We start from the raw sequence: 72089 nt of genomic DNA on the forward strand, positions 1-72089 counted from the left end.
AGATACTTTATATAGTTTATAGCTTTTCATTTTTTAGTTTTGGTGTTATTTTAAAATTATTGTCAAGGAGACATCATTGAAAAAAAGTAGAAAAAAATGAGATTGAACCTGGTAGGGTATAGCTTTCCAATGTGAGGAAATACTTCTTATCAAACATTTAAAAATATATACATCTTCAGTGAGAAAATTAAACTTAATAATAAAAAATAAAAGCAGTGAATGCAATGTTGTTAATCATCTTTTACAATTTTGAGAATTGTGTTGTTAATATCAGGATTACCTTCTCTTTCATGTGGTGATTCACTTCTCTGAAACTCTGCAGTTTTCAGGTGGGAGGGAAAATGAAATTTGAATTAACGTATATGGTCTTTGCTGTTAATAAATGGGATGAATACTGCGTTTTGTGACACAAACATCTTCAGCATTTTCTGTGAGTTATGCTCCATTTCCTGCTCAAAAACAATGCAACAATATACTTGTAGCACATATGTGCTGTAACTTAATAAAATTTCATGTAAAAATCAGAGCTAAGCAAAGCTGTAGAGGTGAATTTAAGCTGGCAACTGCCTCATCGCTCTTCCTAGGGAAAACATAAACAACACATATATGGCATTTAGAGACACTCTGAACACCCTGCTGCTGTAGTGTGTGTGCAAGGCAAATTTCCTTGCCACAGCAGCATCAAGAGATTTTCAGTGCAAATGAGTATCCACTTGAAAACCTTTCTCAGCTGGACAACCACACACCTGATTATCGGTCAACTGTATCAGTCATGAGCCAACCCGTGAGGGCCGATGGCCATGCACTAGAGTACAACTGATGACAATGGGTAAATCAATCCTAGATCACTTGTTTGGAGCTACATTTGGGTCTACTGCTATTCTGAAAAGGATAAGAAGTGGTATGGAAAGAGAAGAATGATGGCAGTAGCTTGGTTTTTAGAGAAAGAAGTACTGATCCAGTCTGATCTGAAATTAGTACAGAAAATGGATTTTTGGGTTTTGTCCTTTATTTAAAGTCTTTCAGAAAAAAGGTCATCTTGAAACTGGAAGTAAAGGGGAAATTGCTTCTACAGCTATGCTGCTTTTTGTGCCCAGGGGCAACATTTTCATATTTCTGTACCACCCATACATCATGGGAGAGATTCTTAACTGGTATAATTGGCATAAATCTGTAATGTTCCCCTGAGGATGAGTACAACAGCTCTTTCTCTGCATATTACTGCTTCCTGTGCTATGACAGATCACTGTACCTACCATTAATAGACTGACTTTAATTCAATCTGCACAGTACCAATATTAAGGACAATATATATTGAAATATTCTTGTAAACTCTTCCTAATGTTCATTTGTCTCCAGAAACAAAATGTTGATTAGTGTTTTATTAAGTGAGCATTATCTCTAAGAATGTTAGATGCATTAAAACAGCTTTCAACATTCTTAATACAGCCTATCAAATGCAAACACAAGTTTGCTTTTCTATAAACAAACTGCCATCCTGTTTTATGATGACACCTACATGTGCTGCCAGAACAAATGACAACAACATAAGTTCCATTGCTATCTGCTTGCAGCTGTCAGGAGCACATTTCTGAAGGGATCCAAATCTGTGAAGATTTGCTGGAAATAATAGAAAAACACAATGAAAAATAAAGGGATTCATTCAGAGTTTGGCTACTGGGAAGAAAAACCTACTTATCATTAATACTATTTTTCTCTCCATTTTTCTCCTTTCGAAGAATGTGTCAAATTCTGCCATAGGAAATTTGACTCCATTGTCCTTAAAAATGGCCTATTATCATTTACAAATTAATATAAACTACTGGCAATAGCGTCTACCTTATATAATACAAGTTATTAATATTATAGAAGATGTATTCCAGTGTAAAAAGAAAATGAGAATTTACATGAGATGTCAAAAGAATTTAGTTATATTCACAGATATTCAAGCCAAAATTTTTTTGTCATTATTTTCTTATCCTTTTTTTCTCTCGGCATTTAATGGTGGAAAGTTGTTCCAAAAAGCTTGGAGGGATGTCTTCTCTGTGCATGTCTGTGGACATTGCATGTATCCAATGGTGTTATGAGAGGTTTATTTGAGGTATTTATTTGTGGTTGTAGATTGGCATATTTGAACAGGAGTTAAAGTATCTGAAACAAATTGTGTGTTTGTAGTTTGCATCAGAAGCTCAAGAAGCTACAAAAACTGCCCACAGAAGTGAAAATAAGAGCAAAAGGAAAAGTATACATATAAAAAAATTAGTTATATTTTTATCTTTCAAATTTCTGGACCATATATATGTCACCTTCATTCTGCTATGAGTTTTGATATTATAAAAATCCTGCACTAAGCTGTAGCTCTGTAAGTTGTTATTTCATGATAGAATACTGAATAGTTCTGTGTTGTTCTAGCAGAAACTGACAAACTAAATGTAAGTGGATTTTTAAGCCTGAGTTCTGAAAATAAAGTCAAATCTCTATGACAGTCCTCTAGATGCCACTGTATTTTGTCAAAGTTATCAACCTAAATTCACCCTCAGAATAAATCAGCTGAAGTCATCAACACTGTAAGAGAATGAACTTGGCTTAATTGAATTGAGGTCAGGGTAATATTTAGTTCATGTTGGATGTGGCACAGTATAAAACTGCGGTTTTTAAAATGTGTTTCATTCCTACTTGGTAAACACCTTTGCTGTTTCAGAAGTGGGTCCTTGTCTGTCATAAACTTAGATTTTTTTGACCAATTAAACCAAATTCTGTTTATTACTTAAGTTACACATCTATAACTTGACTGATTAGAAACAGTTACATCCCAAGATGATTTTGACTTAGAAGTTTGTATATAGAAGAAATAATCCAAGAAAATGGTGATATAAGATAGAACACATTGATTTCTCCTGATTTAGTTGATTTCAAAATAAGCCCAGGACTTCCACTGAACAGTAAATCTGTAGGTTTCTTACTGGTGTATCTCCTTTAGTGTTTTAGTTAAAAAAAGGTCTCCCAAAGTTCTCTCATTTATCACATTTTCATTGTAATAATTTCAGAGAGCAGACCTGGAGTCCATTTGGATGAGCTAAGCTGGAAAACCTATTCTGGAAGTGCACCTCAGTAGCACCAACCAGGAATGAGCTTCAGTCTCGGAGCTCAGACTATGGTTAACACAATGTACAATTCCCCAAACCTCTGTAGTGTGGATATTGTGAGAACATAATATGCTATATGATTCATGCTATGAATCACCTCCTACTGGTCATCATCATTTACTAACAAAGGCATAGCCTCTGATCACATTAATAACGTGATAAAGTTGGGTACATAGGCAAGAAAATCACCATGACTAATTTTTGATGACCTTAAGTGTTTCTGTGTATAACATCACATTGAAGAATAGTTTGCTATGGTTCTTCATCCCTAGCAGTATGAGCAGAGGGAGTATGGAGAATGTTATTCGTGTATATCATCAAAGTAATGAAAAACTCCTCCTAGTGCAGTGCTGCTATGAGATATTGCCTGATTTCAGGGCTAGAAATTTCCACCTTCAGAAGATGAAAAAGGGTTTTTTTTGCTTTTGCCAGATCCCCCTAACACTAATGGGAAACACAGGTTCTGTCCCTCAAAGGAAGCATTGTGGTAACAGTATAACCTGCAGTGAGCTCTGCCAGTAGAAATTGTCCATTTCAGTAGAGTTAGGTCTAAGCCACATAGAGCAATGCTCCTGTGTTACTGCCCTTGACAACAACCTCAGCTCTTTTTTCAAGACTCCTGTGGGAAGGTGAATTGTCTCCCTGGAGTTTTCCATATGACCCCATGATCAACCTCATGTTCCTAGTAGTGGATGTTAGGTAGCATTCAGCGTTCCTAACCATTCTTAGCAGCATCTCATCCAGCCTCATTTAGCACCCTTTCACACAGCACGCTCACAAGCTGCCCACTCTCTAGTGAGAGTGAGGATGACAGAGGTCATATACAACCTTAAATCCTAGTGGATACTGCTGTAACAGAGAAATAACCTATTGTGCCAGATGTATGACAACAGGTATGTTTTTCTGAAATGCCTTTGTGACTAAAGTACCTCTGCTGCCAAATATTGCCAGAGCTCAGGCATCTAAGCAAAAACATTTTTGGAAAAGATCATTATGCAAAGTCAGTGCCTTGACGTGCTTATTGCAGAATAGGATGGACCCTAGCATCCAGAAGTATTTATACCTTGTTTTAATCTGCAAAGGAAGCCTGCTATAAAATTGTAATTCTGATTGAGTTTGCCCCTATCTCTCACTAAGGCTCAGCTAACACATGAAATTTAGGAAACCATTGTGGAATTTTGAATAAGAAATTCAACAAGAGTAAGAAGTTATTGCAAAATACATCTGCTGCCTTTGCTTTCCAGAGATAGAGTATGCTAATGTGTTTAATCTCAAAGTCTGACAAAGAAATGGGAAAGGAAGAGGATGTAGTAGCCTGTTGAAATGTAAATGTTAAAAATGCTCTGTAAGTGAAGCAAACCCAAAAAAATTTCCATTCGCTTTGTCAATTAATTTAAAATATTGCATTTCAACAACCTGATTGCTAACTTTTCTTAAATAGTTCTTAAACACTTCATTAACAGCATTCTCTTCTTAACACTTCATTGTATGTAATGGGATACAGCCATTACTCTGTATTTCTTTCCAAAACCCAGCTAAAGCACAGATTTTGGGAACTGATAAGAAGATATTATCTGATCCTAACCCGTTTTTAAAATGAGAACAAATAGTTTTTAAAAGCTCTACATCAGCTCTAAAAATAAAGTACATACCATATTCACAGAATACATCTGACACAAGGAGAAAATAGTAGATGTGATGTCTGCCATAATACAAATTAATTTTAAACAAAACCAGTTAGTAAATCATAGTCCTTATGTGCTAATCTTTTCTTAAATATGCTTAAACATGTGGCTCCAACTTAACACATTTCTCACTTTAATAATCATATAGAAAACTATTCTCTGAATTCTCTCTAAGAAATGGTTTATAGAACTTAATTATGTGAACTGTGTAGTGTATTTCGCCTGGTATTTGGGAACTTCCAGAGGAATGATGAAGAATGGCACAAACTAGGGGTTCATTATGGGATTCATATAATTTAACTTGAGCTATTTAAAATATAAAATTCTAGACTAAGTGAGTTGTCTGTGTGCTCTCTCTGACCAAGTTTTCACACCAGTAGGAGATCTGAGTAAGATCCTAAAGGTAGGTGAAATCAGTTATCATCTAGAAATGTCTTTCCTCTCTCCATTGACTATCCAGTGAGCCTAGATCACATTAGAAACCTGGAGATTTTAAATGGTGAGGCTGTATGAGATGTATCCTACATAGAGGAATGAAGCGGAAAAGTGAGATTCAATGATTCATTAAACCTGTAATGTAGTTATTCCAGTACTCTTGTACTCTGGTATTTCAGACTTAGAACTGTATTTTACTTTGTGTTATTTCAAAGTTACCATTTTATAATAAAATCAGACATTCTGTGACCAGAATTAAAAGTGAGATAAGTACAAACAAATAAACAAACAAAAACACACACACACAAAAAAAATCAAGAAATCCAGACCCAGTTCTTTTATCCATTCTAAATTCATTCTAAATTCAATGCCTTTCTTGAACTACTCTTTCATTGCGTGAATAAATCCACTGATTCTAGAATTTGCAGCAATATAACCAATCTCTCTTCATGAACATACTGTGGACTCCCTCAACTTCCCAAAACAATGCATTCAGTGAAAGAAAGGATCTCTGCCAGTGACTGACAGACCTTGATAAGTGAATACTCCTTCTAGTCCTCCAGGTGAGTTCACATTTTCTTCTGCCCTCAAACCACAAGAAAAATGCTCTTTAGATCATCTACCTTTACTTTACAAGACAACAGTCAAAATGTTACTGTATAGTTCTAACTCCAGAAGTTGATCAAGCTTTAGGTTCACATAGGGTTGTAAACCTATCATCTGGTGTACTATTACCTATCATCAATATAAGTTTCTGGTCTCCTGGTCAAGGAAATTATCACTGTTTTTGTGTTAGCTGAAGAATGATATAATTCCACAGGAAACTGTTATTTTCTGATTCCCACACATAAGTTGAGCCACCGATTATGTCTTGATTGCCATTATACTAACAAAAGCTGATGCAAACTCAAAATTACAAGGAGGTTGGAAATTTTTTGTGGTGAAGCTTAGAAGTAAAGTCACACTGTTTCAGGAGCTCTTAAGATTGTTTAGCTAACATAAAATATTAACTACCTTTTTGCAGCTCCTTGTCATATTCGAAGATATACTGGTTTAATACACATTTGTCAAATCAATTCTTTCTCTAGTAGGATGTAGCAAAGTATTCTTATTTAATTTGGATAGATTTTGAACCATAATGTCCAGTAATTATGGGACTTACATTTATTTGTTACATTACCCAAAATGTTTTGCTTAAGTGTGTCTTGGCAGAGTAACCTCAAGGAATTATAATCTCCATGGCAAAAAGTGACAGTTTTTTAGGTTTATCATTAATTGATTGTCAGAGAGTTCTAATTGTGCAAAACTTAAAATCATAAACCAGTTTAAAGCAAGTCTTAAAAACTTACTTTAGTGATCTTTAATGTAAACAAAAAAGTAATACCGTTACTAATAAAAGTTAACAATACTTACCTATCTAGAAATCTTACTTCTTCAGTATTTCTGAAGCAACATTAAAACACCTGAAGAAATAGAAATAAGAAACTTCACAGTGCAAACAATGTGTTTATAAACTAATAAAATCCTCCCTTTAAAGTTTTTCACCCTTTTCCACTGCCTGTTGATCTGTGGGAATTTCACAGAGCACCAAATGTTCCTTCTCAAAAACTTGGAAGAAGTCTCATAAGTTTTGGGAAACAATGAAGAAAAAAATCACATAATAAAACCAGAGGATAAATAGAGTCTTCCTGAATATAAGTAATCACTACTAACAAATGAGTCCTCCACATCCAGTTTTTTGCTCTGTCCACCTGATTTATACTGGACGTAGATTTTGGAGGCTTTGTCCCAGGTACAATGATACCACAAAGCAGCAACAAATCCCAAAGTTACTCAGCGCAGGGAGCATCAAGTATTTTAAATAATGCATGTGACATCATGTCAGGAAGAGAAAGTTAAGAGTTCAGATGGGTCTGTTTTATGGATGGGTGAGCCAAAGAAGATAACAGGAGCTGCTGAAGGGTCTGAGAGGGGTGCAGGATGGCAGTTGTTTTACAGTATAGAATGATTTCAGGCTGCCTAAATGACAAATGGCCATAGTCTTCTTTAATTCTGCCATGCTCCCAAGAGCAGAGGATGCTTTATTAAGCATTGATAACTATTCCAGGACAACTTCTTCAGCTGAAGTGACAATAGTTTTTGTTTTGGCAATGAGAGACATTTTGTCCCCGGGTCTCTGAGAATGACTGTTGCTGTTTACAACACAAACTCCTGACATCTACAGAAAATCTCATAACTTGATTTCCTGACATAATGGTCTTATTCTTCCAAGTGAGTCAAAAAAAGAAAACAAAGATAAAAACTGCTTTTACTTGAGGCATCTTGTCCCTTTTGTTGTCTGAAATAGAAAAATTAGGAAGTACCAGCATCTAAAAATGAATATTGGTTTAAGAAAATAAAGGGTGCTAAAATGAGAGGAATTAAGATGTATTTCCTTCAGTGCTCTCTGAGTAGCTGTATTCTGAAATTCTGCTAGTTTTTTGTCCTAACTGAACTTTGAGTGTTGCCTTTGTGGATAAGCATGTACCGTGCCTCATTTCACTTGAATTTCAGACTAGAAGCACAAAATAAAACAAATCAAAGTTTTTATCCCTGCAATGTTCCCTCACTTTATCAAAATGACACCATGTTTTCAATGAACCCCATTTTCACCCAGGTAAAACAGCCTTTGGTTTCTCTTATTCGTCTTCATATTCGCCGCTTTTATAAGTATTGGGTTTTGGAATCAAGGAAAATAAAACAGGAATTGACATTGTAGAGTAATCTCTGAACTAGCTACGTTCTACAGCAGCAGAACAATGTAACAGTGTGCCTCTTTTAAACTTTCTGAGAATCCCTTTTTGTAGATGATTTTGTCTGGTGCACTTCGCACTGTTTGATTTTTATATATATAGAAGATTCATTTGTTTGAGTTAGTTATTCCAGATGCCCCAGATTTTCGACTCAGTGTTTTCCAGATCACCTACTCTGTGACCATTTACGCATGTTCTCTGTGCAGACTTTGAAATTACTTCCGTTTCCATTAATTTCATCTAACATCCTTCTGCTGCAGTTCATGGTTTCTGCTAAACAATGTATTTCTAATATATTCCCCTTTAGCATTGCTGTAAGAGATCTCAGGGAAGTTCTTTGTTACATATGGCTCCTTGGCTCCTATTCCATTTTGTCTTTCAACAGTGCTTGTATCCTGAACAGAAAAGAAACCGTTTCTATTAGTACCACGTAAACATTTTTCCCATTGCCTCCAAAGCATGAAGCATGCCCTCTCATTCCATTTTCTCTTCTTTTGGTCTCTGCATATTCAAAGTCCTGCTCTCCCCATCACTATATCTGCATTACACAAGTTCTGGGGAAAAAAATCTTTAAAGCATATCCTTAACTTAATGTGTATGTGTAAACATTTGTATATGTCCTAACAAATAAAAAGCAGAATGCCTTATCATGAAATAGCTTTCAGAAAATTTTACCATGTAGAAGGCCTTGTTCCCATTTCTTTTATTTAGGACCTTCAAAATGGAGTGTGTTGACTGATATGGGAAAACACCCAAAGCCACCATCTAACAAAACCCATACGCTGTCCCCAAAGAGACTGTCTAGACTGCCATAGTCTATTCTGGAAACAGCAATACCCAGTGAAGCAGACAATGTGACAGATGTCTAAGGTTCAGAGGGGACATCTCTTTGTCCACACCATCATGCAATCTAAATGGCTCTAGGCAGCCCATTTACTTTCACAGTTTTCCAACTCACTTTCCAAAGTTTCCTCATAGCAATTAGAGTTCAGGATTCTTGAGACACAGTTTTTTTATGGTGTTTATCCTGGGTATCTAGCAATTTAACCCCTAATTTCACATACAGTGGCAGCCAGGGTAAGATCTCCAGCATTTTCCTCTGCCTGACCCTCGCAGTGGCTTTATTCTGCCAGTCTGTCAGCACAGTGAATGGTATTGCTGTCGACCACTGCCCCTGCCACAGACTGGCCAAATGTAAGGAAGGCACACAGCAGAATGGCATGCATTATATGCCCCAACCTCATTGAGATGTGTGGCTCCTGCTGTGTGTTAATAAAATCTGAGTTATAAAATTGCAGATCATTCTGCTCAGTGATGATCCAGTCAAATACAGAGGGAATGTGAGAAACTCAGTAAAAATAATTGAGTTTTCGCTCTTAAGCCTCTGACATCCATCTGAAAATCCTACCCTCTATTTTGCAGAGAAACTACACCTAAAGCCTACTAATGCTGTGTCAATATGGACATATTACTGGGGTCCTTCTGAAATGTGTCATAATGCTCAGAGTGTCTGAGGTGTACTAGCTCTCTAGTACTTAAACACTGAAATTTAAGAAACCAGGGAAGAAATGCAGCCTCTCATTATAAATATCCAACTCATTTTAACAGTAAAGGCTGATTTAATTTTTAAAAGAAATTATTAACTTTTAAAATCCTCTGCAGATTTGTGAGATTATCAGAAGAACAGGTTTTGGCTTACTTCTGCTTCCTTACACAGGAAAGTGTTAGCTGCCTGTTAAGCTTTTGCATTATCTGAAGAGGGAAATACATTGAGAGAACATTCCCTTCTGGCTCTGTCCCAGTTGTCTCTGGTTGGTTTTGACAGGTTAGACACTTGTCACAAGTGCAGTCTGGTTCCCACGAGAAAACAGGTCCCTGTTCCAGCGCTATTATGTTAAACTGTCAAAAAATTCATATTCAACTCAAAGATACTCTAGAATCTGGATTTAAAATATTTGCCATGGTCCTTTTATCATGCAGTTATCACTAAGGATGCAAGTGAAGTTTGTCATCTCTTGAACTGTGGATGGACATGTTAGATACAGAAGACATCTCACAGCCACAACACTGCAATTTCTACTCTCTCAGTTCTGGATTTAACAAAACACTAAGATGACTGTAACTCACAACAAAAACACAATGTGTCCATTCCCAGTTATTTGGGACATACCCATCTGTTTCTACTCCTTTCCATCCTTCTATCGTTGAAGTCTTTCCTAGCTCCCCTAACTCTATGAGCCCTACTTACATCATCTGCCTCCTCACTTTATAACTTTGGCTAACTTTCACGTTCCTGAGTCTCCCTTTGTTTTACCTCTAGCATCCTTGATTGTTTTTCCTCTAGTCTCACTGCTCCTTTCCCCAATACTATGTACTTTCCATGAGGATTGGTTTAAACTTCCTATTGGTGTTCCTGTTTGTCATGCTATTGGCACTGTTGAAGTACATTACCGAGGCATCAGAAACACCTATTGATCAGCTTTTAAGTCCCCATGTACATGTATTTCTGTGTAGTGTTTATCAAGTATTTAATTGACTGTAACCTGTTTTGTTGTTCACTGCACTTGGTTTTCCCTCGCATAAACTAAAATCAGCAAAACAAGACTGAAGAGAACTAAGCAAGGACATTTCTCATGCCAGTGGCTTTTGCTTCTCATGAGAACCCACACAACAACATCACTGGAGTCTGCAGCTGTGGGTGTATGAGACCAATGGCACCAGCATAAGAGCAAAGGAATGCAATGGAAAACTGCTGTCACGGCTTCAGGCTTGGGTGAAAGGTTGTAAGGCTGCAAATAGCTGACCTGTAACGTTACAGATCCTGAAGCACTAAGGCACCTCAGGCACTACACAGCTTCATCTTCTGTTTACCTTCTTCACCCCATGTGTGATTTCAGTCATCTACTACACCACCTCTCTTCATCTCTCTTCAGTCAGAGAAGTTGTTAGTCATTCTGCATGCTGAGTCTGTCCAGTATCTGTGATAATTCTTATCACCCTTCTCAACACTATTTTCAATTCTACTACAATCTTTTGAGAGCCCTGCACTAGAATTATAGACAATTTTCAAGACGTGGTGCATGAAAGTATTATAGAGTGGCCTGGTAATGTTTTCTGGTTTTTTTCCCTAACCTAGATAACTCCTAATGTTGTACTCGTTTTTTCACTGAAAAGAGTAATGCAAAAACCTTCTCATCTTTATAACCCCTGAAACTTGTTCACAGCGATTAGAATTGGCCAAATAGTTGTAATACACTTTTAATCCTTGTTTTCAAGCTTTTCTACATAAATTATGCCAATTGAAGCTGTATCACCATGTGAACACGGGCACTCTGAAGGTCAACAATTTTATGTAGGCAGACATGCAAAAAGTCAAAGAATGTTTATTTACATAATTTAGAAAAAGGATATTTTACATAGTTTGAGAGACATACACACAGTTTTGCAGTCATTTGATCTGTTAGTGAAGAGGACTTGTCAGGTTTTGGAACTCCTAGCACTCATTTTTCTTTCAATAAAATTCTTAAAACAGTCTTCCAAAATGCCCAGAAGTATTGTTGTCACATTTCAAACAAACAGCCTTATTTGCAATTGACTTAGAGTACATCAGGAAAACAACATTTTCAAGTGAATAATCATTTACTGAAGTTTTGGGGTTTTTTATCACTGAAGAACTAAACAGATACTGGAACAATGCTGCTATTTGTATATAAAGTTAAAAAACACATCTGAATGGTGTTGACTCTTCTTGGGCTGCCACTTCTGATGTGTATGCTAGAGAACTTTGGAAAAAAATAATCCATTCCTGCATGAGTGTGGAGAGTCAGAGCATTAGCAACATTAGCCCAGGGCTAAGGAATTTTACTTACTAAAAGTCACTAGAGACCTAATCCAAAGGTCTGGCTTCCAGGCACTTCAGGGCTTTGAATCTGCCTCTCAATGCAATGTGAAACTTATTTGCATACAAATTCTCAGTCTGGTAAAATGTTTTATGCTTCCCGTGCAGCTGAGATGGAGTAGGATGGGTCACTGAGAAGAAAGAAAAATATTTCAATATTTTTGAGACTTTGGGGTGACCCCCATCACCTCCTCCCCTGTTTCACTCACACCAGCATCTTGGAGGCCAAAGTGCCCCTTTGCCTGAGGGTCGGTTTCTCATGGCAGACTGTAGCACAGTGAGGGGCAATGGAGCACCCTCTGTCTAGCGCGCCAGCTGTTTACCTGCTTAAATATAATCTGCTTAAATAATAACTGGTTTTCTTAAAGTTGAGCTAAAATTTATTTTAAATTTCTTCCCAATGTAAAATCCAGACAGGTAATTCACTTCCTAAGAATTGTAAAACTCGTCTCTAATTATATAAAATTAATTTGGGCAGGGCAGAAACCTTAAACCTCTAATTTGGTGAAAATGCAGTTCACGGAATACGTGAATTCAGACAAATGTAACAAATGTTTTTTGTCAGTAGAAAAGCAGTTGCTCTTCCAGTTGGAACACTTTGTTTTAATTCTTTTTAATAACATATTTCATCTTTTTTATTTCTAGACAACTTTTTGTTTCAAACCTGTCAGAGCTTGGGTGGGCAAAGATACTTTCTACAGATGCTATTCTTTTCCATTAACTATGTGAGATGGTCTCACTGCAGCTCTCTGTTTAGATTCCCTCAGGTGACTTATACTAGTCAGCATTAACATGCTTTACCTGTTCTTCAGAGACAAAATTGAGGAAAATAACAGAGTCCTCTGAAAAAGAAAACAAGCAAAAATCAGTCTGGCTAATAGTGTAGCAAATGAGAATTATCCAGAGGATTCCATAGAATATTTGAGGTGGGACTTCAGGAGCACATAACATCTGTATTTGCACTGAAAAAAACAACCTAGTCTAGATCTTAGATGAGCTGATTGCTGAAAAAAACACAGGGAGGTTGTGGAATTTCCATCCTTGGAGATATTAAAATCTCAGATTAATTAATCCCCGATCAACGTGATTTGAGGCTGAAGATAGCTCTGTTGTGAGTCCAGTGTGGGATGAGACAACTGCCTGAGATCCCTACCAACCCAAGCTTTTCTATGAGTGTGCTTCTCAAAGAGTTCTACACTACTGTAGAAATGAGAAGAAAAAATTTGTACAGAAGAAAACTCCCTCTTCCTGTGGCTCGGCATGGGAATAACAGGATTGCACACTTCTGGGATCCAAGGAGAAATGGCCTCTTTATTAAAATGGCTCTCATCTTATATAGGGTAGGTCGAGAACTTACTGGAAAGTGGGTGTAACTTGGGAGGAGTAAAGGAGGAGCATGCAAAAAAAGAGGATAGCTCAACCATATATGGGAGGGTGCTGCAATGCAGCGAAAATCAACCAATGAGAGGGAAAGGTCCAAAGCCACGAGGGATAGGGGAATTTTCCAGAACTTACAGTATATAGGGAATTATACAATAACTGGGAAATACGACACAAAAACCTGAAACACATGTCTTCAAACAGTCCATATTCTCTCAACCAGTGGTCTCCTCTTCTCGAGGGATCTCAGGCTCAATAATTTCTTTCCACTCTTCATTTTTGTCCTCCAACATCTTCCCTTTCATACTCCATTCTGTTAAGATACTTTGGCAAAGCTACCTTTGTCAGTGGAATGATTAAAATGTGCTTGCTCCTTTAAATGCCGTACTAAGGGAGAATATCAGCTCTGAGACTGGCTGTGACTGGGAACCATCTTTCCTTTTCCTAAACAAAGTACTGTTCCTCTGCTTCCCTGTCACTGTCCCTCTCCTTCCCTATCAGAGAAACTTTCTCTTGAAGCAGAAGGGAAAAACCACAGAAAAAAGAGAGCATTCCAATTTGAAGTCACCTAGGAACCTTCAACAAACCTAGAACTGTCCTTGAAAACTAAACATTATGTCTATTTGTTTGTTTGCTTGTTCACTTTCACCATGTGATACAAAGTTGATGGAGATCTCAAGCCTGATTTTCATGAGGACAACCGAGTTTATATACAGAAACATTAGCAGGAGAAGAGAAATAAGGGATCAGCCCAACATCCAGGAAAGCGTTCTAGCTAACTGGATAGATTAGAAGTAATAAATCTGTACTTTCACATTTAAATTAAAGCAAGCATTAATACAAGAAATGTTCAGATATTTCTTTACACAACTGAAAATAACAGAGAAATGAAGCAAAGAAGTCTGTGAAAGAAGCTATTATTCAGTAGAAATAGCTGATGGTATAGTCCTACAAGGAACTATAGAATCATTGTAAACATCAGCCATCAGTGTGGCCAAGAAGGCCAATGATATCCTGGCTTGTATCAGAAATAATGAGGCCAGCAGAACCAGGGCAGTGATTGTCCCCCTATGTTGTATATTATATATAGAATATTGTTGTATTTGGCAGATACTATTTGAAATATTGATCTCCAATAATATCTTATACTGATTCTGATAATGACTCTGAAAGTAGTGAGGTGTTATATCACTTTTAGACTTTGCTGAATCGACAGTCACTGTTAATACCTAGCATAAGGACAATTTTATTAATAATCAGAGAAATTCATTTAATTCTGAGAAAACAGGGCATCATTGGATTTCTCTCACTAAATTTGTCAGAGCCACTCACTCGCTAATTTGTGAGTCACCCACAAAAATCACTTTATTTCTTATGATATACTCCAAAGTGATGTAACTGTGCATATTTTCCCACTTGTATGTCATCACTATACTACTACGCCGACACACAAAAAAACCAACCCAAGACCAAATTCAAAGACAATGACTATTATTCATTGTCATTAACCAATTCTTCATCTGGGCAGGCAGTCCCAAGATACCAACACAGTCTTATCTAGTACAGAAAAAGGTCCATGGCAGAAATGATCATCCTATGTCTACCCTGTAATCCCCTACCACATTCCTTATATATCTTCCAATTTCTGCAGAAAAATCCTCTTTTATCAGGTAAGTCTGGTTTTCCCAGCAGCAAATAGCATCCCATGTGTTGAATAAATGGGTCAAAAAATGCAAAATATAAAAATTTAAAAATATTAATAATATTTTTAAAAGTCTGAGGTGTGCACCTGAAGTTCATTTCTGGTTTGGGCACTTTTATCCATCTGAGTGTTTGCAGTGGTCATAACATGATTTGCATTGATTTGGGTTGTGGACATGTCCATGTGTGGATGTGTGTCAGGGCTGAAGGATGGGACTATGTGTGCATATGCATTTCCTTCAGCTTCTGTTATCTGACCCTGTTGTTCTCCACTAAGGTTGAAATCTTCATTCAGCCTCTTCTTAATATTTACACGTCATTCTTTCAACTCATTACAATATACTCTTTCCTGAAGAATCATTCCTAATTCGATGCAATGCATGCAGCCCTCTCCAGGGAAATGTCGTCTGCCTTTTACAAAGTACTGTAAAATGAGTGTATATAGTAAAAAATGTATAATATAAAAAATGTAAAGTCATGTAGGAAGAGATCACTGACCCAGCAATTTTGCAACCTGGCACTTAACATGGTCATAAACGAGCTATTAATTTGTAGATACTGTGACCATACACATGTGAAAAACTGTCACCAAGAGAAACTGTGAACAACCCACTGTAGGGTATATTCAAATCTAGACATTAAGACTAAATATCCATGAAGCAGCTTGAAATTTTCCCAACAGAGAAAAGAGTTACACCGGTGTTTTCGGTAGACTGAAGTACTAAGATATGTCATAAAAATAGAGCATAAATGTCTCTAAAACCTAGGCTTTTTGATCTTGAAAAGGCAGCATTACATTTTGAATTAAGCATGCTTGATTTGGCTCAAAATAAAATTGCTTCATTTCTCTCTACATCAAGATAGAAGTTAAACTTTTTGTCTTGTCTTTGTTTAATTGTAAATTGTGGATAAAATACTTGTCTTACACATGAAGGTAAAAATGCATACCCAAGGGCAGAATTTGTCCATGCAACATCAAAGTAATGTGCACTTCTGGTGGAGCACTTTTTGAGATTATGACATAGAAACATGCATTAACCTTTTGCAGCAAATTTTAAATGAAGCAAAATTAGCTCTTCTTCATTTTGTACAAATGAGACCTGACCACTGAATCCAATATGAATGTACAAGTTTAGAAGAACACTGACTTGTAAGAAAAATGTTTATTTTATGTCAGTCATTCCTGATTTGGATTCAGTATGTATTCTTGTTATGATATGAGAATAATTTTGTACCTTTTTTAATGCAATTCATGCTGCAAAGAAGCAATGTATCTGTACATAGACCAGGGATTCAGTGTTAATAAATATCAACATTTTATTTGGAATTTGTCTTTCCTATCATAGAAGCCCTGAAGAAAAGGGGCTCAATGTGTGCCTGAAACACTGATAGCCGGACAGCCACAGAGTCAATCAAGGATTGTTGGTGAAAACACACTGTGAGAAAAAGCAGGATGTGGCTGGAAAATGGGACCATACAGAGTTAGGGCAACACTTTTCTGGGGCAAATGTCCTTGTTCTGGCTCCTGGAGATAAATACCACACAGTACAGCATAGGTGCGTGAAGGAGGTTGAGAAGTGGGCGTGGACTGTTGACCTACTGAGTCAGTAGGGTGGGATCAAGATCACCAAAGCCCCCTGAAGCCCTCTGACCCGTTTCCAGAGAGCTCTAGAAGAATGAACTGTGTATGACAACTAATTTGCATAGAAAGTGAGAAACTTGGCTCCAGGGTGGGGAAATTTATTTATAAATATATTTATAAAAATATATTTATTTATAAAATTTATTTATAAAAGGCTTTATACCCCCATGAAGCCTGAGAGGTGCCACAATGACCCTGGAAGCCAACAGCTGGATCAAGGCTGTAGCTAGAATTGGTGATCTTTCATTCTCTCCTTCTCCCTTTCTTTCTCTTGCCTCTCTCTCTTCTCTTTCTCTCTACCCTTTATTCAAAATCCACTGCCATGTATTTATACTAGAAAATGAACTAACCTACAATTTTCCATGCCAAGTATGTAATTCACATATAAGACTTTGTAAGTTTGTGAGGACCCTCTGACTTTAGTCATTCCTATGAATCTTGAGTGGGACGCCACACCTATAAAACAATTTTTAATACAAAAAAACAAAAGTCTCATAAAATTTGTAAATAAATAAAACATAGTGCTTTTGAAGCATGTTAATTTTTTTCAGGTGACAAGAGTAGTTCACTCTGTGCTGTATCCGAATTCCTCTAACAGTTGAAGAAGGTTTTCATGCCCGAGCCACCAAATGAAATGTTGGTCATCACCCTGTAACACCAAAGTTAGGCAACGAAATTTCTAAATTTTTTGCACCTTCTGGCTTTCTAAAATCAAATGCCTGACTTGAAAATTAGTTAAATGTGCTTTCCCCCTCATCTAATCAACTGCACGTAAAAAATAGATATTTTAAAATAAAATTATTAAAGGCTGTAATAACACCTGCCAGTTAGGAAAGCTGTGCAACAGCTTTCATTTCTATATCACATCTTCCTTTGCTAAGGTTTTACTGTTTAGAAGCTCTTTCTGCTCTTTTTCCATTGTTATTTCATATTATTGAAGTATTCATGATCAAAATTGAAATTAGCTCATCAAATCAAAATCAATTTATCAATCTAAAATTACCAGGACTGATTATCCCTTTCTGACAGTATCTAACAAAGATATTTATACATACATCCAAGCAAAGAGACAGCATGTACATTTTAGATGTGGTAAGGACGTAGGATTAGTACTAACCCAGCTTTGCTCACAGGTGCGGTTGTAGCTCCAACAGCCTCCCTGGGGCTCTCAGACATCACTGCTCCCAGCCACAGGAATAACCACCCTGTGGAATGGTTATATGGAAGTGTCCCTGGGGGTGAATAACAGGGAGCAGACCTGCAGGTCACATTAATTTGGAGCTACTCAGCTTTATGGAAACCTGCTCCAGGAGCAGGTAGTAACAGCCAGATTATGTCTGAATGAGAGGATAGTCTAATTCAAACTACATACTCCACTAAGGCTACTCATTTCATGTTGTTATGCAAAATGTCACAGAAAGACAGGGCGTTTTGCATTTCAAAGGCTCAGAGGGAAAAAAAAAATCAGATGGATTTTTTAAAAGAGATGTAAAATGTTACTTTTATTAGCATACATTCTGACTGAGAATATAGTCATATCCAGGAGAGCACTGTCCTAGCCTAAATGTATCTTAAGCCCAGTGAGGCTGATGGGGCTTAGGCACTCAAAAGTAACCAACATTGCTTACAAATTTGCATCTAAAAAATCTGAGTGGTACAAATATGGTAGCACACCTGGACCAGATGGAACATCAAATAATCATTCAAAGGGTGCTGTGGACATCCGTTTTGGAACAAAAAAATTCAAAGTATCTGGGACGTTACTGGAGATGGCAGATGTTCAGTTGCCATAGAAAATCAAATCCTCTTTACTAAGGTGATTAAATATGTCTGTGGCTGGCTGGTTTTATTGAAAATGTCTGCCTTAAAATCAATCAAGTTTATTTTACGATATTCTGTGTTTGATGTAAACAGATTATTCATGTTTGTTTATGTAAAATAGTGTTATAGTTTTCCTGGCTCCCTGAAAATAACCTGTTCATTGAAATCCTATCAAAATATTGAGAAAAAAATTGTCAATATCGATCAGAGACCCAAGCTTAAAAACTGGTCATAAAGAGTCTGATAGCATCTCCATCTCCTTAAATATATTTTAATAAGATACTTTTTCATATCTTGATAGCAGCTAGATCAGGATCCTGATGATCACAGAAAGCATATAGGTGCTCAAAAAAATCTTGAAAAAACCCATCTGGAGTGTTGAATCACACATACAAGTTATAAGTTACTGGAATTGCCAACTTCATAATATTGGAAATGCGATTGCTCCCTGTGCAGTATTTTTCTAATCCTTACACAAATATTCTCAAATTAATTCCAAAGATTCATGTTTCAACAGAGATATTACCATAGTGTGTTGACTGTAAATACATGCAATGCAAAAGTTCTGCTGTATATAGAGAATATAAGTTCATAAAGAAAGGTTAATTTTATTTCGCTTTTGTGAAGGACATCAGTATTTGTATACTCCTGATAGATAATTCTAACACTGTTCAGACTGTGTGCCTGCAATGTTGGGATCAGAGCAATCCTTATCACAAATTTGTATCACAGGGTTGCCATAAAATCTATAGATTTGGGACACAAAGTATTGGCAAACTGAGGGGTAACAGTTTGCAATTTGTGAACAAATGTTCTTAAACTGTACAATGTGAAAATATATCAATATCTCTTGAACCTGGAGAATAACTCATTCTTTAGTAACTAAATTAAATAAATAAACTACAACCAGCTTGTTCTCCATGTCAGAGATAGAGCACATGGAGTACAAGGATGGATGAGAAACCAGAGTGCACACAGCACTTCCTACATGAAGAATCTGCCTGGAAATGTTCAATGATTGTTGCAAGATGCCCACACAGGTTTCAGCAACAGCGATACAAATTCTTTCTGTTAATATCCTTTTCTTTGAGAACATTATAGGATTGATTGCTATATATGTGTGCATGTTGCTTGAAATTCTGGGCAAAATTATTTCTTTCCTTATTGCTTACTTGTGCAACGTAAACATAATCTGCCTTTGTTAATGACCCTCATATTTTCATCTGCTCCTGTTGCCTCTACTGCTGCTCATTTGGGGAAATGAGCAACAGAAGTGTCAGTAAGCAGCCTGAGACCCTTTAGCCAAATCTTGAGGTGTCCAAGAACTCTATTTTCTTGAAGTCTCATCTCAGCAATACTCAGTAAATCTCCTTGCAAACCTTCCCATCTAAGCCTATCTAAAATTTCTCATATTTCCAGTTTGCAAAGGAAACTGTCTTATATCTAAACAGTTTTCAAAGGGAGTCTGTGACTCAAGAGCTCAAGTCATACTTTGATAAAAAACAGTCTCTCTAAGTGCCTTTAGTAATGACTGACAGGAAGATTTAGATTTCTAACTCACTTAAGATTTTTTTAAAAATATGTCTGTCATCCATCTGAAAATAATTTACCCTATGCTTTCTAACTCCTTAGGCATTCATTCCAAGATGTCATCACTCTGTTGTTAATTTTAAAATAGCCCTGTGTACAAATTTTCTGAGCACTCAAAAATTTTCTTTCCAGTTTTGAAATAAGTGATTTGTCAGTGCTCCTTTTCAGTCTTTCCCTTTCCATGGCTAAAATTTCAACAAGAAGAATAGAAAGGATTCAGCCTATTTGGTGGGGTTTTTAAGCAAATTTATTTACACTGTAAAAAATATTTTGCACTGTGTGGTTTAGATGTCTCTGTTTTCATGCCTAATAGTAACACAGAAGTTTCTGTAGTTCAAGAAGCACCCTACAATTTTTCTTCAGGATCACAGAGAAGGGTAAAACGCTGTAGGGTAACAACGGAAAAGAAAAACATGCTGCATTCCACTCATCACCAGTGGCATTGTTTTGAAACCTGTTGGCACTTTAGGGAGCAGGACATGCTGCTCAAGTGTGCATTCCTAGCAGAGGTTTGGCATGGTCCACTGACAGGCACTGGTGATGCTTTACACTCTGCTTTTCAACATCCATCAGTAGCAAATAGGCTGAATCCTGGATTCACCCAGGATCTTTTTCCTCTTTTACTGACAAAATGGGTCTCTGCCACATATTCACACTGATTTACCATTGCAAAACAATGATTCAAAGGGATCTCCCCATTTTAGAGTTTATGTGTAAACCTGAATAGCTTCAGGACCAGCTCTCTCTTTCCCAGTATGAAGTAAGCCCATTGGGAGCCAGGTCTTAGCCCTCACTCCAAAACAGGCTGAGCTGAAACAGTGTGAGATAGATACTAAAGATATAACAAGTGCAGAAATACAAAAGTTGCTATCTACATTTTGCCTGATATGTTTCTCCAGTTGATCACAGTTATCTCATGAATACCGTGACCATAAAGATCGCTGCTATTCAAAATGCTTGAAATCTAATGCAAAGCATAATAGCTAAATGGTATGGAGTTATTCATCTTTTTGAAGAGTTTTGTTTTGCTTCAGCTGTCTAATCTTATGGCAGTCTCACTGCACTTGCATCTCATTCTGACAATTCCAAATTAACAGTTTGAAGCTTAGCCTCAAGTGCAAAGCTCCATTTCTTTTAAAGAAACAAAGAAAAATTACTCCATGTATATCTTGGACATACTATTAATCACTGTGTCACTGTGTTTTATCACCATATCACCCTATATACAGGCGCTCTTCTACTTTCCATTTCCATCTTATCTCAAAAAGCACCTGAGGACATGATGAAGAGTTATCTGTCCACCAGAAGAATTTTCGTGGTTTGTAGACAGATGACTGAATGTAAAGGTTTGGGGATTAGAGAAAGAAAGGTCTCAAACATTCTTTCAAATCTGAAAAAATAACTCCTTTTAGCAGAATGTTTTTGAGGGTATCATACAAGCAATTCCATAATTGTATTTTTTAGACAAACGATGAATGACAAATTTTACGAAATAGTGATTTCCTATAATGTTTCACTCCATGATGCACTAATAACTTTTCAATTATCATTAAACTGCTCTGTAATTAGATTGCAAATATATAATAACTTTTACCATGAAAATGATGAGATAATTGTAATTTACTTAGGCTCCACACTCCACATTCCAGCATATACATAAACTGGTTTAGAAAATATTTCATAGTATTAAGAATACACCTTTTGCTTAGTAGATAGTTTAGAAACATATCTCATATAGAGATATGACAGACAGAGACAAGGACACAGAATGAGAATTTCTTCAACAAAAATGCCTTATCTGCTTCTGACAAGCCTTTTCTCATCAGTCAAAAATCTACATGCTACACAGATATTGCCACTGACAGAGTGACAATGTAATGGAAAATTGAGTAAGAAAGGCAAGTCATCTGAGGGCAGCACTAAGGGTAGTGGGTTGTCTCCTCAGACGTCAGTGGTGTCTCACCCCACTGGTGCCAGCTGGCCTTTCCCTGTGTGACAGATCACATTCACAAACAGGGAAGGAACTCAGCAGGGGCTGACTTGCTCATATACTTCAGGCAGTGTTTTTGCTTTTTATTATGTCAGCTTAGGGTGGAAGGATTAAGGTCCAAGGATGTGCCTGGAAGAACATAAGGATTCTGCTGTTGTGTCTGATCTATGGGATTGCTGGGTGCTGACCATGGCACATGTGCCAGCTTCCCTCATTGCCCACCCCAACAGGAGCACAGGTGGTTAGTTTCCTTATGTCTCTTTCCAGTGACTGCTCCAACTTGCTCTGACTTTTTCATATTTTCTTGTTCTCTGAATCACTTTGCTTATTTTCAATTTAGTTTCCTTCAGCATCTTGGTGAAGCTTTCTTCTCTTATTTCTTTCCATCCTTTCTTCCCCCCAGGCACTTCCATATTTGTCTTGCATTTCAGTGTTTCTTTTCTTGTCACCCACCAATCCCTCTTTGTTGTCCTTCCCATTTTCTGTTTTCTGTTCCCTTACCATTGAGTGCATGCCATCATATAATATATTATATAATGGATGGCTCTCCATGGAGAAGCTACTTTTCATCCCTAAAGTCATTCCTGCACCCACTGGCAACACAGTGACTATCCTTTCTTCATGCTCTCAGTCACATTTTACACCATGTAAGTTTTGTTCACAATCGACCAGGGATGTCCATGATCAAAGCCTCACACTGCAGACCTTAGGCATGAGTCCAATTCCTACATCGTTGGCTGGCGAGGTTAGCCCAAACAGTAGAGCTGGAGACCTGGTCTCCCAGGTGTTCCTGCTCAAGACTCGAAGATCTCCTTTGAAACATGGCCACTTCTGAGTACACATCTCGTAAATTCAGGAGCACTGAGTTAATTTTGCCCCCTGTTCTCAGCAGCAGAATGTGCTGAGGGTGACTACTTTCAAAAAGTAAGGTCATTAAAACACACAGTGTACATTTAAGCATCTTTCAACCCCTTTGGAAACAGAAATAATTGTCCTGGCTGAGGACAGGAACTAATCCCTGCTGGCCACAGCTGGAGGACTGCCAGGTTGCTGCACCAAGGAAAGAAGGACTGCAGAGATTGAAATAGCCTGAATAAGCCTGAAAAAAATATCAAGTGAACCTTTGTTGTTGCAGGGAAAGTACTTATTGTAATAATAATAGTTACAAATGGGAGCCTGAATGAATTCTGAGAATACCTTCATGATAACCTACAGGAAAAAAAAATTATTCTGTGAAAAACTGATGGAGATACCTTGGAATGAAAATGAATGAGCTAGGGATTTGTGCAAATACTCTGTTGTTTATTTTTTTTCTTTTTTTCTTATTCTTTTGACACTCTAGTTGTATGTTTTCTGAATTAACAACCATTTCTTAAGATCCTACAATGATAGTGTTCCCAAGTCACCATAGAAATTAGATAATAAGCAAGCTGCAGATTTCTCTAAATATGAATATTTTACTCTTCATATCAAAGCTAACATAATTCCTTTTATTCTGATAATAACCATTTTTTCTCTTACTATCTCAGATATCAAAAAATAAATTGTTGCTCATGTACTACAGTGACACTGAAGATCAGTTATTCAGTCCAGGGGTCATTGGTTTTATCTATACACTAGAAAATTAGGGACACTCTATAATTTATTTTAACATTTAAAAATGCAGTATTTTTCTGAACCTGCTGAAACTCTATATCAATCTTTGATATATCAATCTTTGATATATTCTTAAAAAAGTTAGAGGAGGATGTATAGAATGTTTCAGTACTGCAAAAGCAAATATGTTGGCTCAAATCATGAGATCCTTAAAACTCACTGCAAGATTAATATGGTATTTTAACATAAGTTAGCTCCAGAGGAAGTATTCCACCTCCATTATGTGCCAAGCTGGCAGTTGTGCATTTTAAACCCAGCTGTGTCTTTCCTGGACTGTCTTAATGTATGTTCTGTTCAGAGAGACATTAATCAAACTGGCTAGATTGTTGGGACTTAATGTTTCCAGTACCTACTTTTTTATCTAGCCTTATAAACTTTATATTGAGATATAAATTAAGATTTCAAGTGCTTCTATTTGCTTCTTCGACTCCTTGCCTGAGGGTTCCTTTAATTCTAGGCTGTCTGTTGAGCTATACAAATGATGCATGCGAGAATGCCATCAGCTTTGATATGATGTTTATTTCTTCCTGTTAATGAAAATATTTCCAATTTTTTATGCATATTTCTTGTGGTTTCAGAAAGTGCCACCTCTATATTGCTTTAAGGTTCACTGTGATGGAAAGGCTTTTTATTAAAACAATATTTTTCTTTAGTTTCAAGATTGGCACTTGCATCCTCTCACTCTGACAGTTTACATTATTTCTCTGCATAATGGGATTGAAGCAGTGGAAGATTAACAGGAGGCAATCTAATTTAATGGTTGCAATTATAGTTGATGAAAGAATGTGTTAATCAGGAAAAATATAACTCTGATGACTTCCTATGTGGAAAAAAATATAAAAGAAGAGAAGAAGTGAAGATGAGAAATCTATGTTGGGTGAGCTTGCTCATCTATATATCCACTTTTGTTCCAGAATCATATTTTAATATAGCTATTCTGGCATAAAATTGCATTCTATAGCACATAGACTGTGTCAGCCTGATGGCTCGCTCAGCCAATAGAAAATGTGGAGGAGTTACTCAAATGTCTTCACTAGCACCTGAATAGGTACAGTTAGAAAAAACTCAGACTTTACTTACTAAATCATCTGTTTAGGCAGGACTCATTCCTGCATAACAGAAATTATCTGTGGGACCGCTTCTCCATCTCAACTGCACTTTGATCCTACAAGTAAAAGTAGGAGTACAAGTACATACAACTGAAGAAAACTGTACCAGGATATCGTTGGCCATTATTTCCAAATAGATATAAACTCTAATCTGCCTGATGCTTTAAAACGTAACGTGGCATGCAGCAGGGTCTTGTGACCTCACAGGCCAGCCACTTAAAAACAGTTCAGGGAACTGCTGGAACTCTCCCTTCCTTGGAATTAGTTGATTCATTTTCATAAGACAGTGAGGCATTATTTTTTATTATCAATATGACATGGCAGAAAATTTACAGAAGTACAGCAATTTAATCAAATAAAATAGAGAATTTGGCAAACAGAGAACACACTTCCTTATTTTTGTCTTGTGTTTCAGTAAGAGAGAAGGGACTGCCTTGACCCAAAGGATGACCCTTCCCAAATGTCCTGAGTATCTCCAGCCATCTGTTCCATGCATTCAAACACACAACACAGTGGTATTCCTTCTGCATCCCCCACCCTGGGACACCAAAGGTCTCAGTTTCTGCAGAACTCCTGCTGGCACCTCAGTAAACCACTGCCTGGTAAATCAGCAGCTGCTGGCCCCACATGAGACAGCAACATTCTTCTCCCTAGGCTGTGAATATGAGGTGTTTCTCAGTTATAAAGCAAAACCCACTATTTTAGATCAGTCCCCCCCACCAAAAAAAAAAGGCCTACCCAAACCTTCATTCAGACATATTTCCACAAAGTCAATATGGCAGAAAATGCATTTGTATCTCAGGGAAAATTTCAATGACTGACATAAGAAAGAGAGGAACATAAGCAGTACACAAAATTAACACCTTACACAAATATTTTCTGCATATTTTTGATGATTGATTTTATGACTAAAAAGACCATATTCTGTATGTGTTATGGATAGTCAGCTGCACACATTCAGTGATGTACAATCCCACTGAGCTCCTTCACCAGCAGTTCTCAGCCTCTGCAAGTAGGAAGCACATCCCTTTCCAGCACCACTCCCGGTTTCAGGAGCAGTGTTGTGTAGACTATGGATCTCCCTCAAAGGACATCCTGTGGACTAAAGGGTTAAGCAGGGATATGCAGTAACCATGAAACGATTGCATGGTCTCTTCTCTGCCAGCGATGTGGAGTGGTGAACCCATAGGATTGTTAATGAGAAGAGTAACAGAAAAAGGATAAAATGGGCCCAAACAATTGTTCCTATAAAGAAATTTCCACCCTACCTTACTTTAGCACTTTAGCTGAGAAATAACACTGCCTCTCAGCAGCAGAGCCCTGAAGACCAGAATAAACTTTTATCACCCTTTTATGCTGGGACTATGTATATTTTTGGCAAAACTCAAGAATCATCTCGTTAGTAGTAGTAATAGTAGTAATTGTAATTATTATTATTATTATTATTATCATCATCATCAACAACATTATCATTATTATCATCATCTTTTGAAGGACATGGAATTGATGGGTTTAATGCTGTGAACACTAAATAACTACCAATTTTAAAAGTGCTGAGTGCCCTTTGAGGCAGAACTTCAGTTCTTTATTACTTACACTACCACAGAAATATTTATGTCAGCTGAAGAAGCTTAACAAGGACTTGTGTTGCAACTGACCAACCACATATTGCAAACAGAGAAGCTGCAGTGAAATCCGCACAGATAGATTTATAGTCAGTTATTCAGTCATTATTTTGTGAACAGTTCTGAATAGGAACTTTGTATGCTTCATGGTCCATTCACAAACAAACAAGTTAAATACAGTGGATAATATATTCATAGCAGGTAACTCCTGAAACTCCCATGCTACCTACTTTTAAACCTGATCATCCTACTGTTTCGTAGAAGGGAAAACCTTGTACATAAACAAGTAAAGAGTTCTGATCTTGCATTATCAACTCAATGCAGCATTTTTTTTCCAATTAACAGGACTTCAGTTCTTCTAGAATGCTTAATCTTTTGATCTCCAGCATTTCTGGAAGCAGTAAGTTATCTCATCTCATCACCTTTAGCACAGGGCTCTTTTCTGTACCAAGAACAAAAAAAATACTACTTTATTTCTAAACTTAAGCATAGAAATAAATTAGCGATAAAGTAGAGTCTGATGCAAGATTTCCTTTGGCCTTTGGGTTTTGAAACAAATATAATCATTAGCCTTTTCTCACAGATGTTACATGTACATATGAACTATTATTGCTGGTAGACAATCCATCATGCTCCTATCTGTCCTTCTCCCTTGAGGTTCTCTCATTTTGAAATGTTTTCCCAGCTTTCCCTCTTCTGCACTTGGCTCAGTCTTCTGCATTTGCTTAACATTTTTTTCGGAGCTGAGATCTTAATTGTTAAAATTAACTCTCAGAGCAGTTAATACCATGGCTCCTTAGTGTTTGAAATATTTCTTATGCCTTCAGGATATCTTATGAAAAAGCAGACTTTGCAAATCTACTGTAATATAGTAGCCATTTTCTCCTGTTCTCCTAGGAAAATGGTAATTGTCCTTTCCAGTTGGACTGGAAATGAAACCTGAATACTGATTTTTAGAGTAACTGATCCATATTCATTCAAGATGCAACATAAATAGAAAAAGAATTCATTCAAAAATGAATTTTGATTTCAAGCCCAGTTAGGAAACTGGCATTTAAGAAAAGACGGACTGTGCATACCCCATTTTTCATCCATGGAAAATATAGAGTACAGAAGATAGAAGAATAAGTTAACGTACTTGCTCTTCTGAGCAACTCTACATTTGATAATTATTGATTTTGTATAAAAAAAAAGGAGAAAAAATACACTCTTTTGAAAAAAAATAAAGGTAGCAAATTGGTTACAGAAATCTAAGTATACCTCTTACAGCTTTCAGATCCATAGAGTGAAAAAAACCAACTTGGATGTAACTTGCAAATTGAAAGATAGTGGCATATCTTAGTATGAATAATGGCATGAAAAAATAAAAGAAATGGAAAGAAAAGAAATTAATAGAGAATATAAATCTAAGGAGTGATTTGGAACTTTAAAATGAGCTCACTGGAAACAGAAATGGAAAAACCATTGGACTGGAAAAATGAATGACAGGGATGGAAGAGGAAAGCAGGGAGGAAATCTTAATATGCACACAACTGAAGTGCTTTTGGAAGCACTTAAACAGGAAGATATTAGCTGGCTCAACTAAGGATTTATTTTGGGTTACTAAGGAGAACAGAAGAAGCGATTATAAAAAGGGTCAGCTTTGTGGATAATGTTTAAATGTTTTCCAGTACTGTAGTACACAGCAGGAAAATCTATTGCTATTATGCTAAACACTGCATAATAAGAGAAAACTTTTCAACATGTAGATGGCAAGTAAGGGACTTAGGGCAGGGACAAAAACCTGTTCAAGAAGAGAAAGAACTCTAATTCCTGTTAAAAGGGTATTTTAACAAGATGTGAGTTGTGCAGTTAGAACTGTTCATAAATCAACACAGCTTTCCACAGTTGCAGTTGTCAGGGGTGGAGCACAGATGGGGAGGGAACAAAACCTAAAACAATTTTTTTTAAAAAAATAGGACCAAATCCAAACTAGCTCCTTACAGCTTGTTTGAGAAGTAGAACCAAAGCCATTTTTTCTACCTCAGAAGCTCCTGACAGAGCTCTTTCTGTTTTCTGGGTCATCCCCATTGGAGCATGGCTACAGACCCACCCCTGCAAAAGCAGCTACAGAGCTGGACATTTTCCCCATGGCCTTCTCTTCCTCTGATCCCACCTTCTCTCCTCAGCCTGGCTGACCACATCGATTTCCCTGATTCCCCTGAGACACCAGGCCTGATGGATGCAGCCCAGGGTCAGATAAGAGCCAGAAAATAAGCACAAGTAGCAAATAACACTGGTTGAACCTCATCCGGTTGCATTTCAAGACTTTTCTACATTTCTAAAGAGGAAGACATAGCAAAGAGCCAGAAACAGAAAGGAGTTTTTCTTTCTAGATAGTATTTCACTGTCAGAAGTTCATAGAGTGAGATTAACAAAGACATTAAAATAAAGATAATTTATGCCATGTTTACAGTTACAAATTTAGGTTATTTAATCTCTAATTTGTTTAAATTTCCTACTGTTGCATATTACAAAGTTTCTAGGCATTATGTAAAGCAATACTGTCATGTAAAGGAGTGAGCCAAGGAAGAGGAGTTGAAAGGTTTTTATCTGTCTATTTATTCTGACCAAAAGAATTGTGTTTTGAAAACCACATAAAGACACTGCAATTTTCCCTCATAGCTGTCTCAATTATCTTTGTACAGGATTCCATGATGTAATATGGATCTGTCCCATGCAACCTCCTCTTTGTGCCAAACCAGACAACTCATAGTTGTCACAATTTATATCCCTTGACATTGCTGACTTTTGGAAAAGCTATTGAAGGAATGGCCTGAGCGACACACTGCCTGGGTAAGGTAATCAAAGAAATGTGGGTTTGGCCTAGTATGGCAAAGAAAGAAGGAGCTATCTGGAAGAGTCATTCTGTCTAGGAAATGAGAATAAACATTTACTTTTAATTGACATCAAAAAGGTCCACATCCTGATTTTGAGTGATTGAAAAGATTTATTTTTTCCCACTCTAAAATCACAAAAAATAAAATAAATTTTTTTTTAAAAATCGTTCTCTTCCTGACAGATTTCCTAGGGGAATTTTTTTGATCTCTTTATGAAAAAATTTTGGAGCCCCTGTGGGAAGCACTGGGGAAGCGAGGCAAGATTAATGCTTCATTGCAATTCTGGGTATCTGCAGGAGACATCTCTAAAATTACCTTGCCTTATGAGTAGTGTCTTTAAATGCTGTGTTAGTAGAATTCACATCACCAGAGATCAGGAGTAATTTCACTCCTACACCTCATTACTGATGAGCAGCAGCAGCAGTCTGAATCCCAGAAATGAGAAAATCCACAGACAGCATCTAAGCATCAAGCAGCAATGTGCTGGCTCAGTTAGCAGCACTAGTCCTTGTACATTTCCCACAGCAGGTCAGCCCCACTTTGCTTCTTTACACCTTGTTTTTCACCTGCTGAGATCAGGGACATTGAGACCACAGGACTTGCACCACCTTTTCATAGCAGGAACAGTAAGTATTCCTCCCTCACAGGGACCTGTGGCGTCACAGCACCATGCTGGAGGCAGCATCCTGAAAGACCAGGTCTTGAGGCCAAATGAGGTCAGATCAACTCAGCAGTAGAACACAAAAATGTCATCCCATCCACACCACAAACAACAAAACTTGCTAGCCCTGGGATATTTTTCCTTTTTTTGCAAGCAGTGTTGTGAAAAATTGAAATTAAATTATTGACCACTTTTTTGTACTCAGTCTGTTTTCAGTTTTATGTTTGTTTGTTTTTTCATTCCTTTCTTCCTTAGCAAATTCCTTGCAACATGTTTCTTTGCCCTTAAAATTAAAATACAGGGAGCTATCCAGCTGAGTAAGTACAATAACCACTTTGGCGTGGACATTGTACGTGAATTAGCCATCCCATAAAGTTTTAGAAATTATTCATTTCCTGTTTGAATAACTTCCTGGCTAACTTTCTCCGTATGTTTCCTGGTTTACTTCATAGAGTTTAAGTATTATTTTCAGGGCTTGGCTGAAATTGTCATAATGGACATTTAAAAACATCAGGTACTAATTAACTTATTAGCAAAGTTAAAGTGCCAAAGCTCTTAGATAAGCTCTGATAAACAATTTTTAATATTAAAATAAAATTTTCCGTATGTTAATTGTAATACCTTCAACAAATAAACACCCAAACAGAGCAGTTGAGAAGTTTGATTAACACATCAGAAAAATTGAAACACCTCCTCTGGTAGAATAGACTAGACTAGACTAGACTAGACTAGATTATTTGAGTTGGAAGGGACCTTCAACAATCATCTAGTTGCCCTGCTTGACTAAGGACTCACCAAGTTAACCCATGTTTTTAATGTCCAGTCTAAATTTTCAGTTCTGGTACAAGGAAGGATCCAAGAAAAAGACATATAATTCTCATTACATCTTTTTTCCCCTTGTAACTTATGTTATATGGTCTACATGGCTCAGTCTACATGGCCTCTCACATTCACTTACAAAACTTCTAAAATCTGTGGTAATAGTAAAGAAATAGTAAAGAAATAGTAAAGAAAAAGCTATAAATGAGCAATCCAAATCTTGCAGGTATTTTTCACGACTCTTAGCTCTAATAAATTAAAAAAAATTACTTTTCTTGGGTTTGTTTTTGATTTTGATTTTGTTTTTAATCAAGGACACTGAAGCCAATTTAAAATTTTATTTGGTTTCACTCCGATCTTTGCTTTAATGATAATGTCCATTCTAAGAAAATTTTAATCAGGGACTATCTTTTTCATATGAAATACTAGAAATTTTATTACATGTATGAGCTATGGGATGCTATAACATTAAACTAATCAATGTATTTTGGTATTTCCGTTAAACATCTTAACTTGATAAGACTTGATAACATTGTGTGAAAAAAATGAAGAAATAAGCAGAAAAAACCTAAGGGAACATTTTCATAACTAAAAAAGGGTTTTGTTTTTATTCAATTTTGAACAAGCTCAGCTTGCTAATTGTTTAAATTATTGTAATTATCCAGCCTTTACCAAAAGATTGAAATGGGAAAATCTGAATTGCTCTTTCTTCAAATTAAGGTTTTCACTGAAAATGTATGTTTACACAGATGATTCATGAATGTTGCCACTAATAGATAAAACTAGAGTAGATATTTAAAAGCACTCTGTTGGCCTAATCAGTGAACACAGTGGAAGAATTTTCCAATAACTTCAGTGCCTGCTGACCTGGGTCAATGCCAAGTGCTTTAGAAATTCTTGCTTTCACACTTTTTCCGTCTAATAAATAATACTTATGACACCTGTTCTTATACCTCACTGTGAGAATCAGCACTTCTGCTGCCTATTCAACAAAATGGCTTATTCAAATACATTTAAATACATAATTTATTTGAATATATTTTCAAGTTGCTGCATCTCTGAAGCTTATTGGATTTATTTTCCACATAAGCCATTGAATACCATGACATCTCCAGACTTGAAAACGTGCTGCTGCCTCTTAAATCTGACTAAATGTTACCGCCACTAGGCCTGATTTCTGTCACATGCTATCTAGAGCAATGGAGTAATGGAAATCGGAGTCACAGAATATTCTGAGCTGGAAGGGACCCAGGAGGATTATCAAGTCCAACTTTTAAGTGAATGGCCCATACAGGGGATTGAACCCATGATCTTGGTGTTATCACCACTAAGTTTTAACCAGTGGAACTAAATATTTTACTTTGCCTTTAAAACTTGAAAACCAAAATCAAAATATCTCTATCTTGCCACTGCAAAAAAAATTGTGTTTTTCAATGAAAACATGCTTCCAAACTAGCAATTTTTTTCTTAATCTGTCATGGAAGCAAAGTTTATTCACTGACCAGCTTTCTGTTTAATTCCTTCCAGAGGTCAACATGTCACAATTTGAAACAACAGATGGGGTAGTGGACAGCCAGTGGGTCCAGAAAGAGGTAATCTCCTTCAATGAGAAGTATATCTGTACCCTCTCATGTCATATACAGCATTTATCTTGGTACCAGAGTCCTTACCACCCATGAGCTAATGTCTAAGAACAATATGAGACACCAAAATTTCCAAAAATTCAGGGCAAAATAAGCCTGGTTCTTCAAGACAAGTCATGGATTTTTTCAAACATTTTTAATGAACGCACCTGGTTTTCACATTCTTTGATTTGTTGTTTTTCCAGTATGAGATACAAGCATTTTCAGATCATGTTGAACAATAAAGAAAGCACTGGAATGTCTTTTCTTTACCAATTCCTACTCAGTAGGTGCTTAATGGAATTTTTTTTTTTATTTTTGCACAATTAGGCAGTAAAGAAAAAAAAACAACCTGAAGTTTTGTGAATGAGAATTAATACCATGTAATAGCTCTCTCAATAAAGCACTGCTTTATTACCAAAGCACTACCAGCTCCGCTCAACAACTTGATAAACATAATTATTATTTTCTCACAGACCAATCATTTGTTTTTCACATTAATATTCCTGAAATAAATATCTTTTTTCCTTTTTAATGATCATATAAATAATGGTATTTGAGAAATGAGAAAACTAGAAAGAATATTACACATACAAGAGGAAACATATATACAAATATAAGAAAAATGTGGGGGGGTTTTCCAGCCAGAGCCCAGATTTTTTAAAAAAGCCCGTGAGTTTAAAAAATGTGGTTGCTCTCTATTTCAAAGGAGCAGGACTGTTGCAGACCCCTGTGCCAATGCCCTGCATTACCTGTCAGAGGGAGCATAATCCACCATGCTGCAGTTAGTGTTGCTTTTAACAACCCTAGGTGGAGAGACCTCCTGCCTACCTGATAGTTTGAGGGGAAGCTATGATTTGAAACGTCAGTCTCCTCAGCAAGAAGCACCATTCACTAGAAGCGGCTTTTTGCCTGTCCTTCAGAAAAGGAGATGGAGGTGAAAGTGTCTGCATGTGCAAAGTTACAGAATGATATAGCCGACAGCATCTGCAAAGTAAATTTACACTGATTAAAACATACTGTCTGTCAATCTCTTCCAGCTCCTGGTCTTCCTTTTTACACTCTGGGAGCAGGTATAGGAAATGCTATACAAGATAAAAAGGATGGATGACAGTCCCTTGGCATCACTTTTTTATTCAGCTGGAGACACTGAAAGATTAGTGTTACAGTAAGGCATTGGAAAACACAATTTTGTGGCTGTGGTTTGTAAATATTGAAGAGGAGAATGGTAAATATGTTCTCTGCTTCTTAAGTCTAAACAGGCTCATTCCTTCTGATCTTTTTCTTCTTCTGTGCTTGTGAGGCAAATGAAGTCCGTGAAGGATCTGATCGCATTGGCCGTCTCAGATGCAATCTACCTAAGGCTGCTGACAGTAAGCAGTGTAGCAAAGAAAAAGACAAACTATTGTTACAGGGCACAGCAGACCCTCTTCCGCTAGAATCCAAAACCCAGTTGCCTGTTCTTGGAATCCTATTCTCCCTGTCATTGTGCCTTGTGGTTTATTACCTTAAGAGATAATTACTGAATGTGTCATTGATAGCTTAGAAAGTGGAAGGATTTAATGCAGCTTTAAGACAGAAAACTCACTCAAGGCGATACTCCTCTGCCTTTTTTTCCATGCTATGGAAGAACAACTTTCCAGCAGTTCCTGAAAGTTTCTCCCTCACTTCTGCCCAGTAAGTGACACCAGGATCTGTTCTTTTTACCTCATATATCTTATTCTCTTTCTGGTGATCTTCCATTCTTTTCTTTCTTTCATTCTTATAAAAGGTAGAAAAAATTCATAGGGGACAAATTTCACAAATGTTCAGAGTGCTATGCGTGTATGTGAATGCTAACCTTCATCCTATAAATCCTGAATCTTCTTGCAAATCTTTGTGGGACACCTCTCTTTCTTCTGCTTATTTTCTCAGTTATTAGCGGTAACCCTGGCCCCTTTTACCAGAGCAATTGAATAAATAAACCCTTCTTAGTGCAGCTACACACGGCACTTACGGTACAGCATATGCCTCCTGTTTAGTATACCTCTTCTGTGTTAATGACAAGGAAGAGAAATAATTGCCTGCAAAAAATCTCATGTAATCCTCAAGTGAGAACTACTATATTTAACATATTGCAATAATTGAAAATGTTAGGAAGAGATTTATGATCCAGGAAAAGGACTTTTAGAAGCCTTTAATCTGATACATCTATTTCCTTATCCCAGTTTGTGCTTGCCTCCTATTAAAGTTACATGCAAAATGAGAAAGGAGGTCATAACCCTAAAAGATTATTTTTTATTATATGTCCTCCAAAGTTTCATAAGCTTCATGACTTTTCTTATTAGAATTGTGAAAAAATGCTTAAATCCATTTCACGTTCTTCTTTAAAATTGTTCCTCAGCCTCGATTCCTCTTGTAAATTCCTCCCTCCCTCTTCTTTGGGACTGCAGGTCTTTCAGCAAAATATTGCTTTCACTGAAAGAGGAATTCTTCTTAGAATGAGCATTAGAAAGCATCTGTGGATTTGTGAAATGCCTTTTAAGTGGCAGAGAAGGATTTTAAATATCTTTCTGTACTGGAGGGGCTCAGAGGGTACAAAAATCAGCTATGGTTAGAAAAGGGGTGTGATTAGTTTTAAGTAAGGGAATAAAAAATGATAGGTATAGAAAGGTATATAGTATACTGAAAAGTTAAACTGGATAGGTGGAAAATCTTTCTAATAAGTGAAGAGCACTGAAATGACTATTCAAGGTCTTTAGGAAAGTTAGAAAATCACACAAAAGGAAAAATCAATCTGTCTCGGTGGAAAACTCTTAATGTCCCTTTCAACATTATGATTTATGGTGTTTATTTGACATAATTTAATGTATTTCACAAGCCCCATTATGTCCCTTTCATCCTATCTATAATATTGCAGTAAGCTGTTATCTCTTTAGAGGTTCATAATTTACAAAATCTCCTCCATCCCTTGTTCATCTGTGAAAACATATTTAAAGCTTCTTTTATGTGTTAACCAAGCCCATTTTCTATTAGGACTTGCCACATATATTTGTCTTGGTTGTGCCTGTATTCCAGGCAAGAAAGTCTTCCCTTCATCCATGCTGTTGAAAATTACTTTCATCAAAAACAAACTCCAGCATAACCATGAACTTGAGGTCAGAGAATTTGCCTTTTACTCTAGGGAGGTTTTTTTTAACCATTCATCTGTGGGTGCTTGGGCAAGTCTCTAGACTACTCCTAAGGGGTCTGTGAAAGATAACAAAAGCAAACAAACCTACCTATTGACAATAGGCTGAACCTCCACATATAGGGATGTATAAGGAATGTTTTAGGGGGCTTAAAAATTGAAAGTGTTTACTCTAAAGTAATACACCTGCAATCTTAGTTTTTTGTTTGTGAATATTTTGGTGCAAGTTCCATTAGATCTTCAACAATGACAGCACCTCATGATTTAGTAGGACAGGTAGTCATGAGACACCAATAGGTCAGGGAAATTGGACGAGATGAATCTGGGTCTGGCCAACTGCATCATAAACAGAAGAAAGCGTTATTTCACAAAAAAAAAAAAAGTCTGTCTTATGTCAGATGACAGCACAGAGAAATCCTTTTTCAACAATCTGAGTTATTAACTTTCAGCCTGAATCAAAAAATAAAGCTAGCACTTCAAAACAACATCTTTAAAACGAACAAAATTATAAAAAAAAAAAAGAGAAAACAATTGTGTTGATGTTTATAGCAGATTATGTTAAATCATAAAGCCAGATTCATGAGGTTGAGTGTCTGACATTTAACATTCAGTGTTGATAGCAAGTTTTCTCAGTTTCCTTTGGATCATGGAGAGACATGGCGGCAGGATTGCAAGGATGGCTTACCACTGGGAAGTCCTCTGACACCTACCCCCAGGTGAGACAGATGGCTGGTCTTGGCTCTCCTAGACTAGATGCCTGATCTTCATATAACTGAAGGTGTCTGAGATGGAGGCTTCCCGTGGCAATAAGAATATGTGACTTTACAGATAAAACAAATGCCTGAAATAGCACCATGAAACTCTGTGCATCACTACTCTCACAGCTATAATAGGGCAGTCAGAAGACTGAAGTTTTCAGTCCTATTCTCAAGGCTATTATTCATGGACAACAATTCTTTCCTGAAACCTGGCTATGAAACAATCAATAATACACAAAGAAGCAAGATTTTTACACCTGCTGAGTTAAACATTAGTAATTTATATCTTCTGGGGCAACAAAACAGTTTAATTTCCAAAAACCCAAGTTTGAAGTTGAACTGCTAAGGTTTTCATGGAATTTTCAAAGAGATAACTAACAATTGCAATGATTCTTGAAGAAGAAAAAAATATTTCTTTGAAATCATATTCTTAAAATAAGCTGCTGTACCCTAGACACAATTAAGAATTTTTAAGTATGCCAATTGGACTGTGTCTTGTCCTTAAGAGATTTTGAGTGCACTTCTGAGCAAAACGATGTGGGAATCAAGTCAATTCTCAAGAGGGGCTTAAGAAGCTTTTAAATTAATTTTTCTGATGCATGAAAGCATAATCTAAACGGAGCTATGTTTTCACATGAAGTCTTGTTCTTTAATGTATGATGTATTAAGCAATACTACTCATAGCAGTAGTTCAGGGAATTTTAAGAAGCACCAAGAAGTTTGTTTAAAAAGTAGAAGGAAAAAAAAGCCCACTTGAATTCTTTCTACAGAACAAACATTAATGAAAAACTTTTTACTTTCACCTTTCAGATAACAGCTTTCAACTGCTGGTATTTTTGTATTATATTGCATATAAGCTTAAGTGGATGTGAATGCATGGCCACTGTAAGGGTGAAGCTTTTGAAGGGCTATTACCATTTATACTTTTGCTTTAAGGAGGTAGAGAGGATCAAGAGGGAGAGAAGGATATCAGGATCTCAGCCTGTCCAGCTGTGAGAGAGCCTAGAGGTTCAGCAGGTGTGAAGACTTCACTCTCTCCAGACAGTGCTTCTCCAAAAGGTGGCTTGGGAGGCAGTGGGTCACAGAACTACCATTTCTTGGCTCTCAGGACTTCAGGGAACTCTCTGATTTTGTTTTCCACTCTGTCACATAAAAAGGGGCAGAAAAGACGAATTCTCTGTCCTGCCTGTAATAATTGGGGTTTTTTTTGGTGTCAGCATCCCCTAGAAGATTAAAGCCTTTTAATGTCCAACTCAATCTGTTAGCATCTCACTTAATGAGACCCTTTGCTTAACAGATTCACTGGGACAGACAGGACATCTGATACCTTTTTGTATAAGGACTACACTGAATAGCAGTAGAAAAACCTCTCAGCAGGTTTTTCCTAGGAGTTATTTGGCCATCAATGAAACCGTCAGCACCTAAAAATGGACTCACTCTAACTGTTCACGAAATAACACATTTATTAATAGGTATTTGTGACAATTTATGGGTTTCCCTGTGTCTAGAGTAGGGTCTAACTGCAAAAAAGCACACTTAAACTATGTAGCAAAAATAATAATAATAATACAAAACATAGGCACACCTGCTAAAGCAAAAGCAGCTTACAAAGAGTACTAATAGCACAAAACCTAAGCAAAAGCTCTAAAGCAAAAGAACTAACAAAGAATAAGTAAAAACTTGAGCACCCACCTTAAAGCAACTTACAGATAAGTAAGACAACTTACAACAAATAAGTAAAGCAAGAACTTGAGCACCTGCCCTAAAGCAAAAGAACTAACAAAGAAGAGTAAAGATTTTAAAGTACTAGCAAAAGTAAAATTAGTGTATGTATATAAAGCGATTGCTCACCTCAAGGCGTCCTGAGAAGGTGGAGGGAGAAAAGGTAGCCCATTGGTTACCTCCACAGTGTTGATGGAACTTCTCCCAAATTTTATCCATGGATCCACTTCCTCTCAGCAGCCAGGATGTTTACAAAAAAAAGGCCATGTTATCTCCATATCACTCCTTCCTTTGTTTTAATCCTTTTATCAGTTTCTGGGAATGTCTCCCCAGGGGCTGGATTTTTCCAGGAAACCATCAGGAGCCTTTTTTCTTCCTTTTGTATGGCCTTATTTTTCACTGTACATACTCAAAACAAAAACTGTTTTCTGTGTGCAGAAACTGGGTTTGCTGTGTTGCTACTGTGTGTAGCAACTGGTTTTTGGGTGCAGCTTACCTACAAGGTGTAAAGAACTTTTTAGTCTATCTACCTATGCTATATTTAAAATAGTGGGGAGCATGTGGCTTTTTCTCCCCAAGTTCTGTGAATAAAATTCACCAAAGAGAATGAAATATCTGAAAGTGAGTCCAGAATTATAGTGCTACACAAATTTCGTAAGTCCCAAAAAGATAGTAATAGGTGGAAGTCGTAAAGTCGTACACAGCTCTTTCATTGTCCTACATGTTTCCCTTTGAACTACAAAAGGTCTCAGAATAGTAAAACACACACAAACCTCCCCTTTCCAAATTTAGTCTAAAAAACTCCCTGGTTTTGATTAACTCTTACTAATAGTGAATAACATCCACTTGGCTTAGCAGTCTCACTGACACTGTGAGCTCACAGGACCCTCTGCTCTCACCATCTCCCATTTCACTGCCTTCTCACATCCCTGCATCTCTTCAGCCCTACAGCCCACACTGCTGCAGAGTGAGTGATGTGCCTGGACTTTGGCCTCCATCTCAATTTTCAGCAATTCTTAGCCCATCTCTCAGAAAGCTTTTATAATTAATATCAAAATTGATGCAAAAAGTAGAGTTTGCAAATGTTTTGCATGTCGTTTCTCCCAATGTCAAGATTTCAAATATAACAGAATAGCTCTGAAAATTTAACACCTTGTCCTTCCTAGGAGCATCAGAGGATTCCCCACAGTAGAAACCTAGCTGGCAAGTAGGCCATAATGGAGTCCTGAGGGATTATAGAAGTAGTTTTATTATCATGTGCAAATATTCAATTGCTACATGCATAAATTTTTAAATTAAACTGCCATTAAGGATTAGAAACAAATCTGAATGTATTACTGTGGTTCTAAATGGAAGAGACAGAGAAGATGGGAAATACAAGCTATCTTGTGATGAGGAGAAATTTCAGAAATAAAATATCCAGTGTCTGACCCCAAAGCAATAAAAAGGACAGCAAACAGGCAGAAGAAGGCTACAACCCAAACTTCTGGTCCTATTCAAATCTAGGTTGCGCTGGGTTCCAGTACAAAAATCTGTTCGTAAAAAAGGATATATGAGAAACTCAAGTGAAACTCAAAGTATGGGGAAATCAAGTCACAAACTGACTGAGGTATCTTAAAAAATTATCTGCATAGAAACTTCTCCTTCTTTTCTTATATTTCCTAGTATCCATTTTGCATAAATTGGCTAGTACATATAATTGGAAATAATTAAATAAATTTGAAATAAATATTAGAACTAAATGTAAGTATGGCTTTAAACCAATATTAATGATTAGTTGATATCATGGTAACATGCACACTACTAAGACTCTTAATACATATCTTCCCATCTGTGGCAAAAAAAAATCTGTGTTTTATTTAAGTTGTATATTTCTTTCCTTTTCCAGTAAATATCTACTCTGTCTCCACCCTGAATGTGATGTTCCAGTTAAAAATACACTATGTTTATATTTGCCTTTTTTACTGACCATGGGGTGATACTTCAGTTCTCTCGTCAAGTTTCAGATGATCTTTATAAGGAACAAAAATTTTTCAGTTTTCTCCTGAGACCAGATTGTCTACATTTAGTTATAGATGTAATTTTACCTCATTATTCTGGAACTTCAGTTTTTGGAAACAGCTTTACAGTTTTTCTCCTTTTTAAGGGTATTTTTATGTGGTTATAATTCATTTATTTTCCACAGCTCTGATCACCAACATTTTTCTGAGGTCAATAAAACCCCAATACCTGTACAAAGGAGGTAGCTATTTCCATGCAAACATGAGCAGCATCCCACCACTTCACAACAGAAATGACAAGATCAGTGCCTCTATTAACCTTCCTTCTCAGTTTTTTCAAGTAGCTTTTCAATTAATTTTGCTTTATTCAGTTAACCTTTGCTTGGAGTAACAGATTTGTCCCTATTAAGGTTCATGTGGGTGAGTGGCAATGTGGAGGGATGATGTGGTCCGTGCAGTATTTATTTTAGCATTGAAAGAAAATTCAGTTTAAAAGAATGTGACTTGTATTAAGTGCTGGTAATGGCAGAAGACAGGACTATTTTTTGACCTCCTGTGAGTTCCACTGTTGTGTGCCAGCTCCTGGGAATTTCATCTCCTTAGTCTTGATTTTCCTTCTAGTCACTTGATTTCAGTGTCCTAGTGGAACATAACAGTGCCAGAAGCACTCTACTAAGTAGGATGTGTCAGCCTTTGGGGCTGCTTGAAACATCAAGGTTAAGGCTGAAGCCCATATGGACAGACAGTCCTGGCTGTGGGGTTGGGCACCCTGGGCAGCTGCCCCGCCAGGCAAGATCTCCTCTGAACATGAGATTTAATCCTAACAAGTGAATGGTGGCAACTTAAATTATTCCAATGGCCTGTAGGAAATCACAAATAACAAAAGGAGGGCTGTATTTTCTGCATGAAGTCAGGACTATTTCAGAGCCGGTAGAAGTGAAACACCTGCCTGGTTCAGATATCCCTGATGTTATAATACCTTCTGTTTGGGCAAAAGAACACAGCACCGTATGCTACTGTCTTTAAAAGTTACAGCATCTGCTCTCCAGATGTGTTGCCAGTGCATCTGGCAGCGAGGTGGAGCCCACTTAGGCCCCTCAATCAGGAGCGAGTACCGCCACAACTGTAGCAGGATCTCAGAGACACGGTAGTGAAAGTAAATCACCAACACCTCCCTCCTATAAACACCTACAGCAACCTAAAGCTTTTCCTGATGTATTTTTTCTGATCCATGCTATATTAAAGAACATGGTGAGAAATTACAGAGTTGCTACAATGCCAACCCAATTAGAAGCTGTGAATATAATAATTTTCTTTTAAGAAAAGCAAAAGACCATTTGTAGCCTTTCATTTACAGCATTTCAAAAAAACCCTTAGCTTTACCTGCATGAGTAGTCACACTAAAATTCTACAGGCAGTTTGCAGCCATAAGGGACATGTACCTGAATAAAGGATTGGCCTCATACTCAGTGTTTGCAGAACCCCTTTAACAGCAAGGAGTGACATCATAGGGTTAGTAGGTGATTTTTGACATCACTTCAGGTAAGTGAGTCATGAAGTTCTGGTGGAGTTCACTGCATTTGGCAGCATTTCATAGAATCATAGAATCATTAAAGTTGGAAAAGAGCTTTAGGATCATGAAGTCCAACCATCAACCCAGCACCACCACCATGTTCAGCATTAAACTATGTCTCCAAGTGCCACATCCACTAGTTTTCTTGAACACTGCCGGGATGGTGACTCCGCCATTTCCCTAGGAAGTCTGTTCCAATGTTTTACAGCCTTTCCTGTGAAGAAATTTCTCCTAATATCTGATATAAACCTATCGTGGCACAACTTGAGGCCATCTCCTCTTGTCATCAAAATCCTGTTTCCATTTGAAAACAGAATAATTAAGATGCAGAAGTACCTGTATGTGAACAATTTTCATTATCAGCTTTCTTAATTGTTTTAGAGGAAAAAAATATTTTCACATTTTTTGTATTAGAAAAAATAGCTATGATATGAAGTGACCTTCAAGTACTGTATATCAATAATTATGAGGGCAAAAAACAACAATCATTTAATCAGTTGCAGTTTTCTATACTTTCTTGAGTCAGGTGTATGTTGTTACCCCAAATATGAATAAAGATTAGGTGAATGTTCACTTTCTGTGCATTGTTTCAGCTTTCTTAATGAGCAGACATGTTTTCCGTGCAAACAAATGATTTTTTTTTCTTTTGAAGGTTTTACAGTAGATAAGAAAATACAACAAAAAAGCACCACTGTAAGAATGCTGTGGCATGTTTTCATTCAACAGCTGTATAGTGAATGTGTTGCACATGTTCAGGCAACAGTAACATGTTAATAAATCCCACTAATTCCCTTCCTCCTAAGGTCTTTGCTGACTGTTTGGCTGACAAAGTTCTGCTGTTATTAGTTATGACAGATCAGGCTTTGGTTTTCATCTCTCTGGGGAAACGCCAAACTGTTATTTTAAGGAGAATTGTTCAGTTCAAGTGAAAAAAATTGCAGTGTAGCTTTTTTTGGTCAAAAAGTTTCACACTTTTCCTGATGGTAGGAATATATCGATTAGAAAGAAAGCAGAAGACAGTGGATGGGATGGACAAGGATCCTTCGGGGGTTTCAGTCCAAAATACTTGGAACACCCTGCTGTCCTGCAATTCAGAAACATGCACCTCAAGAAGATGAGTGAATTACTTTGCCTTTCCCCTTCTTTTCTAATTTGTTTGGGTTTTATTTTTTTCAATATTGTTACTCTGCAAATACTTAGACATCCAGCCACTACAGTCCAGACTGGCACAGCTGGGAAGTCCCAAAGCTTGTGATGGCTTGCTTCCCCCTCGTGCCATACATATGTACCTACAGGCTCACCCAAAGAGCTAAGCCAGAATATGCAGTAAGAGAATAAAAAAATCCAGCCTTATCTAATCATGGCTTTCTGAAAATCCATTTCTCCAAATAAAGGAGTATAGATTGAGCTTGAAATCCCCAAATCGAGGATTACTAAAAGCTGCACTGGGACAGGTAGGCAAAATGACATTGTCGTTGTACAGGACAATGGGCAGACATCAACAGTGAATCAAAGCTGGAAAATTCTGTTCTTTTCTTTTTTAAGACCTGATGGGTTTCAGTCCTCAGTTGAACTGATCAGTTTAAATAAAGTTGTGTCTCAGGAAACTTTCAGTATTTTGCTCTTCAGCCCCACTACTGCTTTACTTCCCACTCATAATACTTAATGTAATAGATTAATAATGTTTTCCTATTAGTACAACTGATAATTAAACAATCAATCCTGTAGAGCCCCTTGTTACACCTGATGTTGGCTTTCCACAGTTTAAAAAAATGGACTGTGCACACATACTTTCACAGCTGAGTGGTTTTCAAAGCATTGAGGATACATTTCTCACTCTGGAATCACTTCACAGAGTTTCTAAATGAACTTTATCATTTTCTTTTTTTAAATCTTTGCAATCTACATTGACCTTTTCCCCACTAACCTCCATTATTTTCATATGCTCAAAAAATTTTATTAGGTTAGAGGTGGATGGTTTTCCTTTAAAGAAAAAATTCCACTTTATATCTGAATTAACACAAAACTCTGAAAATTGAAAAAATTTTGTTTTAAAGATCAATTTTATTGCCAAGATAAGTCTTAATATTCTGCAGTTCTCTGAAGCATCAACTCTATTTTTTCAAAGCTTTCTAACTTCTTGATCTTCTGCAAGTGAAACCATTTCAGTATTTTATTCATCATGAAAAGTAGCATTATAGTTTATTTATGGGCCAACCAAAATAAGAATGACAGCCAGTCTAAGAACAACCATCTGAAATGCAGTATAGGAGCATAGCACTGTTCTGTTTCACTGGTGAGTGGTGAGAAATTCCCCACTGAGTCATTAATGGATCATACATGCCTGAATTATTTCAGAAGTTCACTAAAATGTTAATTATGTTTTAAAAAACTCTAGCTGCCTCCTGAATATAAAGGTCTTTCAAAGTGATGCATGTTCTTAGGGAAATACAATCAAAGACAGAAATAATAAAAATGCTGCCCAAGCCCCATGAATCCTCAAAATTACTCACTCAGATTCAAAAATACTTCTAAACATGAAAATCCACTATTAGGAAGCTCTTATCACAAAAAGATTTGTGCCAAAGTAAAACCAAACTGATGCCTGTCCTGTGCTGACGTGTTCCTGTCAGTTATTTTTGCCAGTTTTTCCTACTCTACGATGTTATCGGCAGTGTCACAAGGCTTACACAAAAGTGTTTGTATTTCTCTGTTCTGTGCAAGAAAAAGAATCATAGAAATATTAAGGTTTGAAAAGACCTCTAAAATCATCAATTCCAACCTAACACTGCCAGGTCCACCACTAAACTACTTCCAAGGTATAAATTAATCTTCAGCCAAGTGGGCCAGATGTAGATAGTCAGGTAAGTTTTACTCCTATAGCCTGTCCAGCTCAGCATTTGTGGCCAGTTTCCCTCACTAGTCATCAGGGCTGTTGGAGTTCAGGACAGATCTTTTACTCCATAAATAAGGGCTGTAAGAGGCGGTAGCTAACACATCTGGGTGCTTTCCACAGCATGTCACCTATTGTATCGTACATCGTCTCAGCAGAGGGAATATGCAAGTGGCATCATGTAGGTGTGTACCAGTGGCATGCTCAGAACCTGAGTCCTCTGGTCTTGTGACCTATTCCACTCTGACTAGCCACAAGTGATGGAAAAACATTAGCTGTCATCCCTATGTCCAGTACCATTACGAGTACCTAATAAATCTTTTCTTAGATTGATGTTTTGTATCAGATCATCTCACATAGGTTTTGCCCCATTTAAAAGAAGGAGACACATGAAGAAAGCAATAGTGGCCAAAGGATTGGTAATTGAATTGGGAGGGAAAAGATAGTATGCTGCATCAGGGTTTGTAAAGCTCAGATTGTAGTATGTCTAAGAGCAGAAAAATCCCATTCTTGCATGACTGAAGAAAATGTAATCAGCAGCAGTACTGGAAAAAATCTTGTATAATTACATATTTACACAATAGAGAGAAATGGCATTGGAGTTGTTCCAGGTTTTCGATTACAAATATATGTTTAACTAAACTATCTAATTATAACTGCACATATTTACTCGAGAGATAGAAAAGGCTTCAAAGGAGATTTTTCAACCTCCAGGAAAGCTATTAAAAAGAAAAAAAGAGTAATCATTTACTATTACCCAAAAATATACTGCCTTTCCGTTTATAAATACATGAACTGAATATTATTTAATATTTAATATTATATAATAATGCTTTTCAAGTCTCTTAATTAATGGTTTCAACAAAAAATATCTTGGAAATTAAGGCTGAGGCTGTCTGTCCTTCTCAAACAGAAAAATTGACCACAAAAACAAACACAAGTGTCTCAAAATTTTCCTTTCTCACAGGGTAACTACAGGATGCAGCCTTACCTTCTGAAGCATCAAAATACCTGCATGTGTTAACATACAAGAGATGTAATGGCTTCTTGGATAACAGAGGTTGTTGTAATGGGAAGTCTCCAAAATAAAAATAAAATCCGAACAGAAGCTGTTAACACTAGAGCAGAGGTAAATAGGAAAAATCTATCCTGATGAAAAATAAAATAACTTATGATTTTTAATCTTCCCTCCTGAGTGTGACAAAAAGGCAAAATCCTGAAATGTACTGAGTTCCAAACAAATATTGTTTTGGAAATATGGAAACAACCTTAGAGGACAGGTTGCAGGAATATTTTGGTTTTTTCTTGCAGCTAGATATAATCTTTCCCTCTTTCCATCCAATGGGCTTCCTGCTTCACCCTTCACTCTCTGGGCATTCCACTGCATGGCAGTATCTCACTCAAGTCCAGATTTCTGCTCTTTTACTGCCCCTTCTCCACCCCTGTCAGAGCACATGAGGAAGCCACTGACCTCCCACCCCATTCTCCTGGACAGGCGCAGTGCCTTGGGAACTCATACCCGCTGCCTCTTCACCTGTCCCTTCTCTTTGGTGACACCTCCTGGGCTCAGCCATCAGGACACAGAAGCCGGTGTGTTTTCCTTGATGCTAGTATGCTGGGAAAGCTGCACCCCAGCTTTGAGGTCAGAACACCTCCAGCCCAGGAGGAAAGCAGGGTGCCAATGTCAGATAAGACAGAAGTCACCTCACCACCTGGGAAGTCAGGAGGACCCAGGGAGAACCAGGCATTCTGCCCATTGGCCTGATTCTCATGAAGGCCAACAAATCTCTACAGAATATCTCATTTCCATGGAACCAGTATTTTCCAACATGAGACCTGCTCTATCATTCCTCTTTTTTTCAACCGTCTCTAACTCTGAGATAAATTTAATGAGGTTTTGTAGCAGCATCACATCCTCAGCACATCAAGCATGGAGAGAAAGCTGCACCACTGACTCATCTGATGCAGTGCAAAATATCTCAGCACAGCAGGGTTTTAGAGGAAGCTCAGGGAACAAGTGATTCTATCACTTGTACTTTCTGTCATGACAAACCCCAAGCTGAAAAGCAACTTCATTTTGTTAGTACAAAAACACTCTTTAGTCAACAGGACTTCCACACAAGTGACAGGGCTAGACATTAAATCAAAACTTTTCTTCTCCCTGAATGTGTACAATAAAGTAGTGTCTTCAAAGTCAGTAATGATGACAGTGGTACATAGGCTTGAGATGTCATGCCCTGCATGTTCTCACTAGAGACCAGAGATAAACTATACCCAAGACAGAAGATAACTCTCTTTTGCAGAAGTCATTAGCAAGTCCATTTCTTGTTTTAATAGATGCACATCCCTCCCACTTATCTTTACTTTTTGCACTCCTTTTAAACATGTTAAAGATCCAAATACATTATCAGGCATAGAAGGATATTACATGAATGCTGATTTTTAATCTGTGACAAATGCATTATGTATAATAGCTTCCTTTTAATATTTCATAATCAGCTTCATTTAATAATTGATCTGAGTCTAATTTGTAATGCTCATTACTCATATGAATTGAAAATGTTTTTCATCTCACACTATAAATCCAGCACAGGCAAAGACTGGCGCTGCAACTGCTGCTTACGTTGTGTTAATCAGGAGCTGGAGGCTGGAGAGCAGTGCAGGTGCAGGCGAGAATCACATCCCTTTCCTGGGAATGCTCAAGGACAGAAATTACTTCTACTGAGTGTGCTCTGACGTATGCTGAGTGCGTGTCAGCAAAGTGAAGGGCATGTCTCATGCTATCTGTTTAATTGCGCTGTCACTACCAACTCAAGCTTGTCTTTCCCTGTGCTGACATGCATGACAAACTGCAGAAAAAGCTCCGACTGCTAATACTTTCTTCCTACATCCCAGCTTTTGATGGTGGCAAAATGTAGTAAATTCTGATGAAAGTGTTGTACTCATGAATGTTTAGATATGTAATTTTTTGCCGCATGCACTCAGAGGACCTGTTGTGGAATAACCCTGCTCATATTTCAGAGTCCTGTAAGTGATACTTTTCATATTCAATCTATTTACTACTTAAGAAATCAAAGGATTTTTTTAATGTTGTAATATTATGACATGGTGTAGAGAGAGCAGGATTGTGTGAGCAATTTCTCCTGCATTTTTGTAGGCCTTGCCTTGACATGGCCGGGCACAGACAGTATAAAATGCACAGTCACCATGGCTTCAGGCTCTGAAGCTGAAACAAAGAAGGATCTGTGCCAAGATTAAGGAGGAGTCCCAAAAGGTAAACAAGTGTCCTCGCCTCGCGTGGACACCTGCAATAATCCAATTAGAAGTGGTCAATAGGGCATGTTTACACCGTGAACACTTTCATGTAACCAATAATGTAGAAGAGAGGTCATGCACCGGGGTGTAGGAAAGGTACATAAAGGGCATCTTTTTGTAAATAGAGTGGACATTTTACAGATCATATTGGTCGTGTGCAGTTTGTCCCGGAACCCCTCCTCTGACAATATGCCAACAAACTATTAGTACCTGTGAGGGTCTGTTGGCTGAACTGTAGTTGACTGTAGCCAATTTTTCTTACTGCAACATATTTCTATAGCATAAAATATGTTACAGAGTTTGGACCATCAGAGCAGTGTTCGGACACAGCAGGTTACTTATCCAGAGGTAACAGACTGGCAAGTCCAAGGAGAACAGCAATTAGTCATGTAACAAGCAAATATTAGTGGAGGTATTTTAATCTGTAGAAACTATGAAACAAAAAAATGTGGGAAACTTATTTTAACAGCTGTGAAGTCATGCTCTTACAAGAGAACTGTGAACCTTTTCAAGTCTCAGGGTGTTTCAACAGATGTCTTGTACTCTATACTACTCAAGCAGTAACAGGTCACAATAAGTATGAAAGAAAATCCTATATGAGGTGACACTGTAAGGCTAAGATTAAAGTTCCTCCTGTAGTAGGCAGGCAGACAGGGGCCACTAGACACAGTTTGCTGCACCTGTGTCAGGTGCTAGATGGGATTGCCGCCCTTTCTTACCTCTCTGAAATGCCTCAGACCTCACCTAGAGATAATTAAGGTTAAGCCTTCCCTGAAAATAAAGGGGTTTTCTTCAACAAATTATATGTGAAACTATTCAATTTTTTTTTTTTGAAATTACATTCTCTTTTAGTATATATCACAGGGAGTTTTTTTGGTCAAATTCAATATTTTAAATTTGATTCTTCTTCTACTATAAGTTCTTTGAAGCAGGAATTACTTCTTCACATGTGAAGGTAAAAAAACAGCAGGTATTGAGTTCCAGAATTTTGAGGGTGACATATTGTATTATCAATATAATAATTTTCAAGCATACAAACCCGTCTGTCCTATAATATATAAAACAAGGACTTTGATACTCTCTATTCTTCTTTCCGGGTAAAGACTATACTGGGAAATGAAGAGGAAAGAAAGGTTTGTTGAAGCAGCAAAACTCTGGTCTACCTTCCTCCTCCTCCTCTTCTGTGTCAGGACCAAAGTCCTTCTGAGTAAATTTGTAGTATTACCCACATGTCTGGTATGTGCATGATAATGTACTTGTTTTTTTCCAGCACCAAAAATTAGCAATAAGGACCAACAGTGCTTGACTCAAGCAGACTTGGGAGTACTTGCACCTTGTAAGAGCCTGAGCCATGTTCCTCTCACAGGGATTTCCTTTTTCTGTGCCAATCACCTGCCTGAATTTGATTATAGTAATTCTGTGTGGCAACTGTTTGTTGCATCTAAAAATAAAAAAAAAAAAATCTTGTTGTACTTTAGATTGTCTGACACTGTAATCAGCACTGGTCTGAGCTGGAAGTATGACCAGCTCATGACTCCTCTGTCATCAGCCCTGACCTGGGCACCTGCATTAGATCCTCTAAAACAGCTGAGATAGATCTGAAAGAGGGGTTAGGTGTTCACTGGAATTTAAATGCCAAAGAGTATAAGGATGTTTCATGAGATTTTTCAGAACGCCCTGGCTCTAAAACTCTTAAGCTGATTAGCTTCTTTTGTTTAAGCACATTCTCAGCCTGGGTTGTTTGGGTTGCTAATGTAAAACTTAGGGAGTGAACAACCTCCAATGCTTGATATGCATAGATGAATCCCACTGTTTCTGTGCACAGTGCATAGCACTGCCAGATGGCTTTGATGCATACTAAATGTTTATTATGTTTTCTAAAATTATTTGATTGAGTTTAACAAATTACAAGCAAGTGTCTAAAAGGAAAGAGGAAACAAACAAACACGCAACCAAAATGTTTCAAAAAGCTAAGTAATTGTTTGTAATTGCTATTCAGATGTATTTGTTTTCACCTGTGGTAAAATATTTCTGTTGTATGGTCTCCAACAAGTATTTTGGAAAGCAGCATGCAGAACAAGGTGTTCCTACTCAATGTTTGAACTCCTGGCAACAAGGGAATAGGCAGTAGGAAGTCCTTAAAAGTAGAGGAAATAAACAAGCCTGCCAGAATGCATGCATTCAAACTGGTTTGTTAAATTTGATCATTTCCCAGTAAGAGTGTCTTTATTTATTTTTGAGATCTGTCTGTTGGTATATAGCAAAAGATCTCCAAAGCACCAAAGTGTTCTGTTGAGAATATTAATTTTTCATGTCTGGCTGTTATGGCTGCTTATTGATTTCAGAGAGAGGCAATAGTTATCAGCTCCAAAAGGCAGAAGCTCTTAGGTTTTTATCATTCCTGCATACAATACCATGCCTTCATACAGTAGTTGTTCTATTGAAGGTAAACTTGCAGGAGATTGTGTGAATATTGGATTAAATGAATTGGGTACTTGACTTTCATTGCAACTCAGTATGAATTATATTCTCAGGGCTTATCACCCATGTTAGACAGACATCTTGCTAACTCTGGTGAATTCAGCAAAAGTTAGTCACAAAAGTCTTTTTGCTGGGCTGAATCTGAAGATATCTGAAGATATGTAGATGCTGGGCAGCATCTACAAGTCTGTGTTTAAGTATCTAAATCACCCAAGAAGAAAATATATTTAAGATTTAGAGACTTTTAGTCCTGCTCTTGATCTCCAAGTGTTGTGATAACCTGTAAAGCTACTGAAAGTCTAGTGAAAAAAAAAAGTGGACAAAACAATTTAAAATGTAACATGAAGTAAAATTCAGCTTGTTTCAGGCTCACCAAAATAATCTTCACACAATCATCAAGACTTAATTAAAATTTCTCTTGCGCCTTTTAGACTGCACTTCATGTTTGAGGTGACTTTCCACTTTTCACCTTATGAATAATCTTTCTCCTTTTATAGGTGAAAAGGGGAAAACCACCTCAACCATCAAGCGCAGTTTGAAATGGCATTTGCGGCTTCTCCTGTTAGACTTCCAGGATCTTGGTAAATGGTAGGTTTCTCAAGGATCAAATCAGTACACTCACATTTGTGACTATATGCTGGAAAATGTGGTTCTGCAGCATACCTGGAGATACCTCTCCCATGACCTCTGAAGACAGGCTACGCAATGTCTTTTACTCACTGCCTTGAGTATCTGCAGAAACCAGTGCTGGATTTTCGTCGGTAATCAAGTAGCTATCACCAGATTCAAAGCCCTGGAAAGAAGTCCTTTGGAAACCATCACAGTGAAGTAGAGATGAAGTAGAGGACAAGGCTAAGAGTGCTGAGGCAACAAATAAGGGATGTAGCCGGAATAACAGGCTTTGTCAGAAGACCCCTTTGGGAAGACTTAGAGAAGTCTTCAGAAACTTATCAAACAGCATTTCACATAGCCAGAAGGAAAAGCAATGTATGGGAGGTGATTTAAAGCTGGTCCCTCTGAGCTGCTCTGCACTCAAAACCTGCCAATTTCAGCCTCTGTGTTTAGGTAAGGTCATTAATTATTTCTTCTTAATTTCACCTGCACACATGAATGTTTTCCTAAGTTCCAACACTGAGAAAAGATTTGTTTATATTTCTCCCCATGGCAAATATTCTAATGCTCCTAATTCTGTGTATAGGTGAAAAGTGTTACATTATTTTGATTCTATAAGCTGCATTTTCCTTCCTGCTAGATAGCATGCAGGATTATGCATACAAAGGAGCAGAAGTTGAAACATTTTTGTTCCCATTACGAGACTGGCAGGCTACACAATTAGCAGTTCCTCATGACTATACTGTAGAAGCCTAATTGTCCAAACTCCTCGGTTATCCTGGATATATTTACTGTGTTAAAAAAAAAATTTTAAAAATTCACAAAGTGAAAAAAATGAAGGTGAAAAAAAAATACAGTGAAAGGCAGGTTTTTTTAATAGAATCAGAAGCAAAATTTTCTATTTCTCAAGAATTTTCAATGAAACAAATGCAAGTGGAAGGATCAACGGAAGAAGTTTTTCTATTTGTTCTGCTCTCACCTAGGGATGTAGATCCCTGCAAGTCCAAGAAGGATTGGAATATGTTTTGAGGCATACTAAAAAAGGTCCTCCATTTTAAGTCATTATTTACACCAAAGGAAAATAAGGCATATAGGATAATTAGCATTTCCCAAAAACAGTTACTCCATATACCTCCTATTGCACTGGGATTTCCTTTATTTTACTCTTTTTCTGTCTCTCATAGTTTGCAATTTAACAGTCTTCCAAATGTGAAAAATTTTCTGTATGCTCAAATTCCATATTTCCCCAATATTTTTGAGAATAAGTCAATGCCTGAAGAAAAAAAACTCTGCCCAAGCCCATTTTGAAAAGTAAGTCTGCACTGTAGTGTTTTACTGAATTAAGATCTGTCTTTGACCCATACCTCTGTCCTAAAGCCAGTGGGAAGTAAGCAATTCATATCAATTGAGTATTTTCAAATGTGTTACATCAGAAGTACAACTTACTGTCTCCTAGAGCATTTTTGCTTGATATTTTTATCTTTTCTCAGTTTCTCCAGTGTTTCCTATGTAATGAAATCAAAAACTCGTGTTTTATTCCACATACTGACTCACCAGTGCTATGAAGGCTACACTATTTCCTCCCAGGTCCTGCGTAGAATCTAGAACATCTGTCTTGTGTTTAGGCTGTGGGGGTTTTGTTTGAGTTTGTTTGTTGGTGTTTTGGTTTGTGTTGTTTTTTTTTTTATCATCTCCAGATGTTCTCTGGTGGTTTCAGGGAATCCATCTTCAAATTTTGATGGTATTTTTTTCCTCCTCAGTATTTTACACAAATGTATGTCACGTTCTTACACTGTACTATTCTGACCCCTTTAAGTCTCCTTGCAGTTTAACTTTCTTCTGTCTATTTGCTGATACCCTTAGTTTGATGGAGCTGTCGAATTTGATCAATGACAAATGTAACTGTTCATTTAAAATAATTGCAAGATCTTAAATGCTTAGGGTCATACTACTCTTCCCTGCATTAACCTCAGCTCTCAGTCTGTCAGATTTTCTAATGTATTATGTGATACTGGATGCTTTGATTCCAACATAAATCAATAATGTAGCACTATAACACATGCATTATGGAATTTCTCATGTCATTAAATACCTTTCAGGGTTTTTTTTTAACTGTCTGAGAATAGGTTATATTTACTTGTCATGCAATAAAAACATATTTTTTTTAGTGTTCCAGAATGATAGTCCTATTATAAATATTCATAAAGGACCCATTTCATAGCTTAACAAAATCAGTACACTAGCTAACTAAACAGAATTGGTAATAGCACCATGTTGGTGTTTTTTCATATGCTCAGTCACTTATGAGTTGAGCCTTTGATGTGCCCAAGCAGAGTACTATATGAAAATATCTATTCAAGTTTCTTCAAGCCAGCTCAACAAACAAAAGTAGGTACATTAATGCAGTTCTGGAGTTTGGATAACTGAATCAAAAAGAAGTATATAAAGGTATAGTCATAAAATCATAAAATTGTAAAATTATTTGAACTGGGAGAGACCTTTAGAGATCACCTAGCCCAACCCCCGCTGTCATGGGCAGGGACATCTTGCACTATAGCAGGTTGTTCAAACCTCCAACCTGACTTTTTACAGTTTTCAGGGACAAGGCATCCACAACTTCTGTGGGCAACCTGTTCCAGTGTCTCAGTACCACCCTCATTGTAAAAAGTTTTTTCTGTACATGCAATCTAAATCTACGTACATTCATTTTAAAGACATTGCCCTTTGTACTGTCACCACAGGCCCTGATAAAAAAGTCTCTCTCCATGCCGTCTTTATATATTGCAAAGCTGTGAAAAGGTCTTCCCAGAATCTTCTCCAGTCTGAACAACCCCAACTTTTTCAAACTTACTTAATGGGAGAAATAGTCAAACTTTTCTATAATTTTTCATGGCCCTCCTCTGGACCTGCTCCAACAAGTCCATGTCCTTCTTATGTTGGAGGTTCCAGAGCTGGACACAATAGTCTACATGGGGTCTCCTGAGAGTGGAATAGAGGAGTAGAAATCACTCCCCTTGACCTGCTGGCCATACTTCTTTTGATGCAGCCCAGGATATGGTTGGCTTTCTGGGCTGTAGGAGCATATTGACAGCTCATGTTCAATTTTACATTGATCAGTACTCCAAGCCCTTCTCTGTAGGGCTGCTCTCAATCAAATCATCACCCAGTTTGTACTGATACTGGGGAATGCCCTGACCCAGGTCTAGGAGCTTTCACTCGGCCTTCTTGCATGCAGTCATGTATTCATTTCTGTAAGAAAAGAATTTTCATAACTTTTGACAAGTATTAGCAACCATGTTTTACTTTGTACTAAGATGGACTAGAAGCACTCCCACATTCAGGTGCTCCATTTCAGTTGAAAAGTGGTAATGTCACATCTGGGTCTAAAGAGCTTGTGCTTTTAGCTGGAGCAGAACATCACAAGACAGTTTCTGGCACACAAGTGGTCTGAAAAGAATTAGTTCAGCTATCTCTGCATGACAATGCGCAGAGATAAATGTCTGTGCCTATTGCAGCGAGTACTTTCATGGATTCTCATCTTCTGTAACTAGTCGTGTGTGCATTGCCAGTAGTTCCCACAAAAAAGACAAAATTCAAACACTTCCCCTTGGGCTAGAGGACCTTACTCACCCAGTGCTACTCTTAACAAATTCCATTTTTGCTAAAACCAAAATGATCATACAATGAAAACAACAGAAGTGGAACTGGTTTTGAAGCACCTTATCTACACTTCCAAAGAACAAGCACAGATGAGGACTTTCCAGTTCAGGTCAACTAGTGATCCCCTAACAGCAAAGCTGATTGAGTCTGAGTGGTAAGAGGAACCAGGGCCCTCTTCTCTTTAAGTATCTGGATGACTTTTCACTCTCAACCATGCCTCTCCTGGTGTTTCTGGCAGCTGACGAGTGCATTAATCCTACAAGATGAACTTTCCCTACCACTTCTACAGCTGCACAACCACGATTGCCCTTTGCACCTGAGCCCCATCATTACTGTCCTCTTCTTCATTACTCCTCCTCTGGGAGTTTTTATGCATTCAAGTCTGTCATAAACATAGATCAGTTATTTTTTCATTCAGACTACAATAATTTCCCTTTAGCATTCATAGGGCCCTGCCATCTCATTCTACTCTACAACCCCGTCAAATTGTTCTCAAAGTACTGAGGTATATATTGAACTAATGCAACCTTACTGTTGCAAAGTATTTACTATTTTTGTTAACCGTAAAGAAAGTGCTGACAGATCATTGCTCAGATCTTCGCATTTCTCTGTGCCATACAATCAAATTTTTCTCTAGTAAATCAATTTCAGTATAATCATACTTGGAGAAAGGTTGGACTATGACGTTCATTGTTAATCACTAGAAATTTCTTGTTTCTTTGATCAATAATCCTCCTTATTGAACTATAAAATTATATAATATTTTTATTTTTATAATTCTTCACTCAGAGAACGGTGTCCTTGTGAGGGGCACCTTTATTTTTGCTCTTCTTTGTCATGTGCATGAGCAGTTCCTTATTCAGCAGTTCTTAAACAACATAAGAGAAATTGCATTTGATATTCCAAAGCTCAGAGTCTGGGTTCCAGCAGTGCCACAGAAAGGGTCTCAGAAAGAAAACGAGCGGAACCAAGAGAAAGGAGTGAAAGGTCTACCTCCTCTCGCTGTCAAGGATATCAAAGGGCCTGAGGTATGTGTGAGACTTCAATGTCTCACACATATCACAGCCCCTAGGGATGGATCTGAAATTGTGATTTGGAGGTTAGAAGAACACTAATGAGTTTAGTCTCTGAGCTCTGCTCGTCTGATGCCATTGAATTCTTTGCAGCCTTGCTCGTTATCATTGTAGCAGTTCTATCTGACAGTGTCTGCCACTCTTCACGTGAACTAATGACTTGCACAGTAATTGCTCAGAAGAGAATAATTGTGAAAACTCAGTATGTTGACACTGTAAGGTCCAAGACACAGCAAGGTCTGAAGTGCAGTAAGATTTTTTACAGTCTCTGCATTGTTTTCCATCCATGACATACAGGGGTGCAAGGGGTAGCCCTCTGTTCAGCTTGTAGGTGAAAGCAATCTCTCCAGCGGAGAGAGAGGACAGAGAGCCACACCACTGCTTCCACTGACAACAGGGAAAATGACATAATAGGGAATTGTGGAAAAGTTTGAACAATTTTCCTTATCTACTCTAAAATGCATGCTGTGGCAAAGTCTATCTCAAGTTCCCCAGCAAAAGCTAAAAAAATGAAGAGATAGGGTCTTTAAGAAACGCCATGGTTATCATCTCTCTCTGCGCCTCTCAGGAATCTGATGGGAGGTAAAAATATGTGACTGTATCCTAGTTAACGACTTGAAATTGCAGTAAGAGGTGGTAAAACCACCATGCAAATTCCATAGCATTTCTTAGTCTGCTTTTGTTTCACATTGTTGAGCTAGGTCCCATGTGAAAGGTAACACACATTACAGGCTACTGCAAGTGCATGATCTTGAAAAGGGGTGCTTGACCAAGTGCCATGGTGTTGCTAATCCTCATAATTTTTCTCCATATTCTCACCAAACAACAAGGATTTCACACACGTAGTTCCATGTTTACATGTTTCACACATCTAATCCCACTTAAAATCAACTTTTCAGGATTTTATTTTGCAGGGTATTAGATGGACAAGCACCATTTACTGTCACTGTGGAAAAACACAGTAGTCCATTGCGGAAGAAACTCCTTGGAATTTGGTGAAGCAGTTGTCTCCTGACATGCCACTGCAGATGAGACACTGCATTTCCTTTGCTGTTTTGGGGCTAATATGTGACTTACCAAGGTATCATTACATTAAAAAATGGGTTTTAAAAATGTACAGTCATAGAGCTCTGAGTCTGCATGAGTATGTTAAGTCAGATACAGCAATATGTCCTCTAGCCATGGTGGCAGGTCATGGTGCATGAGAAGTGTTATATTCTACTGATAGATTTTTCAAGGATCTCCTGCTGTTCAATTTAGCTGTATGTCCAGCCTCAAGGAAAGATTTGTAAGTTATCTAGGAATCTTTTCTGGGATAGGATGAGAGACTTCCACGTGTCAGGTTCCCAAGGCTGCCTAAGGTGGCATTACCTCACACTTTTCTACTTACAATTTTTACTTTATTCATCAATACTAACAGAAAGATATGAGGAAGGAATCTCCTTAAGAAACTGGAGAGAAAGCATTTGAGTCCAGCAACAGAAAATGGAAAACACACCCTAACCACATGATTATTGGTCAATAATAAAACAAAAGTAACATTATCATGGGCAGTTGCTGGTATGTTCTGTGAACAAGGAGTACTAGTAGAGTTCTGAAGAAGACAAACTTTATGAGAGGAGAAGGAAACCTGACATTTTGGCTTCACTGAGGAATTATGATGCATGAGGGAAGATGTAGTCTGACTGAGAGCAAGGGAACCTAAATAATACAGTAACTGGAACCACTAAGAAATATTTCCTGACCAAAATATTTCAGAGTTTTGCCTAACGTAGTTCACTAAAATGTTGAAGTTTTCCACACAAATTAAAAACCATATTCTGACCTCTAGAATATCAAAGGATTAAAGGGAATTAATTCTCCTATGTGTCTGAATTCATACAGTACTAGAATATGCTTTTTCTTCATGTGTCATGATATTCAGTATACATTCACCAGACTCACAGGAAAGTCTGAAGACATCCTTCCTTCAGAAATTGCTCCTTAAAGACTCCCATCGTAACCATAAAGGAACTTCAACTGGTTATGTGGCAAAACTTGTCTTTAATATAACATATGTTTGTATTTCTTCATACTAATGAAGAATACTCCTCAGACAGGGAAGATAAGTCTTACAGAATAACAAGTTTTATGCCCTTAGGTAGGAGGATACTGTACGGGCAAAAGAATCAATGAATTAAGTAGGTAATTTTGAAGCTGCATCTAAGTCAGTAAAAAACCATTAAAGGTAAATCTCACTTGCAGGAACCTTTTTAAGTATAGGACTTGGAATTTGTAAAACATATCCAGTAACTATTAAGTGACTATGACTCATTTAAAATGTTTCTTAAGCATCTTTCCCTTTGCTATCACATTAGTTAGTTTTAAAAAGATTCAGTTGTTAATTTTGAGTCATTTTCCCAAAAATATCTACATCTTTGAGAACTTAATCAAGTCGCCACAAATTTCATAAATTTAATCAAAAATATGGTGTTTTCTTGGTTCTGATACACTCTTTATTTAACTCAATCAAAAGCTTCCCAGAACTCTCAGGACAGTGAATCATGGCCTGCAGAACTTCAAGATGCCATTAAGATCATACAAGATGCAATGGAAGTCAATGAAGCAAGCAAAATTTGTCAAATAAGTCACACCATTCAAGCTAAGCTGGGAAAAAATCTGATTTAAGTTTTCTGGTACTTTACTGTATGACATCTCTACCCTTTTAACAGGGAGTAGCAGGTAAAAATCCAATATTCACAAATTTTTGAATACTAATAAATTAAAATTCAGATGCAGGTAAAGTTGTAAATGTATATTTAAAAAAAGAAATGGAAATGCATAGACTTGTAGAGCATTTGACAAACCAAAGATTTATTTTTTTTTTTAATTTTAAGAGTTATAGATAAGTTTCTCAACTCTCTAAATTCTTTATCAGTTTTCAGCACCCATATACAATCCGGGCTTCCCCACATAGTTACCACTGCAAGACATCATCTTCTATCCAGAATCCTACAACTTTCTCCACTATTAAAGAAGTAAAGATAAAAAGGAAATGAGTTATTAACACAGTGTATAGACTGAGATTCACTCTAGAAACAATATTTGCTGAAGTAGTATGGTGTAACTATTTCTCAACAAGAGCTGTAAAGTAAGGGTTACTGGCTAAAATGAGCAGCATAATCTACTGAAACTCAGTCACACAGCAGGTATCAACCACCTCTACATCCCTCTTCTCCTTTTTCACATTTGGAAATAAAACATGCAACTTGGCATGAAAAAGAACCAGCGTTCAGCATTCATCCTGACATTGACTGAAGTGGCTCAAACCTTTGTGATCACTTGATATATGATTCAGATCCTGTACTGTAAAGAGGCTGATAGTGGGTGGAAAAACTTAGGTCGATTTTGGAAGCTCTAGGCTGAATTTCCTGACTTTGATTTCTTTAAAAAAATTATTAGCCTCTTGTAGTTATTATAAATATTTTCATAATATCCACATTTCCTGATTCCACCCTGAATGAAAGCAGGAAATGCCAACAATTAGGAGAATTGGCATCTACTAATGGAGCAAATGACTTGCCTTTGTGTATGGTACACTTGACCTGGATAAGCAAAGTTTTGCGTACTGATCCAAAGCAAAAGTAAACTCTGAATTTTCTGAGATTTCCTCTTTATTGGAATTTCCTTTCACATATTTCAGCTGTAAACTTTCCTCTTACAAACACAAAGCAGACTGTTGAAGTGATAGTCCAGTAGTGAAAGTAAAAAGTGTGGTTTGTTTATTAGCTTATGATATTGGCATGGTAGTGTGAGAGGGTAAGAAGAACAGAAGGGCTGTGTGTTGGACTAGAGCCACAGGAAGGAAAAGCAAATGTGTGCTTGTCAGAAACAAAAATTTTGTAATATGTACACATGACATGCTATACATACTTTAAGCAAATCTCAGGTTTCAATGAAACTTCCTTCAGTTCGAGAAGAGCCCTCAGGTTTAACAATCTGTCAGAACTAATATTATATATGTGACCTTAAATATTCATTGAGTTTGTAGAGATTTCATCTCCCTTTTCATTTATCAAAAATTATTCATAATATGACAGTTTCTGTCATAATTCAGACACTTTAGCACAAAAAATGTAGAAAAAAAATAAAGCCCAAAAGAGAAAGTGACAGCTACAGTGATGGAATGGGGATAAGCGATAGTTTTAAAGAAACTCACTGTACATCTATAATTTTCCCTTTTAACACCTTATCTTTAAGCTACACTTCATTTAAGATGTCAACACAGCTTGATGTGAAGTGCATAATTTATTGAATGCTGATGGTTTTTGTAAGATTTATTTTGTTGTTTTGTAAGTCAAGTACAGTCTTGCAACTCTATGTCTTACTCATAAACTACTGAAAAAACCCTTTGTGTTTACTGGAGCAGTGATCAAAACATGAACATTATATGCCACATCTAGTTTAAAGCACAAATATGAGTGCCAAATTCACCTAAAATCAAATCACTCATCCGTAAGACACAACATCAAAGAGTTTTGATTAGATCTGACAAGGTAGCACAAGGCGCTTGATAGGACATTCAACAAAGCAATGCAAATTTGCTTTGCTTGTTGCATCGCTCTGTGTTTCCAGATCAGTACTTCTTCCTTATTTTATGAGGTGATAGAGTTAACAAAAAGAAGACTACAGAGATCTCAATGGAAACTTGTACTTTGAAAATTGCTTGTTTAATTAAAATTTGTCATCTGTATTGCATCAAGATGGAGAAAGACATATACTCCTTATTTGCAGAATGCAGTCCCTGTAGCTCTCTTTAAAACCAATGACTAGAAATGTTTTTATATAAATAAAATTATTAAGGTGGTTAAAGTGATAGAAAAGATGGACCTTGTGAATATTGCAACACATCAAATTCAATGAGGAAGGACAACTGATGGGCACCATTGTAAACCATAAAAAATAGACTCAGAAATTTTCTGTAACATGGGGCATACAATTCAAACCAAAGATCTAGACATATAAATTTAATTTCCCAAGCTTATTATTAGCAATTACAGGCTTTATAATTAGAAACTGTAGTCCTTTCATCTGAGGACTTTTTTCACCACAAATGTATCAATAGTAAAATAAGCCTCATCAACTCTTTTTATGTAGAGGTAATACAAAGAACAGGCAAAACCTTTGTATAGAAAACAGTATTATTGTTAGGGAATACTTTTTATACCCAGAAATATATCCACATATTTCTTTCTGTTCATCTCTCCCTCTTCTAGATGCCCACAGACACCTATCCACAAGAATACCTACACATTACATCTTTTGAAGGACCTATGATTAACACTTCTCCCCTCTAAGAATATCAAATGTCTGCTCTTCATGTAGCTCTTGTAAGATATTTGGTACTTTGTGATTTTATCCTTTTCAATGGCATCACAAGAAGTTTCTCTTTATGGAAAGAAATTAGATATTAGATAATTAGTTTGAAGATTAGATACTAGTTAATCAGTTTGAAAGATATTCATTAAAAGGTTCGTTATAAATTAAGAAGTAAAAAAAAAAAAAAAAACAACCAACCCAAACCAAAACAAATCTGAAATATACTCATTCAACAGCAATACTTCACATAGGAATAGGTTTCTCTGTTTTTTTTCTCTCAAGGAGCCCTCAGTTGGCTGCTCCTCGGCTCCCTCCATTCACAAGACCACCTCTGCACCCCTCATTCCCCCAGGCTGAAGCAGGACTGCACCCTCTTGTCCCCAGATCACTCCTGCCCCAGGCAGCACTTTTCTCCTTTTTCCCATTCAACACACACTGGCCACATGAACTGAAAGCATTGGTTCTTTAGAATTTTTTCCCCCAAAATCAATGACTACAGTGTGATTAAAAGAATGAACAGTTCTGATTGATCAAACCAATAGTTTTATTTCCACGCTAGAAGTACTATTTTTCTATCAGCAGATTCCAACATAGATGGACAGACAGATATGAATACAATTAAATGCAGGAAAAAATTGAACTATATACAACAGGACATAAGTTTACATAAAGAAAAAAGCCTTTGTATTATCTATCAGTTCTTGCCAATGTGAAATGCCACTGGAACTCAAGTATATATATTCTATAAGGTTAAAAATAGAGAGTAATGAAGAAAAGAGTATGAAAGAGTATGAAATAACAAAATATTCAGGCTCCTCTTATTTAAGCATTAAAAAAAGTAGAAGGAAATGGGTTAGCTGCTTTCTTCCTGGTATAGGCTCCTGGTCTAGTTTAGAGGCAGTCATAAATGTGACATTATAACCAAGGGCATTAGAAGAAGCCATCTGGACCATAAAAAAGCTCTCTAGACATATACCAGTTTTTCTCAAAAAAGAAAAAAAATTCAGTCTTCTTTGGATATGTGCAAAACCTGATGCTCTTTAAATCTTCAGAGCACTGAAAACATGACATTTCCCTCCCAAAATCCAGCTGAGTTTGCCCTGAGAAATAGAAGTGCTCCTATATAAACAAGATAGTATTGTCTGTGAGTGAATTTCTTCATTCAGGCTGGGCAAAAGTTGAGATTCTCAAGGGCATCACAGAGACACTGACTGCAGAAGACATGACTGCATTCAGTTGACACAATCATTTGTCCACTTTGCACAGTCTAGAAGAAACCACAAGTACTGGAAGTAAAGAATTCAACTTTCCTGTCTATTTGCACCAGACAAATACAGTATCTGGAGTATCTGGAATCAGCACATTTCCACTATAAGAATCCCAAAGATCTGTCAGTGCCACCTGGTAAAAGAAAGAACAGGCAGCCACTAAGTTCACTGTGCTTCAAGGGTTACCAATACATAAAATGTCAGAAACTAAAGCATCCACTGTTCTAAATGAGCAACATCCCAGCCCAGTAATACGCTCATTTCAAGAACTCCTTCCTTATAACACATGTGATTATATGAAGCATGTTTTTATTTATATTTAATTTCAGATATATTAAAAGTTCCCAATTTCCAGATGATCCTAAGTATCTTTACTCAGAAAACCTTTCATTGTTAGGGAACATTGTGTCATTTAGCCAAAACTCAGTTAGTTAAATCACTGTGATTAGCTTTGAAATTTCAGCTTAAATACTAAACAACAATCATTTTCATAGATACACCAAGGATTCCAAATACTTTAAGTTTTTCTAAAAGTCTGTAAGAAAGGAAAATTGACTGTGGTCCATATAGACATGAAAAATTTATCAGGATACCTTAATTATTAGCTTTACCCTTTATGCAAATGATATAAAACATGGTATGTGTTTAAAACACAATATATTTGTCAAATAATACAACACAAGCTATACACCATTCTATCAAACAGTTTAGATCCAGAAAGGTAGTCAAGGAGAGAATGGGGAAGCAACAATATGAAAAAGTCCAAATCAGTCAGTGTCAGACAATGAGTTCTTTATTTTGCCCTGTCTTTTCTTAACCTGACTTCATTACTTCTTAGAGACCGAATGTGCCATTATATATAATGTGCCATTATATATAAAATGTAAATCTAATCAGTTTTATCTGAATATTTCACATATTGTATTTTAAATAGCAATATCTCAACACTAATTAGCAAATACTCCTGGGAAAAAACTCAAAACGTTTGTTTTCTGTAGGAGGAAATGAACCTCTCACCAACATCATGTTCTACTCTAATTAATTAATTAAGATATAATTAATTAAATCTTCATCATTCCTCAGAATGAAGAAAGCAATACCTAACAATCTTCTGCTGAGCTGTAGCCATTAATCTTAGGTCGTAGGCTGTGAAGAAATGACCCGAAGAGGTACTTTAATTAACAGGTACTTTTTACAAGTGATAATTATGATTGGTTTAGTATATGCCAAGAAGGAGATAAGACTGATGAATCTCTTGTGGTTTGAGCATTGATTTGTAATTTATATGAGAGAAAGATATTTAAACTGAAGGGAAAAGATATCAAACATTCAAATCAGAGGTTGTAATGTCTTACAGGTCTCTGAGGACTCCATTTTTCTTTTATGAACATGTTTCTTATGTAAGACATGACTATGTACCCCACAGAAGATGATAATAAACATGTTAATGTGAACATAATATTAAACATGCCATGATATGGCATCCAGATTTACAGATTTGCATATACTATGTTGACTGACTTCTTTTAATTTAATAGAAATACTTACAAGGTCTTAAATCTAAATTTTTGAGCACTTGCTTTCAACACTTTTATAGTTTTGTAGGTCCAATCTTAAAAAGTCAACATCTGTGTAAACGAAACTCAGGCTGCACATTCAACAGTGGATATCCAAGATCAGTGACTACTCTTAAAAGCTTGCCTCACACGAATAGGCTGTAATCAGTACACTTTCAGAGGTGTTGCACGGTAAGGTGCTGAGACAAATGAAATAGATACTACAGGTTGACAGGCGAGAATTTCTCAGATTTTTTGAAAGATCTGTGCTCTAAACCTGCGTAATCTAAATTACCATAAAAGATACACTGGCCTCAACCTCCTGCAACGCTTGAGCTTTCCCTTCTTGAAAACACAGGGTCCTTCTGCATCTGAACTATTGCTGTCTATTGCTATAAAAAAACCCCACCTTTTCCCTGCACCAAGAATATCTTTTCTTTAAACCCTCCGAGGTCCTCAATTACTTGCTCTGCCAATTTTCTCTCTCTTTAGCCAACTAAAATGATTTCCTTTCTACAGTGTCATGTTCCACAGAACAAATTTGGAGAAAGAAAGAAGTTGCCTTTGAGCATCTGCAGGAACAGCAAAAATTCTTTATTTAATCAACTAAGAAAAATGTAGAAGACACTAGTAACTTGAGTGAGTTACTCAAGGGATTCTCTCCATGGCTGCTGCTAAAGTATGCCAAGTAAAGTTTTCAGCACTAAGTGGAAGAACTGCTTTGCAGTGACAAGCTGCCGCAAAGCTACTCTGATGCAGAGCAACTGGGAAGCATACAGCCAGCTTTACTTCTGTCACTTAGCACTGGACTGTTTCATTCCTCTATGAAACCAAAGGAATTAGATGCATAACAAGGTTTTGCTCTGTGGGGGTAAAAAATAAATTGCTGTGTTTTTCAAGAACTGAGAGTCCAAAAATTGATATTTTTGCAACTAATCTAAGAATCTTTAAATTATTCCATTAAACTCTTTTGTTTTGACAGCTGCTTTAATATGTGAATTTTGATATTTCACATTTTTCTATCATCAATGTAACGTTGTACAAAGTATATGTGAATCATCCAATGGGCCCAATGTACTGAGAAGAGGGATTAAATCCAGCCACCTCTGGGGATATTGGTTTGTTTTAGCATATGCCAATTCACACTGAACTTGAAACTAATGTTATTTCCCATTGTGTTTCTGCATCACTTATGGACCTTCATAATGCTTCCCTAAGACATCATTGGAATAAATTCTGTGAGCATTTTAAAGAACAATTCTGAGATGATGAATGAGAATTTCGCTGTGGTAAAAAAAAGTAGTGACAGAGTCAGTATCTTGATGGGCCTTAAGTGGCTGAACAGGGGAATGAAATTAAAGATTTATGCTTTTCGCATTTGGTAATATTGTTCAGAAACTTGTGGGATTTTACTACACTTAAACATCAGGCAAATTCATGCATTTATGCTCACTCAACTTGTCAAATTCCAAATGCATTAAAATATGATCATCTTAACAGCTCCTAGTTTGGATTTCAGTCAGAGGTCCAAGTCCTTAGCACTGCAGAAAATACAGCCACTTCGATCCAGTCATCCAACTTTTTGTCCAACAGTCAACATTTCAATTTTTGTCCCATGGTCCCATTTGGGAGATCTTTTCAACATATTTACTGTGTTCAAAATAGGCGAGTTTCATCAGGGACATGAAAGAACAAATGCATTAATGGATGGCACCTCTGTACAGGAAAGCAAGGATGGAATATGATGCATGCTTTCCGGGTGCACAAAATAATAGGAGGAAATCAGACCTGCCAAAGAAAAGGATCAGGCAGAGAAAAAAGCTTGACTGCATTTTGGCTGCATTAGGTAGGATAGCTTAGAGCAGCCAGAAAATTATCAAAGAACAGCCTGAATGTTCAGATCTTATTCTAAGCCAATGCTCTCCTGCAGTCAGCCTCAGGAAGCTTCCACCATTATGGTCCAGTGAGATAGGAACAGAGCACAGTATGTTGTACTCCTGTACAACTGTACTCCTACAGTATACTTTGAATAGTTTTCCACCACATTATTAGGTCAGTTCTTAGCAGCAGCAGGAGATATTTTCTAACTTGGAGAAACAGCCAAAGGAGGTGAGAGAAGGTGATCTGACAGTACCTGCTTCCTTAAAAATGGTGACCAACAGCAGAGAGACTTGCACCCCATTTACATGTCTGAGTTTGTGCTTGTGTTTAGGCTTACATTCTCCAAGCTGAGTGGTTTGGGTCTTCTCAGAACAGAAAACTAATATCAAGGCATTTTCCTCCATGGCTATTTTCCTATCTCTGCTGACCTACTCTAGATTTAAGCTAGAGAGAGCCAAAAAATAAGCTAAGTGGGTGAAATCAAGCAAGATCAGAAGCTCATGCTCCAAGCTTACACATAAGGGCAGATTTGGCTTTTGTTTTTTGATGGAGTCTGTGAGGAGGGTTTAGGGGGATGAGAAGAGCTGCAGCAGGAACTTCAGGAAGAGCTCATCAGAGCTGTATTTTTCTACTAAATCCGTAATCGAAATAGAGAAGAAATATGCTCAGGTTGAAAAAGAATATTTGGCAGGGAGGGTAAAGTGGAGAGCTCAGTATGCAATTGCACAGATCCAAAATGCTCTATCTACTGTGTAAACAGCCAGTAAATGTATGGTGTCACTGATGAACAACCAAGGTATAAATCACCACTCTGATATATGTGCCTATTGATTAAATTTATGAGATTCACTACTAAGGTCCAACTCATTCCAGGGAAGAAGCTGATTGTTTGCAATGTTTGCAATGCACTTACAAAGCCTCCTGGATTGGAAACACCATACTTAGAAAATGTGTGTACACACAGAACTAATTATATAGCAGGGCATATAATATTTTATCCCACTTACACCATGTTTTAGAGAAAACTTTCGACTCCTCTTCTTCCACCTTACGGCTGAAAACTGCATACTAGATGCCACTTTTTCTGTAGTGAGATTACAGACATTTTCTTGCTAAAATGTATGAAATACCTTTCGTGCTTTCATCAGAAACCTTTTCAACAGCTTTTTTCATCCTCTGCAAGCATCATGCATTCATACAGTCCTGCAATCATCCTTGCCCTGAAAAAAACAACTTTGAGGTCACAAACCCTCAGCATAGGTTTCTTCATATACTTTTGGACAGCTTTGACTATGTGAGATGTTCTAACAATGTGGCAACACCTGAGGGAGTGACACTGCAGTCTGCCATGTGAAAAGTAGTATCTGGAACAAGTTTATGGCAATTCCAAAGTCAGCTGCATCAGCAGCCATTCCTGTATGTAACTCAGAGCTGTGGTTGCCTTTCTTTTCCATGCATGCAATGTAAGTCTCAGAGAACTGTACAGTATTACCAAAAATGTCACTACCTTGCATCAGTTTAAGCAGCCAAGTCAATGTGATTTGTGCATGTTCATGATGATTTTATCTTACATATTCCATTTAAGTTATTGAAGTTATGCTTACTAGGGGAAAAAAATACAATGGATTATTCTGCTCCAATGTGTGAAAATCATGCGAAACCCATGACTGATGAGATGGTTCTGAGGAATAAGCCTCAATGACATCTGCAGCACAGCTATGAGGTTGCTAATAACCACAACCTGTGAATTGAGAAAGAAGCTCTTAAAAATGACTGCTGACAAACTCAATGAAAGAGATTTATGGATTGCCTATATCAAGAGCGCCCATCCCTTGTGAAGTGAATGGCTTGTCTCATTCATTATGTTACCATGACATGAAAGCAGTTTTCTGCTTTTTTTCTTTTTTTTTTTTTTTGCATTTGCATTGAGCGAATATCAGAGACTTCCTTCCAGGGAAAATAATAAAAATGAATTATGTAGCCACTGAACTTTCAGAGATTTTCCCCCTTCATTCCTTCAATGGTTTAGGAAAACAGGATGTCTTTAGCTACAAACAAAGGGGATATCAGCTTATCAACAGTAGATTTTAGCAAGTCTATTACATGGTTGTAAAGTCAAAACCAAATTTTGTTTTAAATTTAAACCAAATTTAAATTCAATTCTCTACATTCTTACCACTTTTATTCCTGCCAAGTGCTTATACTAAATCATTGAGGATTCATATCTCCAGTGTTAAATATACTCAAACACTACTCAGTTCACAGTGATCAGGGTCCCCTCTCAAGCGTGTTTTTATAAAAAGTAGTCAGGAATAGTCTGCAAGACTCTCATCTGCATCGGACAAGGACACAAAGGTTGTCATTGTATCACTCTGTAAAATAAATATATTAAGGATAGAAAAGACACAGTGGGTCAAATATTTAAAAATTAAGAAGTCTTAGGGCTATTCTAAGGGTTATTCTCAGAATTACTTGTAACCAAAAGACCTGTACTGGCAGAGCAGTTAACCCTAGGCCTGACACTTCAATCTCCTATTTTAGTCTGGTGGAAAGCCATGCAGCTTAGCATCTTGGGCTGAGACAGAAGCTGTATGGAGGCAAAAACTGCTAATGCAAAGCTGCTCTGTTGCTAATTTGTGTCGAGCCAGCAACTTTCAGAACTACAGAAATGTTGTGGATCACGAGAGTGGTCAAGAAAGCCTTGTTAGTTTCTTTTAATGTAGGATTCTGTCAAATCATTCAAGCTCGCTGTCTCTTTGGGGATTCTACATTGCCACCCATTTGTGTAGTGGCATGCATCTGCACTGCTCTGTAGCATGCCATGTTACACCGCTGAAATGTTTGCTGGCTTTAGTAGACCCCATTGCTGGGACAAAATGTGAGATGGAAACACCTTGACACCCATACCTACAGAAGCTTATGTGGATTACATTTGTAAGTATTGGTATCTCTTTCACTTCTAATGTTTAAACATGATCATTTTCTCTTTAAAGGTCACTTAGAGAACATTTGGGAGTCAGATATACAGCCCACTTAGTTGCTAGTGATCATCAAAAAGGTACTGTCAAAGGGTTACAGAGAAAGTTCAAATACTTATCTAACTTGGTCACAGAAACGAAATCTCAAGATGCAAATAAGTCATAACAGAATGAAATAACTTAATTCCCAACGTATCTCCTAATAAGAAAGCCTGTGTATGGGAAAAGTGACAAAGGGTATAAAATAAACTGTCAAGCATCAGGAAGATGATAGCCCACATTTTGCAAAGATGAGGAAATTAGTGTATCTGGCATATCATGTGAAAAGATGGGTCCCATCCTGGGTTTTATTATCAGAACCTTCTTATTGATGTAGACTCACTTTGCTTTACACTGGAGAGTTTTCTCCTAGTGCCAAAGCCAATCAAGTGTGACTGTCTATACAGTGATGAACGGGCAACGTTGATATTATATATTACTCAGAAGCCCATGACTTCCTTATTGCTCACTACCGCCCATCCATAGGAGTTTACCAGGTTCACAGCTCTCCAAGGAAGAAGCTGAGCACATCTTAATCCCCACAAATAAAGGTCAGATGGGCTAGTGCTAACACCCTTCACTGACTTTTGAAACTAATTCTGCAGATTTTCCTGGGAGTTGACCAGGCTCTGATCATACACTGTATTCCCAGAACAGTGCTTTCCAGCAGGACAGAGGCAGAGAGAGAGTGGGGGGGAGGAGGTAAAGAGGTTACAACCTCAGCAGACACCCCACTTCTTACATCTGCCCACAAAGAGCGTGTACTCTAACACTGCCACCACCTTCTGCATCTCTTCTGTATTTTCATATTTCGCTGAAAAAATTGTTTTTTGTTAAAATAATATAGGCATGTTACTTTCCGATGAAAACTGATTGGCATGCACAGGATTTTTCGAAGTCAAAATATAATGAGTCTATAATAAAGTTAATATTTAGCTTACCAAACACTGAAGGAACTGTTGTGATCTTCTAAAGTATTTATTACTGACTCAGAAATCATGTCAATTTTGAAAATCATTGTAAGGTACATGCTAATGAGGGAAATAATAGTAATCGTTAATCATAGTAACAGCAATAGCAATAGCAGTAGCAGTAGTAATAGAAATAGACATACATATAGCCATAGTTGTAGTTGTAGTCAGTCATAGCTACCAAATAGTTACAAAACCAGTTATGAAATACAAAGGTATACAAAGAAATATAGTGTATGTAAAGGCAGACATGGGTTTGGCTTTTTTATTTTGTACTTCGCTTGCAAGTGTCTGTTATTCTGATCTTGACAGGAAAAAAAAAAGCACTAGATGTTTGAAATATATTTCACTGTTGAAATTACATAGAGCTTGTAAAATAAAAATTTGAAATTGCTGTTCTTACACTGGTTTCCATATAAACTTCCAATAGCAAGGTAGCATCTTTCTTCTCTCCACTGCCAGCACTAGCTTATGTACAAAATGAACCAGAAGAAATTTTTCAGTTGAGTAATTATATAATCCTGTTAATTTGTATCCATTTTCAGCAACAGGACACAGAAGACCTCAACAAAAAAAAAAAAGTGGGTTTCCTTAATTGCCATTCAATCTTCTGCAGATACTGCTTTCCATCTAAAAGCTAAATTATTTTAATTTTAGGAAAGACAATAAGGCAAGAGATATCAAAATGGTTTAAAATACTTAATTTTAACAATTTAAATTTTTAATAAAGTTAAAGAAAAGTCTGAAGTAGTAGTTAGTTGGGCCTAATTAGACCTACCCATTATTCGCTAGTCACAGGTTTAGTTGAGGTGCTGGCAAAACTGTAGACCTCTCATTCTGTTATCCAAGCCCAGTGCATTTAACTATAGTTATATCATCTGGATTGGGAATCCATTAATGAATCCATCCCCTCTCTTAAAGCAAGAGCATCACAGGACCATGCAGGTTGGGAAGGATTTTAGAAGGTCTCTAGTCCAATACCTTCCTCAAATCAGAGTCAGCTCAGGCTGAAGTCCTCCAAGGATAGAGATGGCACAACATCCCTTGGCAGCATGTTCCAGTCCTTGGCTGCCCTCAGGATGAAAAAGCTTATCCTTACGTCTGTTTGAACTTCTCCTGTTTCAACTTGACACACGTTATGCTCTGTCCTCCCACCATGCACCACTGTGAACAGCCTGGTATCGTCATACCCTACTGGTAGAGACTGGGAGGCTGCTGTTAACCCCTCATCAAGTCTTCTCTGCTCTAGGGTAGCTGAGCCCACGTTACCCAGCCTCTTCTCTCAGGGCAAGCACTCCAGATCCCACCATCTTGTTGGGCCTCTGGAGAGTACAGTCCAGCTTGCTCTTGTACCGGGGGGCTTATATGTGGTCTTACATCCCTTATTCTGCTGTGTGTACTCCTATTAGCACATCTAAGTGTGTCACTAGCTGCCTCTGCTGCAGGGAGTTGCTCAGCCGACAGGGTTTTTTGGAGCACACTGTGGACTCGGATATCCGCACTAACTCCAAACCAGCCTCCTCATCTGAAGAGCAGAGTACCATGTGAACTCAATTTGTTTTGTCAAGAAAGTTGCTAAGCAGGAGAAATTAACCTGATTAGACCTCCATGATGCTGCAGTGAGATGATTTCTGGTACCTACCATAACTTCCTTAGAGTTAATTGGACAATACAACATGGCATAATTGGCAGTGTGGTCATCTCCTTTCATGAAGAAAGAGAACAAGGTGTGACCATCATAGCTGTAATTGTGATAGTCTGAAGACACTAAACAGCAGACTTAAACCAGCTACCTTTGTGTGGGAAATACAACAGTTCTAGCAGTCAAACTTAGTCACCCACATTCTTGAATGCCTGTGCTTTCAGCAACAGTGACCGTGAACTGACTCAGAGCACCTTCCATAAGGCAGGGACACCCTCACACGCAGTGTGTAGTACCCAGCACCTCACACATTCTAGGCAAAGGCAGATGTAAATGTTGGCTGATTCCTGATACTATAACTGTGAGTTACAAGCATCTGACGGTAGTAACTGTCTTTTTGTCCTCACTAAAAATTTTATTTATCCTGAATTATAAATGTCCCCCTTTTTTTTCTCAAAAATATGTGCAAAATCCTATAAAGGATATAAAGTAAAAACTGTGCATGTGTCAGGCTGAAATGCAAAATGAGAAGCCAGGCAGTCAATTGTTTAAGACTCCTTTAATAAAGTAAGCATTACAATATTGAAAAATGGTTCCTTGTAAAATCAGCTTTATAAGAGGAAGGGAGGAGGTCTAGGGAAAGAAACGTATATGCACCAGAGCTATGAAACAGTTGGATGGAACAGAAA

The sequence above is a fragment of the Pseudopipra pipra genome, chromosome 3 (assembly GCF_036250125.1).
Source record: "Pseudopipra pipra isolate bDixPip1 chromosome 3, bDixPip1.hap1, whole genome shotgun sequence".
NCBI lineage: Eukaryota > Metazoa > Chordata > Aves > Passeriformes > Pipridae > Pseudopipra > Pseudopipra pipra.